Source organism: Salmo salar, chromosome ssa13 (genome assembly GCF_905237065.1).
Source record: "Salmo salar chromosome ssa13, Ssal_v3.1, whole genome shotgun sequence".
Taxonomy (NCBI): Eukaryota; Metazoa; Chordata; class Actinopteri; order Salmoniformes; family Salmonidae; genus Salmo; species Salmo salar.
The window spans coordinates 64,994,969-65,067,057 of NC_059454.1; the positions used below are offsets into that span (position 1 = coordinate 64,994,969).

At 43.1% G+C, this 72,089-nt stretch overlaps 3 protein-coding genes across 3 annotated transcripts in view; 1 reads left to right on the forward strand and 2 right to left on the reverse strand.

Annotated features, from left to right (window-relative positions):
- Nucleotides 1–10,610: 10,610 nt before the first annotated feature.
- On the reverse strand, nt 10,611–20,616 carry LOC106567569 (hepatocyte cell adhesion molecule). The gene is made up of 7 exons (XM_014137041.2): nt 20,266–20,616; nt 16,820–17,164; nt 15,868–16,149; nt 15,016–15,109; nt 12,280–12,374; nt 12,097–12,167; nt 10,611–11,720 (listed from the first exon to the last, which is right to left on the reverse strand). The coding sequence occupies exons 1-7, from the start codon at nt 20,351–20,353 to the stop codon at nt 11,385–11,387; spliced, it is 1,311 nt and encodes a 436-aa protein (XP_013992516.1). The 5' UTR covers nt 20,354–20,616; the 3' UTR covers nt 10,611–11,384.
- A 12,324-nt stretch (nt 20,617–32,940) lies between these two features.
- Nucleotides 32,941–50,022, reverse strand: nrgna (neurogranin (protein kinase C substrate, RC3) a). Its single transcript, XM_014137124.2, has 3 exons — nt 49,865–50,022; nt 37,630–37,776; nt 32,941–33,831 (listed from the first exon to the last, which is right to left on the reverse strand). Exons 1-3 carry the CDS (start codon nt 49,877–49,879, stop codon nt 33,811–33,813), a joined length of 183 nt encoding a protein of 60 aa, XP_013992599.1. The 5' UTR covers nt 49,880–50,022; the 3' UTR covers nt 32,941–33,810.
- A 21,684-nt stretch (nt 50,023–71,706) lies between these two features.
- The window catches only part of tiprl (TIP41, TOR signaling pathway regulator-like (S. cerevisiae)), a 17,454-nt gene continuing 17,071 nt past the window's right edge, over nt 71,707–72,089 (forward strand). Inside the window, exon 1 of the mRNA XM_014136761.2 lies at nt 71,707–71,791. The gene's annotated coding sequence lies outside the window, so the exon portion shown is untranslated. The remainder of the gene's footprint in view (nt 71,792–72,089) is intronic.

Sequence of the window (72,089 nt, forward strand, 5' to 3'; positions counted from 1 at the left end):
AAAATGTGAAAAAAGTCAAGGGGTCTGAATACTCTCTCTCAGGCTATTATGCAGAATACTAATTAATTAATCATTAATTAAGTGATCTTGCGAGACATTGATTAGTCACTCCGGTGCACACCTGCAGCACTGCACCATATTTATACTCAGTTTTCCAAAATGACCACCAACCAGCTCCATAGGGCCATTTTGGACAGGATTTGTTATGTTCTGTTAATTACTGATGTCCCCTTTAAGAATGGAGCATCCTTGGTCATGCGCAGTGTTGTTCTGGTACTAAGTCGTTTTTAGGAAATGTGAAGCTCCAGTTCAATTTCTTGTATTCAGAGTCTTTCTTATTATATAAATAAGTAATAAGAGCTAAGACATTACAATGGCGACGAGGATGATTACCTGCAGTGTGTATCATGAATGCAGATGGAGCTCGTAGGAAGAGAGGAAGATTTAGACTCTGTAGCACAACAGATAGCAAGCAGTGACGACGAGGGGAGAGCTGATGAGAACGAGGCGGCAGATCAAAGACCCGTGGAGCCGGAGGTAAAGAGAATGGCTAGCATCGGGAAAATAGATGTGTTTGATGACACGCAAGAAAACTGGGCAACTTACATTGAACGACTGGAACAGTACTTCATTGCAAACGACATTGCTGATAACAAAAGAGTACCAGCGTTGTTGAGTTTAATTGGCCCAAAAACGTACAGTTTGCTAAGAGATCTGACGGCCCCTCTGAAGCACTCCAATAAAACATTCAGTGAGATTGTGGAGATATTGCAAAATCACCTATCACCTAAACCACTCCTCATCGCGGAACATTTTCGTTTCCACAAGAGAGATCAGAATGAGGGGGAGGGTGTTAGTACATATGTAGCAGAGTTGAAGAAACTGTCTGAACATTGCCACTTTTGGAGAGAACCTAAATGACACATTAAGGGATAGATTTGTTTGTGGACTGAAACATGAACACATTCAAAAACGTTTGCTCACAGAATCAGATCTCACGTTTGCAAAGGCTGTTGAAATTGCTGTGGCTATGGAAATCGCGACTAAAGATGCATTTGAGTTGCAAAGTAAAAGAAATACTGACCTATCATAAACTTCCCTGCACAAGTTCACACGCAGCCGACAGCGCCCCCGTGTGGCCGAAAAATGCAACAGGTGTGACAGAGATGGTCACAGAGCAGAGGACTGCCGTTTCAAAGACCAAATTTGTCACAAATGCAGTAGAAGGGGTCACATTCAAAGAGCATGCAGAGCAAAATTCAGTCACAACAGGAAAATTTAGAAAATTAAAGGGTCTGTGAATGCACTAGCAGAGAACAGTGGCAGTGATTCAGATGACGATTAATTGGTACAATGGAGTTAAACACAGTGACTTCTCCCAGCAGTAGCATAATATGGGTGACACCAGAAATCGAAGGCAAACCCCTTAAAATGGAGCTGGACACAGGATCTGCAGTGTCTATAATTTCCACTAGCGTCTACAATGAGCACTTCAAGGCTATCAAGCTGAAGAACACAAATGTGTTGATGAAGAGCTACTCAGGAGAGAGATTGAGCCCAATGGGGGCATTGCAGGTCAGAGTGAGTAATGGGAGCTGTATGTGGTGCCTGGAACTGGCCCCCCATTATTTGGCAGGGAATGGCTTTCAAAAATAAAGCTGAACTGGTGTGACTTGAAAATGCTCCACACGTTCCAGTCCAAAGAGAAAGGCACAGACCAAACACTGGAACACTGCGGAAGAAATACAACACAGTTTTCAGTGATCAGATGGGAACAGTAAAAGGCTTCCTCAGCAAAACTTGTACTAATAGATGACGCAACCCCAAAATTCTGCAAAGCCAGATCTCTTCCATACTCCCTGAGACCAAAGGTGGAAGCGGAAATCGATCGCTTGCAGGATACAGGGATCCTGATGAAAGTGGACAGAAGCGAATGGGCCACACCCATAGTTCCTATTGTAAAGAAAGACAGGTCTGTTAGAATGTGTGGGGACTTCAAGATAACTGTGAATTCAATGTTGCATGTGGACTAATACCCCCTGCCACGTCTGGATGACATCTTTGCTGCACTAGCTGGTGGGAAACACTTCAGTAAAATGTATCTGAAACAGGCTTACCTGCAGCTACCGGTTGAAGAGAGCTCCAAACAGTACGTGACAATAAACACACACAAAGGTCTATACAGGTATAACAGCCTGGTTTTTGGCATTGCATCAGCCCCAGCCATTTGGCAACGAACTATTGACCAGATTTTGCAAGGAATCCCAGGAACCCAGTGTATCCTGGATGACATGATCATAACAGGACGCACCGACAAAGAGCACCTGGCTAACCTGGAAGAGGCCCTGAAAAGACTGAAAGAGTATGGTCTACAGGCAAACTTACAGAAGTGTGAGTTCTTCAAAGACAAGATTGTCTTCTGTGGACATGAAATCGACCGCGATGGATTGCACAAAACACAGGACAAAATCGATGCAGTGGTACAGGCACTACGACCACAAAATATCACAGAAGTGAGATCTTTTACGGGACTGATCAATTACTACAGAAGATTCCTCCCAAAACTTTCAGCAGTACTCCAACCTCTAAATCAGCTCCTGGAAAAGAATAGGACATGGCGGTGGACAGAACAGTGTGAAAATGCGTTTCTTGAGGCAAACCGGCTCATCACATCTGAATAGGTCCTGATGCATTACGACCCTGAACTGCCAGTGAGGTTGGCTTGTGATGCGTCCCCTTATGGCTTAGGGGCCGTCCTTTCACACGCAATGAAAGATGGGTCAGAGAGGCAAGTTGCATTTGCGTCACGAACATTGAATGATGCAAAGAAAAACTATTCACAAATCGACAAAGAAGCACTGGCGCATTAGTGTGGGGCGTCAAGAAATTCCACGCATACCTATATGGCAAGCGTTTCACACTGGTTACGGATCAGCCGTTGCTTTCCATTTTCAGTCCAAAGAAAGGCATTCCGGCAATGACAGCAGCCCGGTTACAGCGATACGCCTTGTTCCTTGCCAGTCATATGTATGGCATTGAGTTTAAGCCGTCGTCCCTCCACACAAATGCAGATGGATTATCCAGACTGCCGTGTACAAGAGAAAGACAAAGGAGTGTGGATGCAGTGGACATTTTCCATACCGCTCAGCTCGAGGCACTAGCACAGACCTTGTCAAAAGTGTACACCTACACCATGTCAGGATGGCCAGCTACAGGCAGAAAGGATCTGACTCCGTATTTCCAGTGGAGAAACGAAATTACAACGTACCATGGATGTTTGATGTGGGGAATGAGCGTCATGATACCCCAGAAATGCCAACATCAGGTTTTGCAGCAACTACATGAAGGTCATGTTGGAATTGTCAAAATGAAGCTGCTCGCAAGGAGCCACTTCTGGTGGCCCGGTCTGTACCAACAGATAGAAAACATGGTGAAGAACTGTAGCAGATATTTGGAAACCCTTCACATGCCTGCTCCTGTCCCAGTCCACCCATGGGAATGGCCCACAGAGCCATGGCAGAGAATTCATGTGGACTATGCTGGTTCCTTTGAAAAGCACATGTTTCTGGTTATAGTTGATGCCCATTCCAAATGGCCAGAGGTGTTTTGCACTGACTCCTCCACCTCAGCTCAGACGATAGAGTGTCTCAGAACGTTTGCACGCTTCGGATTGCCGCTGCAGCTGGTAAGTGACAACGCGCAAGCTTTTGTAAGTGATGAGTTTACAAGATTCATGTAAGTAAATGGAATCAAACACTCAACCTCAGCTCCGTACCACCCTGCCACCAATGGGCTGGCAGAACGCTTTGTGCAACCCCTATAGCAAGGACTCCGTGCAGCAAAATGAGACGAAGGGACTTTGCAAACAAAACTGGCCAAGTTCCTGGCCTCCTACCGAAACATCACACATGCCACGACAAATGAAAGCCCAGCCGCACTGATGTTCGGGAGGCCTCTCTGCACACAGCTGGACATCATGAAGCCAAACAGGCGTAATGAAGTGCTGAACAAACAAGCCAAGATGCTCTCCGGTGGCCAGGAGCACCATCTCCAAACAGGACAGGAAGTGATGGTGCGAGACTACAGACGGGGAGGGAAATGGACAAGAGGGACCGTACATACACAAACGGGACCCAGAACTTACCAGGTTCAAGTGAGCCCAGACATAATGTGGCGGCGTCACATTAACCAAATGCATTCCACGGAAAACAGCACAACAATCGAGAGAGAACAGGCACAGAGAGCTCCTGAGAGTGGCACACAGGGAACTGTAGAGGATAGTGGGGCAGTAAAGAGACCCCAGGCTGAAAGAAGGGAACGTGTTGATGAAGGTGCTGCTATAGCAGAAGCTATAATGGAACAAGCACACACTGAGGATGTTCAGGAGCCTCCAGTCAATCCTAGACACTACCCAGAACGAAGGCACCGTCCACCAGACAGACTGGACTTATAAACAAACAAACAAAAATGAACTGTTCAAGTTCAAATCAAAAGATGCAAAATAACTACAAGTTCTGGGAAATGTTTCAGTTGTAGTTTGGAAAAAGTAACTCTGATTGTATAAGAGAAGGAATGTTATATTCTGTTAATTACTGATGTCCCCTTTAAGAATGGAGCACCCATGGTCATGCGCATTGTTCTATGTTATTCTGGTACTAACTCGTTTTTAGGAAATGTGAAGCTCCAGTTCAATTTCTTGTATTCAGAGTCTTTCTTATTATATAAATAAGTAAGAGCTAAGACACTACAGGATTCACATGGCCATATCTCCATAAATAATAGGTATATAGAGGGCAATTATGGCTTTAAATGTTTGAGGTGGTCTGGCAACAGAATAAAATGGCCCAAGTATGCCATACCATATGTCTCCAAATAATTGACTAAAATGACTGATTCTTGAACATACTTTCATCCTCATTTTCAGTATCTTACGTTTAAACACTCTGATGAAGGTACACTGACCAAATGCTCAGCTATAATTCAAATATCTTTGCATCTGACTGGAAGTGTGCAGAGACCTTTTTCCTGTTTCTCCAGTTTTGCCTTTTGCTTCCAGCACATTCTCAAATCAGCTTTGGGTGTTTGGTAGATTCTGCTTATTATCTACATTTAAACACTTAAAACTGACAAATGGGTGTTCCCTAAAGTCTACTAATTACAATTATATAAAATATGATATTCTGTATTTAATCAATTTGAAGTAATGTGACAAATAACCTTCCCTGTACTTACAGTCCGGGAAAAAAGTATTTGTTCCCCTGCTGATTTTGTACGTTTGCCCACTGACAAAGAAATGATCAGTCTATAATTTTAATGGTAGGTTTATTTGAACAGTGAGAGACAGAATAACAACAAAAAAATCCAGAAAACCGCATGTCAAAAATTTTATAAAATGATTTGCATTTTAATGAGGGAAAGAAGTATTGAATTGTTTAACTTGGGTCAAACGTTTCGGGTAGCCTTCCACAAGCTTCCCACAATAAGTTGGGTGAATTTTGTCCCATTCCTCCTGACAGAGCTGGTGTAACTGAGTCAGGTTTGCAGACCTTGCTCGCACATGCTTTTTCAGTTCTGCCCACAAATGTTATATGGGATTGAGGTCAGGGCATTGTGATGGCCTCTCCAATACCTTGACTTTGTTGTCCTTAAGCCATTTTGCCACAACTTTGGAAGTATGCTTGGAGTCATTCTCCATTTGGAAGACCCATTTGGGACCAAGCTTTAACTTCCTGACTGATGTCTTGAGATGTTGCTTCAATATATCCACATAATTTTCCTGCCTCATGATTTTGCCTCATGATTTTGTGAAGTGCACCAGTCCCTTCTGTAGCAAAGCACCCCCACAACATGATGCTGCCACCCCCTTGCTTCACGATTGGGATGATGTTTTTCGGCTTGCAAGCCTCCCCCTTTTTCCTCCAAACATAAAGATGGTCATTATGGCCAAACAGTTCTATTTTTGCTTCATCAGACCAGAGGACATTTCTCCAAAAAGTACAATCTTTGTACCCATGTGCAGTTGCAAACCATAGTCTGGCTTTTTTATGGCGGTTTTGGAGCAGTGGCTTCTTCCTCGCTGAGCGGCCTTTCAGGTTATGTCAATTATAGGACTCGTTTTACTGTGGATATAGATACTTTTGTACCTGTTTCCTCCAGCATCTTCACAAGGTCCTTTGCCGTTGTTCTGGGATTGATTTTTGCACCAAAGTACGTTCATCTCTAGGAGACAGAACGCATCTCCTTCCTGAGCGGTATGGTGGCTGCATGGTCCCATGGTGTTTATACTTGTGTATTGTTTGTACAGATGAACGTGGTACCTTCAGGCATTTGGCAATTTTTTTTCTGAGGTCTTTGCTGATTTCTTTTGATTTTCCCATGATGTCAGCAAAGAGGCACTGAGTTTGAAGGTAGGCCTTGAAATACATCCACAGCTACGCCTCCAATTGACTCAAATGAGGTCAATTGCCTATCAGAAGCATCTAAAGCCATGACATCATTTTCTGGAATTTTCCAAGCTGTTTTAAGGCACAGTCAACTTAATGTATGTAAACTTCTGACCCACTGGAATTGTGATACAGTGAATTATAAGTGAAATAATCTGTCTGTAAACAATTGTTGGAAAAATTACTTGTGTCATGCACAAAGTAGATATCCTAACTGACTTGCCAAACTATAGTTTGTTAACAATAAATCTGTGGAGTGGTTGAAAAACAAGTTTTAATGACTCCAACCTCAGTGTATGTAAACTTCCGACTTCAGCTGTATGTCTATATCCTAAACTTCCAACTTCAACTGTATATGGTGACAAAAGGGGACGGGCTATTGCCGAAAACATGGACACCCATTCTGTAGTCCACAATTGTTGCGATACCACAGGAAGCAAAGGAAGTCTCTGTGGTCCTCCCTCATCCCGAAGCAGTGGAAGATGTGCTAGATATCAGCAGTGATGGTCACAGGTTCTTTCCTGAACCTCATGAGTACCCCAGCAGGCTGTCATTGAGATCAGGGCCTGTGGGGAGTACATAATTGAGGGAGACTCCTTTGAATGGTGCACTTGAGTTGAACACCACACGGATCTGGTCTGGCTTTTTAGGGTGGTAGACTCCAAATGAAGGGAGGCACCAGCCTTCTTGACCTTCCTGGTGGAGCTACCTCTGCATGGTCGTTGATGAGCATTTTCTGCGTGAACTCTAGGAAGTGCTCCTTCATCTGAGCCTGCTTTGCTAGAGTACGACGGAGTGAGGTGAGACAACTGTAAGCGTACTCCATATTGTTTGGCAGCCGTCATCTGGGTTTCTGAATGGGCAAGGGCACGACCCAGCTGTTGGAGTGGTCTTGGCAGACCTTGTTGTCCGTGATCTTAAGGAATCTCGTGTCGTCAATCGAAGGTGCAAGTTTGTGATCGCTAGTGGTGCGACAGAAGATTGGCTGACCCAGGTTCTCTCCGGTAAGTGTCAGTGAGTTGTCTTGAAGGTTTGGCTCGTCAAGGATCTTCTGCGGTGCTCCGTAACTGAGCTTCTCTTTCACTCTAACCTGACTGTTGCATGGGCTGAAGTAGGTAGGATGACCATTTTCCAAGATGGATGTCTTGAATGAACTCACCTGAGATGGTTTGTGGGCACCTCTGAGACACACGTCCCCGACAACAACCCAACCTAGGTCTAGCTTCTGTGCAAATGGAGCATTGTCTGAACCATTGATTTGGTTCCTGACTTGATGTACTCTCAAGACATCTCTGCCTAAGGGGAGAAGTATGTCTGCATCGGAATCCAGAGGTGGGATCTCGTCTGCGATGCGCCTCAGGTAACTGTGGTGGCGAGCTGCGTTTGGAGTGGGAATTTCTGAGTGGTTGTTAGGAACTTGGTTACATTCGATGAGCGTGGGAAGGCGGAGACTCATCTTCTCGTCGACTGACTCCACAACGTAACCATGGGCCCACCTGCCAGCTGTCTCTGTGAGTACCACGTACATCTTGAGTGTGTATGGTGATGAACTACCTTTGACCTTGAAGATGTTGAAGAACTCTGATCTTGCTAGAGACCGATTGCTTTGTTCATCCAGTATACTGTAGCGTACATCCTTTTTGATTCTTCATGGCGTCCTTCTGGAACACATTTACGAGGCATATCTTGGAGCATGCTCTCGCGCTCATTCCTTCTCCACATAACGCGGTGCACTTAGATGTGACCTCCTGATTGGCTGGTTCCTCTTCCTCCCCGCTATGCTCTGAAGAGGAAGGGGATGAGCTTAACTTCCATGGAGCTGGACCAGGATGGAGTGCTGAGAGGTGCCAGCCGCTTTCACATTTGTTGCATTTCACCGTTACCTTACAGTTCTTGGCGAGATGATTTGTGGAAGAGCAGCACTGAAAAAACACATAGTTCTCTTTGAGGAACTGTTTGCGGTCTTCCAGGGACTTCTCTCTGAAACCTCCACACTTCTTTAACGGATGAGGCTTGGTGACTGTATGTAATCTACTTTTGCAGATTTAATGACTGATTTCTTCTGATCCCCCGTGTTCTCTGTTGAAGATACTTGTATTTTGTGGACAGATATTGTCTTCCCATGTCTGTCTTGCTCGTCTCTTCTGAGAGGTGCCGCATGGGAGGATAAGAGGTTGAAGCTGGGGTCTGCCCTGACTTTGGCTTCTCTACGGATGAAGTTGGCGAACACCCAAAATGGATGGTGACGTTGTTTTCTAGCTTGAATTTTGACCCATATGATGTCCACATTTCCTGCAGGCCATATTGGAGCTTCTCTACGATAGGGCTCACCCCTCTGGATGTCTCCAGGTACGATAGGCCAGGTAGGTAGCAATCTTGCTTTGCATCTTCGAGCTCCAATAGTAGATCTCCAAGGTCACAGAGTCTCTGGGGTTCTTTATTTGTCACCTTGGGGAAGTTCTCCAACTTGGCAAAGAGAGCCCTTTCAATTGCTTGGGGTGAGCCGTAGCTTTCCTCAAGTCTCTCAACAGGGCTGTAGTGGAGCGGGTCGAGAGTTTCAAGTTCCTTGTTGTCCACATCTCCAACAAACTATCATGGTCCAAACACACCAAGACAGTTGTGAAGAGGGCACAACAACACCTTTTCCATCTCAGGAGACTGAAAAGATTTGGCATGGGTCCTCAGATCCTCAAAAGGGTCTACAGCTGCACCATCGAGAGCATCCTGACTGGTTGCATCCCCGCCTGGTATGGCAACTGCTCGGCATCTGACTGTAAGGCGCTACAGGTAGTGCGTACGGCCCGGTACATCACTGGGGCCAAGCTTTCTGCCATTAAGGACCTATATACTAGATGGTATCAGAGGAAGGCGCAAAAAATTGTCAGAGACTCCAGTCAACCAAGTCATAGACTGTTCTCTCTGCTACCACACGGCAAGCGGTACTGGAGCGCCAAGTCTAGTTCCAAAAGGATCCTTAACAGCTACTACCCCCAAGCCATGAGACTGCTGAACAATTAATCAAATGGCCACCCAGACTATTTACATTGACAAGCCCCCCCACCCCTTTTGTTTTTACACTGCTGCTGCTCACTGTTTATTATCTATGCATAGGCATAGTCTCTTTACCACTACCTACATGTACAAATTACCTCGACTAACCTGTACCCCCGCACACTGACTCGGTACCGGTACCCCCTGTATATAGCCTCGTTATTGTTATTTTATTGTGTTAATTCTTCTTTTATTTTTTACTTTAGTTTATTTAGTAAATATTTTCTTAACTCTATTTCTTGAATTGCATTGTTGGTTAAGGGCTTGTAAGTAAGCATTTCACGGTAAGGTCTACCTGTCGTTTTTTGCAGTACTGTTCATGACCATAGGGCTGTGATGCTTTGCTCTGCACTACAGTTCCCCATTTCAGCTGTTGTCACTCTCTCTACACTGGTCGGCTACAAATGCATTTTGTCAAACTCTTCTCCAGTAGCTGAATCAAGCTAGATTGGCTTGTAATACTTTTGCAGATAAATTGCTAATTTACATCTATGGAAATAGGCTGTTTGATTTAGACCCACTGAAAAGTCCAAGTAGAGCGAGTGACATAGTTTTCTAGTGAGAAAACATGGTAACAACACCTAATTGTTATCCAGGCATCCCTGTTCTGTGGAGAAATTGTGTAATGTCTCCACTCTCCAATTTATTCATTGATGTATATATTGGGATAGGCAGATGAATTGCTTTCTTTCTTCTCCTTGCCTCAACCACACAGCCATAGTCGTCACTGAACAGGCATGCTTTTGTCCTCTTGGTGAACCTGAATGAGCAAACAGATTCTCTCTGTGTGTTTGAGAACAGAATGATGAGCATTAGACAAAAAGCAACAAGTTACATAAAGCTTGTACTGTACTGTGTTGAAACTATGTCCCCTCTGTTTTATTGCAGGGCACAAACATCCCCTGTGAACAGAGATGAAGAGATTGCATTGATGTCGACCACGATGACTGTCTGAAGAAACCCCATGTAAGCTGCATGGATAAATGACAAAAATGCATGCTTTCCTCGAGTCGCTTGAACTTACAAACCAACAATATTGAGGACAAAGTGTCTGAAACATTTAAACTTTCCCTAAAGTTTCCCTAAGTGAAACAAATTTAGAAATGACAACAAATATTTCTTCCTCATAGCTTTATTGAACATCTCTACTGATATGTACAATGATATGTACAATGCATCCGATTTTCTTAACAATTCTATGAATCTAGACAAAGGAAAACAAATATTGAATGATTATTCAACTATGATACCAAGAACACAGACAATTAGTAGTTCAATTATAAACATCCACACCATACAAAATGTACTAACAAGAAACTGGATTCTTAAAAAGAGAGGTTTTATACATTGTACAGTTTAGGTCTTAAGAATGGGACATAATGAAATGTAACATAAACAAATTGGCTAACGTGTGAGAACTTAAAAACTAAACTGACCCATACAGTTGTGGAGGATGACAGTGTATTTACAAACCCATTGAGGAGAGAATATTAAAGTGCTGCGTTGGGTTCTGAGACAAACATTACTGCACTATCACGTCATAAAAACATATTTACATACATACAGTCACCATGTGAATATACAGAAATATACACATCTCTCTGCAGCTCTAAGGCATGGACCACAGGGGCCACAGTGTGTGGAAGCTTTTTTCCCTGGCCCAGCTTCAACACACCAGGGTCATATTCATTAGGGCACTGAAAATAAACTGTTTTAAACCATTTTGCAATGAAGAAAGAAAATGAATGTCCAGTTTGTTCCCTTTGGTGCCTAATGAATACGATCCTGTTTCAATTAATCATGGTCTTAAATTTAGGCCAGATGTGTAAGTGCTGGGCTGAAACAAAAGCCTGCACACGCTGCATCTCTCCAGGACTTGCATATAGACAATCAGGGCTGAGTGGTGCCGTTGCTCTCCAGTATGGGGGTGGGCTCTTCCAGCTGAGGGGCAGGCAGTATGCCCACTGGGGTGCGGAACATGCGCCTGGAGCTTCGAGTGCGGGGCGGGGAGGGGGTGGAGGTTTTGCTCTGCACCTTGTTGTTGTGATGTGAAGGGGGGGAGCTGACTGGGGTGCGGGGGTACGTGCGAGAAGAGCGGGCAGGGGGGTCAGGGGAGTGTGAGGAGGGGGGCAGGGAGCTGCTGTAGCTGGGAGGGCTTCTAGGTGGTACAGAGGGGAGGCCCAGGCCTATGTTGCCGGTTGAGTCATGGTCTTCCTGAGGGGAATCCTACAAAGAGGGAAACCAAGTCAATACACACACACACACACACACACACACACACACACACACACACACACACACACACACACACACACACACACACACACACACACACACACACACACACACACTGCTCTCTGAACAGGTCCAAACAATACCTAAGGTGTCGCGGCTGTATTATATTCTAAATTGAGATATTGTAGTCATCCTAACAGATGAATGAGGGTTGAGAAATAAAAATGTACAAACCCCCACAGTATCTCTGGGCATTTTATCGATTTATTAAATTAACATTTATTCAGACATGGATTTATTTAGTTATGTTTTGAGTCAGATACTGATGGTGACAGCTTTACATGTTTTTTGTTATTTTGAGAGTTACCTTTTTGAGGATGTAGAGTGCCACTGGATTCTTACGTTCATGTTCAGTCATAAGTTTTGGTAAAACTCTAACTGAACAGGATGAAAAAGACATTGGATGAACACCTTTGGTGCAGCACACATTTTTTTTGTGTGTTATGAATAAATAGGAAATATAAATCAAAGTTATTATAAGTTTTCTTACCTGCATGATTGATTTGGGAATAATCAGGGTGTTCTATTAAATGCCTTGGCAGCCCTGCCAAACCTCTGGGCTTCATTTGCCGTTTCTGACGTTCTCTGCATAATAAACGTACAATATATGTGAGATTAAACTGTGTGCTAAAATGATACAGTATACAACTGTTAAACCCTTTAGAGCCTAAGCCCTGTCTAAGTCAGGGGGGGGGTTCTAAACTAACATATGGAATTGTTTTAAGATGGTCATACCAAGGATCATTTAGCTATTTTATTTATTTTATTTTATTTTAAGAGCCCTTAATGTATCAAAAAATATATACAAAAATTATTAGATCAACATTTTATTAGGCATTACTGCTATTAGCCAATAGAAACACATTGAATAACAGATTCAGTACATGGAACAACAGATAGTCCCCCCCAAAAAAATCTAAAGGAACTTTGTTTTGTAGTGTCTGTCCTATATCTGAGAGATATAAGAAAGATCAGGATTTTTTTAACATGTATTTATTCCCTTATTTTAGGCACTAAACTGTCTCCATATATACTTCCATAAGTTCTTTTAACTGGTACCGGGGACCTTCAAATGAGTCTTTTGAGGTTTGTGGGCCTTAAAGAAATTGACTATCAATATGCTTCTGCCTTTTTACCACTCTTCTCACTGTATTCCCCCGACCATAGGACCGTGAGAATGCTATTCATTGACTACAGCTCAGCGTTCAACACCATAGTACCCTCAAAGCTCATCACTAAGCTAAGGATCCTGGGACTAAACACCTCCCTCTGCAACTGGATCCTTGACTTCCTGATGGGCCGCCGCCAGGTGGTGAGGGTAAGTAGCAACACATCTGCCATGCTGATCCTCAACACTGGAGCTCCCCAGGGTGTGTGCTCAGTCCCCTCCTGTACTCCCTGTTCACCCACGACTGCATGGCCAGGCACGACTCCAAAACCATAATTAAGTTTGCAGACGTCACAACAGTGGTAGGCCTGATCACCGACAATGACGAGACAGCCTATAGGGAGGAGGTCAGATACCTGGCCGGGTGGTGCCAGAATAACAACCTATCCCTCAACGTAAGCAAAATTAAGGAGATGATTGTGGACTACAGGAAAAGGAGGACTGAGCACAACCCCATTCTTATCGACGGGGCTGTAGTGGAGCAAGTTGAGAGCCTCAAGTTCCTTGGTGTCCACATCAACAACAAACTAGAATGGTCCAAACACACCAAGACAGTTGTGAAGAGGGCACGACAAAGGCTATTCCCCCTCTGGAAACTTAAAAGATTTGGCATGGGTCCTAAGATCCTCAAAAGGTTCTACAGCTGCAACATCGAGAGCATCCTGACTGGTTGCATCACTGCCTGGTACGGCAATTGCTCGGCCTCTGACTGCAAGGCACTACAGAGGGTAGTGGGTATGGCCCAGTACATCACTGAGGCTAAGCTGCCTGCCATCCATGACCTCTACACCAGGCGGTGTCAGAGGAAGGCCCTAAAAATTGTCAAAGACCCCAGCCACCCCAGTCATAGACTGTTCTCTCTACTACCGCATGGCAAGCAGTACCGGAGTGCCAAGTCTAGGACAAAAAGGCTTCTCAACAGTTTTTACCCTCAAGCCATAAGACTCCTGAACAGGTAATCAAATGGCTACCTGGACTATTTGCATCGTGTGCCCCTCCCAACCCCTCTTTTTACGCTATTGCTACTCTCTGTTTATCATATATGCATAGTCACTTTAACTATACATTCATGTTCATACTACCTCAATTGGGCCGAGCAACCAGTGCTCCCACACATTGGCTGACCGGGCTATCTGCATTGTGTCCCACCCACCACCCCCAAACCCCACTTTTACGCAACTGTTACTCTCTGTTCATCATATAGTCACTTTAACCATATCTACATGTGTAACAGTATAGCTTCCGTCCCTCTCCTCGCCCCAACCTGGGCTCGAACCAGGGACCCTCTGCGCACATCAACAACTGACACCCCACAAAGCATCGTACCACAAAAGCCACGGCCCTTGCAGCGCAAGGGGAACAACTACTTAAGGTCGCAGAGTGAGTGACGTCACCAACTGAAACGCTATTAGCGCGCACCACCGCTAACTAACTAGCCATTTCACATCGGTCACACTCACCCCCCTTTTGACCTCCTCCTTTTTCCACAGCAACCAATGATCCGGGTCAACAGCATCAATGTAACAGTATAGCTTCCCTCCCTCTCCTCGCCCCAACTTGGGCTCGAACCAGGGACCCTCTGCGCACATCAACAACTGACACCCCATGAAGCCTCATTACCCATCGCGCCACAAAAGCCGCGGCCCTTGCAGCGCAAGGGGAACAACTACTTAAGGTCGCAGAGCGAGTGACGTCACTAATTGAAATGCTATTAGCGCGCACCACCGCTAACTAACTAGCCATTTCACATCGGTTACACATGCTATCTCAATCAGCCTGACTAACCGGTGTCTGTATGTAGCCTTGCTACTTTTATAGCCTCGCTATTGTATATAGCCTGTCTTTTTACTGTTGTTTTATTTATTTTCCTACCTATTGTTCACCTAATACCTTTTATGCACTATTGGTTAGAGCCTGTAAGTAAGCATTTCACTGTAAGGTACACCTGTTGTATTCGGCGCACGTGACAAATAAACTTTGATTTGATTTGATGTACAGACAGAGAAGCATCCAGAAACATGTAGAGAGTGAGACAAACATCAATAAACCAGTTCTTACTTCTTGGATGGCCCCCAGCAGGCGCATACTGTAACCAAGGTGATGAGGAGAAAAATACCCCCGGTGGAGAGAATTATGTAGAGGGAACTCCTCCCTGTGGGGGGAACATAGGAGGGTCAGGAGGATAGCAGTGTCACAGTCTGTGTCCCAAATGGCACCTGTTTCCCTATTCAGTGCACTACTTTTGACCAGGGTCAATAGGGCTCTGGTCAAAAGTAATGCACTATATTGGGAATACGGCACTATGTAACCACACAGGAAAATAAATGCCCCAGTAGAGCTACTTAACAGTATGTTCAAGCAGAATTACAGTATGTACTTTCTTTCCTGTCCTCCCACGTACACACTCATGTCTCTGTGATGTAGTCATGTACTGTATGTATAGCCAGTGATCGACTTCCCTCCCACGCATTGTCTGTTTGCTAATGGTACATTACAATGATGTTTTTTTCCCCTCTAGAGTGAGGGCTTTGGGTTTATTTTATTTTACAGAAGCTATCTACGATTTGCATTTGCCTTTATTCACCCCTTCCCTAAAGTACAAGGACTTGCTTTTCAGTGAAGTATATGTTTCATGCCCTAGGCTTGAACCACTGGCTTGTACGCCTAAGAAAGAGCTCTGAGATGAAATTATGAAAACAACTTCCATTTTACTTAGTGAGTACTTACTAAAGAAGTCTATATCATGGGTTAGAGAGTGCGAGAGTATTACAGGAGCTAAATTTCTCCATCCCCAACCCTCAACTTTATAGCAAGCAAGTGGTGGGGCTGCCATTTTACAGAAAACCAGATTGCAGATTGTGGCTTTAAATTGCCACTGGTTCAAGCCTATAGGACCACTGTTAAGCCTACTGTAGATAGTGAGTTTAATGGGCAGGCTCTTCATGCTGCCAATAGGGTTCTCCACCACACAGCCGTAGATGTCATCATCCACCATCAGCACCCGCACGATTGTCAAGAGCTTCTGGTCAGGTGACAACTGTAGGCGCGTCTCATTGGTCAGCGGTTTACCGCCTTTCTGCCAGCTGTACTTGGCATTCGTTCCATTGTCGTGGGAGCAGTTGAGGGTAAAGTGCTCGCTGAGCTCCAGCACTGAGGAGGCCTCCATGTGGACATAAGGCCTGGATATGGGCTCTATGGAGAAGAAGCATAGTAGTCACACATGTTTCTGAAATACCCCCAATGAAAAGATTAGGATCTCTTGTTTGTTCAGGGTCAAAGGTTATGCTGATATGATGGTAAAAAAATGTGTCACACATGAGCTAATGTACATATGCAACTTCTCAGGTGACCCATGCGACAATGACTTTACAGGAACAACACTGTTTGGGCTACTGTGCCTTGCACATTCCTTGACAATTCAGGCTATTCATACAAATTCAGCAAATTCATGCAATTCAGCCCAGTCATATAAATGAGAAATATAAACAAAAATGGCAAAAAGCCTTTGGTTTTATCACAGACAATGCCAGAAGTCCCTGCAAGCAGTGCCTCTTTAATGCAAATCATGTCATAGAGGACTATTCACAAACTTAGTGACCTTAGTGTCCACCCTGAAATTGGTAGAGTCATACCAAAGACTCCAAAAATGGTACTCAATGCCTCTGCTTGACACTCAGCATTAAAGAGATGGATTAGGGATAAGGTCCTGCAATAGACTAGCATCCTGTCCAGGAGGTGTACTTGTATATCAAACTGCCTCACGCTACAGAATAAGGACATAGGCTACTACCCTATGGTCCATTCTGGCATGGACAAGGCTTACTTTTCCAAGGCTTACTTACTTACACTATGAACCACCTACCATCCACAGTTAGGTCGATACTCCCTTCTCCAGTGAATGTATCATCCGTGATTGAAATCTCCACTTCGTAGGTGCCCTCGTCCGAGAGCTTGAGGTTGTGGAGCAGGAGGGTGCCATTCTCAAACACCAGGATGCGGTCCCGGTACTCTGGCCTCAGGTTCCCAATGATCTCGGTGCCAATGGACTGGACCACGGTGACAGGCTTGTCGTCCCTCTTCAGCTGCCACTTGATGACAGGCGCGTCGGGGCTGGAGCTGCTGTAGCGGACGGAGAGGAGTGCCTCCCCACCCAACGTGCCCCGGATCAGGGAGCCAGGGCTGGTGATGTTGACCCCCTCGACACTTCCTAGTCATAGAGGAGATGGAACAGACTGGATGTATAAGATCCACTTTATTGTATCTAGTCAATTTATTCAGGTTATAGTCTCCTGGAACATGTGTAAGCACCACCATACATATTATATTTAGCATATTTCTATTCATATTCATATTTTTATTCTTTATCTTATCAGATTAGAGTCTCAGTTTATATCAATGGAACTTACACGCATGTGAGACATAGATTAACTGACACATTACATCGCAATAGGGCACAGGTGTATCCTAGCTGCAATGCCACACCAGTACCACCATCCCAGCCGTAACTAGACGGTCTTTGATTGAGTGGCATGCTTTGATTCATCATTAACAGGTCATTGTCCGGGCATATGCTAAGCTTCCTCCTCTCAGCCCCTTAGCTATTTCAACAGCATATCTCAAACAGTCTAATTTATGGCCAACAGATTTTGCAGCAATACTTTCTGAGTTCATTGACCTGAGGTTTCTTCTCTGTGAGGGAAATAGCCTACAGTATGTGTTCAGAGTGGGCTAATAAAGTGAGAGCCAAATGACTGTATCTGGCTCTGCTGGCTGTTGTTGTGGGCGGTAGGCTGCTGATGACTCGACTGTGGGCACCGGGCCCCCTCCTCCATTGGGGCAGAGTGTGCTGAAGCGAGCCTGCGTGGCAGCACTGCATCGCCGTGGTAACGGCTCGCAGTTCTCTGGGACCGCTGGGATGAGCTGACAAAAGTGGCGATTGTTTGGACCAACTTCCTCCCTGGCAGTCCATGAAAAGAGCCCTCAGAGCAACACGAGATCCCCGATTGGCTGAGCCCGGAGACAGAGGACCCCAGTGATTCTGCTGATGACAACACAATCGCACCTCTTTCTATGTTCGTATCTTCACACCTTTTTTATATATCTCATGTAAAGTTAGAATGATATATTTACAAAAGTATAGATTCTTCGTATATCTTCCCTTTTATGTTTCTAGGTCGTACCTCAATACCCTGAGCTCAGGTCCTTCACCAACCAACATCTGCCCTTTCACCATGATCCTCTCTGCTTGGAGGATCCTCTGATTGTGCCATTCTCACAGAGCAGTTTGGCTCCATGACATCACCATTCATACTGGTGGAGGACTTTGGCTAACCTGCTAAACCAACCGGCAGACATTTGAGTAGTGTAGTGCCCACATGGGCTCAACAGAGGTCAAATACAAACACTTAAACTCGTTAAAGTCTAAACCTTGTGGGCCGGTTTCGCAAACTCAGATTAAGCCATTCTGTACAAAAAAATCATTCTCAGTGGAGAATGTCCATTGAAAGTACATTTTACTCCAGGACTTTTTCTGGGTCCTATTGTGACTGCTTTCTGACAAATAATATATCTTCATCAATTTTTAAATCCACAGGTTATGTGTTGTTTTATGAGTGTCATCAGCTTGACAACAAAATGGTTTTCTAGTAATTTAGGATTAAAAATATGAAGAAATGTACTGTGTTGCATTGTGCAATCAGATTGAATGAAAATACACAGAGTGTACAAACAATATGAACACCTTCCTAATATTGTGTTGCACCCCCTTTTGCCCTCAGGGGGGCATGGACTCTACAAGGTGTCAAAAGCGTTCCACATGGATGCTGGCCCATGATGACTCCAATGCTTCCCACATTTGTGTCAAGTTGGCTGGATGTCCTTTGGGTGGTAGACCATTCTTGATACACATGGGAAACTGTGGAGCATGAAAAACCCAGAAGCTTTGCAGTTCTTGACACACTCAAACCTGTGTGCCTGGCACCTACATGCATACCACAGGAGGTTGGTGGCACCTTAATTGTGGAGAACAGGCTCGTGGTAACGACTGGAGAGGAATTAGTGGAATGGTTCTGTGGGACTCAGTTGGTAGAATATGGCACTTGCAATGCCAGGGTTGTGGTTTTGATTCCCGTTGGGGACCACTACCAACAAATATGAAAATGTATGCACTCTACTGTAAGTTGCTCTGGATAAGAGTGTCTACTAAAATATAAATGTAACAAATACATCAAACACATGGTTTCCAGGTATTTGATGCCGTTCTCCCTTCAGCAGCCCTGTGCTGCATACCCCATTCAAAGGAACTTCAATCTTTTGCCTTGCCCATTCCCCCTCTGAATGGCACACATACACAATCCATGTCTCAATTGTCTCAAGGCTTAAAAATAATTTTTTAACCTGTCTCATCCCCTTCATTTACACTGATTGAAGTGGATTTCACAAGTGACATCGGTAAGGGATCATAGCTTTCAACTGGATTCACCTGGTCAGTCTCTGTTATGGAAAAAGCAGGGGTTCCTATTTTTTATTTGTTTAATCTTTATTTTATCAGGAAGTCATACTGAAACCGAGGTCTCTTTTACAGATGAACCCTACATTTCATAAATTACAGAAAATACACACATCAAAATATAAATGCAAAATGCAAGCAGAAACAAAAACACGTTCATTAAAAAACAAACACATTCATCAGTAATAAGGTCCTCAATCAGCTTTCTGAATTGGCCTAGAGGCACCAAAACATCAAATTTAAGAACATTTAGAAGATTGTTCCACAGATAACATGCAAAAAAAACCTAAGAGCTGATTTACTTAACTCAGTAGAGACCAAAGGAAACCAAAGGAATGTTATGTACACTCAGTGTAAGCTAATATATAATAAGGAAACATTTATTTGCTTGTTTGACATGGAAATTGTGTTTAATGTAATAGTTTTTATATGATACTAATGCACATATAATAATCAAATGTATGAAAATGCAGAAACATGTACATTCATAATAGGGACATTGGCTGCTGTTGAATGACATAGAAAAGCATATTTTGAATTGAATGTATGCATTTTCATAAACACATTTACAAGCAAAAGTAGGCATAATTTAACATGTTCTTGCAAGTAGAATATGAAAAACACAAAATGTATGTGTCCAACCTATCAGACAAACAAATCTCTCAGTCAGAAACCGTTTACTTGTCCACTCCATTCTAAATACCTCCCACCCACATTGCCTTGCCTTGCAAGTGTACACTACACATTGCTTTAAGTCAGCACATATGTGTTTCCCAAAAACAGGGGAAAGTTTCCCTTACCTGACTGGGACAAAACAAGGAGACACCAGAGCAGCAAAAGTTGAGGAGCGGCTATGGCTTTTGAGAGAGCCTCTCTCTCTGCCTTCATCTTGGGTTTAGCACTCCGTTTCTGTCCCAGACATTCAGCATGATTTGTCCACTCTGGCCACGTCCCCCAGAGAGCGCACAGTCATTCCTCCAAGGCAGGGCTCCACTAGGACTGGGTGCACTGCACAACAAAGCAACGCACCAGCAGGCAAGACAGAGTGATGTGTGTGTGTGTGGGTTGGTTCTTCTATCCTTGTGGGGACCTAGAATCCCCAAAAGTCCCCACAAGTATCGAAAACAAAGAAAATCTGCCCTCGTGGGGACATTTCCCACATCCCCATGTGGACAAAGGCTATTTTAAGCTTAGTGGTTAGGGTTACAATTAGGGAAAGGGGGATTCCTAGTCAGTTGTACAACTGTCTGCATTCAACTGAAATGTGTCTTCTGCATTTAACCCAACCCCTCTGAATCAGAGAGGTGCGGGGGGCTGCCATAATCAACATCCACGGTACCTGGGGAACTGCTGTTCTGCTCTGGAGCAGAACAACAGATTTTTACCTTCAGCTGAGGGATTTGATCCAGCAACCTTTCAGTTACTGGCCCAACGCTCTTACCAATAGGCTACAAGGGTAAGGGTAAGGGGTTAGAGGTTAGGGTTAGGGGATGGGTCAGGGTTAGGGGTTAAGGTTAGGATTAGGGTTAGGGCATGGGTGGGCAAACTTTTTGTCTTGAGGGCCACATCGGGATTTTGAAATTCAACGGAGGGCCGCATCTTTTGGGGGACCAATTGTTTGTTAAAATCAATTTGCAGCGGCCTCCCGAGTGGCACAGTGGTCTAAGGCACTGCATCAAAGTGCATGAGGGGTCACTACAGACCTGGGTTCGATTCCAGGCTGTATCACATTGGCCATGCATGGGAGACCCATGAGGCGGTGCACAAATTGGTATTTATCTTTTTGCTCTTTTGCACCCAAGTATCTCTACTTGCACATCATCATCTGCACATCTATCACTCCAGTGTTAATGCTAAATTGTAATTATTTCGCCTCAATGGCCTATTTATTGCCTTACCTCCCTAATCTTCTACATTTGCACACACTGTACATAGATTTTTCTATTGTGTTATTGACTGTACGTTTGTTTATGTGTAACTCTGTGTTGTTTTTTTCGTCGAACTGCTTTGCTTTATCTTGGCCAGGTTGCAGTTGTAAATGAGAACTTGTTCTCAACTGGCCTACCTGTCAAGGCACAAAGTGAGACCTAATGCAGACACAGGAGGCAGATGGTTGGAGTCTTACAATGTTTATTAATCCAAAGGGGTAGGCAAGAGAATGGTCGTGGACAGGCAAAAAGGTTAAAACCAGATCAGAGTCCAGGAGGTACAGAGTGGCAGACAGGCTCATGGACAAGGCAGGCAGAATGGTCAGGCAGGCAGGTACAAAGTCCAGAAATAGGCAAGGGTCAAAACCGGGAGGACTAGAAAAAGGAGAATACAAAAAGCAGGAGAATGGGGAAAACCACTGGTTGACTTGGAAACAAACAAGACGAACTGGCACAGAGAGACAGGAAACATAGGGATAAATACTGTACACTGGGGAAAACAAGCGACACCTGGAGGGGGTGGAGACAATAACGAGGACAGGTGAAACTGATCAGGGTGTGACACTACCTGGTTAATAAAGGTGAAATAAAAATAAAAATAAAAATAAATAAATAAGGAAATCAGTCAATTTAAATAAATTCATTAGACCCTAATTTATGGATTTCACATGACTGGGCAGGGGGGCAGACATGGGTGGGCCTGGGAGGCCATAGGCTCAGCCAATCAGAATGAGTTTTCCCCCACAAAAGGTATTTCTTACAGACAGAAATAATCCTCAATTTGTGAGGCCGGTTGGAGGCAGTTTATGGTAGAGAAATTAACATTAAATGATCTTGCAACAGCTCTATTGGACATTCCTGCAGTCTGCATACCAACTGCACGCTCAAAACTTGAGAAATCTGTGGCATTGTGTTGTGTGACAAAACCGCACATTTTAAAATGGGCTTTTATTGTCCCCAGCACAAGGTGCACCTGTGTAATGATCATGCTGTTTAAATCAGCTTTTTGATTTGCTACACCTATCATGGTGGATGGATTATCTTGGCAAATGAGAAATGCTCACTAATAGGAATGTAAACTAATTTGTGCACAACATTTGAGAGAAATAAGTTTTTTGTGCGTATGTGTCACGTTCTGACCCGTATAAGGGGTTATTTGTTATTGTAGTTTGGTCAGGGCGTGGCAGGGGTGTGTTTGTTTTGTGTTGCCGGTTTTTGGGTATTGTTCTATGTTTTGTATTTCTATGTTTTTTCTATGTTGTGTATTTCTTTGTGTTGGCCTGGTATGGCTCTCAATCAGGGACAGCTGTACATCGTTGTTGCTGATTGGGAGTCATACTTAGGTAGCCCTTTTTTCCACCTGTCTTTTGTGGGAAGTTGTATTTGCACTGCTGGTGTTAGCCTGCAAAACTGTTTAGCTGTCGTTCATTTGTTTTCGTGTTTTGTGTAGTGTTCAATAAAAATTAATATGAGCATTCACATACCAGCTGCATTTTGGTCCAATCACTACGACGGCCGTGACAGTATGGAAGATTTCTGAGATTTTTATTTCAGCTCATGAAACATTTTATGTTGCGTTTATATTTTTGGTCAGCGTAGTTCACTACTTTTGACCAGGGCCCATGGTCAAAAGAACACTATATAGGAAATATGGTGACATTTGGGACACAGCCAGGGTATATGGGCCAAATACAGTTCTTGATGAACGGAAGGTGGGTTGATAAAATTGCATTTATTTGCAGAATATTCTAGCTATGTGAGAGAGAGGAAAGAAAAATACTGTTTTATTTGGTTGCCTTAAAGGAACATTTCACTCATAAATGGAAATTTGATGGATCTTTTCAGACCTCAAAAGCAGAGTAATGTCAAGTTGAAACCACATCCCACAACATGAGAATACTTTAGGGGTCTATAAACATCTGACAGTCTTGTAATGTCCCTTTATGTAGCCGACTCATTACATTAAGTACTCATCAAATAAACTATGATTACAATAGAACAGATTAACTCTCCTGTTGTGTTCGTTTCATGTTAATTAATTCTGTGTTCCCCGTCCAAAATGACCGCCCCATTATAGCTGACTATAAATCCATAATAATACATATATTATCACCTAATGTTGTGTTAGATCTTTGTATCAACTTAAGTTATTGTGAACATTACAAGTTTTGAACTTCTATTTGCTATTTATGGCCTGTAGGAATCATTGACCTGAGCTCATACAACTCATTTTTGAGTAAAGAAAAGCATAATGTATGGATTATTTTGACTATAACAAATACTCACATGAAACATATTGTGCTATTTATCACAGACTATTTTGTGTCAAAGTTTAACAAGGACATTTGTTTTGAAACCATTTCAAATGTTTAAATAGTGGCAGGATTTTATGTCATCAACCCAGGATATGGCGTATCTCGTTGGCCCTGGGGTCATCCTGATAATCAATCAATCAATCAAATGTATTTATAAAGCCCTTCTTACATCAGCTGATGTCACAAAGTGCTGTACAGAAACCCAGCCTAAAACCCCAAACAGCAAGCAATGCAGGTGTAGAAGCAGGTGTAGAAGCACGGTGGCAAGGGAAAAACTCCCTAGAAAGGCCAGAACCTAGGAAGAAACCTAGAGAGCCACCTGTGCCGGGTGGAGATTATAACAGAACATGGCCAAGATGTTCAAATGTTCATAGATGACCAGCAGGGTCAAATAATAATAATCACAGTGGTTGTCGAGGATGCAACAGTTCAGCACCTCAGGAGTAAATGTCAGTTGGCTTTTCATAGCCGATCAGTCAGAGTCCTCCTAAAGCGCCTCCTACCAGCCTCCATTGCTGTATGGTGCACTCAAAATGTCTTGTATTTGGGTAGCCAGCCTAGAATATTGCTCAAATGTTGCTGTAATATGCCTTCATGTTTATCCTTTGCATGGTGTTTTGTTGCAGGTTTAGTTTTTTGGTTATTCAGTATCAAGCTTAAAAACAGAAGCTAGAAGGCAACATTTTAGTAGCCTAGCTAGGATGTGGCATGTGTCTGTACATTTTCCCTCTACTGCATGTGGTAAACGGACACACTAAAGCAGCGCAACTGACATTGAATTCACAATGTGAGCGCATCAGGCCGTAATTTCATGAAGTATATAGATAACTCAACTGTTGACTCAATTATACTTGCTTGTGTGTCTATTTGTAGTTATTTATACCTGTGTGTGAATCCTTTATCTTATAACTTTTTGACAACCAAGATCAAATGTTCTGTAGGCCATGGCAATGACCGTTGGAACCGAAACTTGGCATGGACATTTTGCCTACAATACGTTTAAACTTTCGGTCAGGTAGAAGATTTGGTCAGTGGCATTATTGATGATATCATACAGTGCACTGGCTGTCTCGTGTGTGTGTGTGTGTGTGTGTGTGTGTGTGTGTGTGTGTGTGTGTGTGTGTGTGGGGGGGTTCTGGGAGAAGGGGTGTACCTGTGGATGTATTTCAAGGCTTACCTTCAAACTCAGTGCCTCTTTGCTGACATCATGGGAAAATCAAAAGAAATCAGCAAAAGAAAATTGTAGACCTCCACAAGTCTGGTTCATCCTTGGGAGCAATTTCCAAATGCCTGAAGGTACCACGTTCATCTGTACAAACAATAGTACGCAAGTATAAACACCATGGGACCATGCAGCCACCATACCGCTCAGGAAGGAGACGCGTTCTGTCTCCGAGAGATGAACGTACTTTGGTGCAAAAAGCAATCCCAGAATAACGGCAAAGGACCTTGTGAAGATGCTGGAGGAAATAGGTACAAAAGTATCTATATCCACAGTAAAATGAGTCCTATATCGACATAACCTGAAAGGCTGTTCAGCAAGGAAGAAGCCACTACTCCAAAACCGCCATAAAAAAAGCCAGATTACGGTTTGCAACTGCACATGTGGACAAAGATTGTACTTTTTGGAGAAATGTCCTCTGGTCTAATGTATGTAAACTTCCGACTTCAACTGTGTTATTACAATTCATAACAGCTATTGAAAATATGAGCATATTTTTCTTACAATCAATCTTACGATCAAAGTTTCACATTCAACCTTTTAGTGTGAAAAACTAAATAAAATCCCCTTATGCATGTTTTATAATATTTCAAAACATTTATTTGAAAATCCAAAGTTCATCATTAATATAAACGACAACACTAACAATTGTGAATTCAGAAAACATGAACACTAAAAGGAACAAAGTGTGTGTGTGTGTGTGTGGTGCTTACTTATTCTGTCTTAGTCCATGCATTTGTTACAAACCACAAGCATGTGACTGTGCTCTTTGCAGACGGGTGTGTTGCACTGAGAACACCAGCAGCTGACTTTTCTATCCTTTGCGCTTAGGCAGAGCTGGCACCTCTTCCTCTTCTGGCCCTGGCTGCTCTGAGTGGTGGTGGCATGGCTCTTTTTCATCACCCCACATGTTTCCATTGCCTCAGTTCTTCTGTGGAGCTGGGAGAACCTTCCAGAAGGACAACCATCTCTGCAGCACTCTAACAATCAGGCCTTTATGGTAAAGTGGCCAGACGGAAGCCGCTCCTCAGTAAAAGGCACATGACAGCTCGCTTGGAGGTTTTCCAAAAGGCACCTAAACAACTCTCAGAGTATGAGAAACAAGATTCTCTGGTCTGAGGAAACAATACAGCAAAAAAAAACATTTGGCCGGGTCATTTTGATCCGGCATGTGCATCCTAGGGTTAAGAGAAAATGACTCAAGTAAAATTGAAAGTCACCCAGTAAAATACTACTTGAGTAAAAGTATAAAAGTATTTGGTTTTAAATGTACTTAAGTATCAAAAGTAAAAGTATAAATCATTTAACATTCCTTATATTAAACAAACCAGACAACACAATTTTCTTGTTTTTTAAATTTATGGATAGCCAGGTGCGCAGTTCAACACTCAGATATAATTTACAAATGAAGCCTGTGTTTAGTGAGTCTGACAGACCAGAGGCAGTAGGGATGGGATGTTCCCTTGATAAGTGTGTGAATTAGACAATTGTCCTGTGCTGCTAATCATTCAAAATGTAACGAGTACTTTTGGGTCTCAGAGAAAATGTAAGCAGTAAAAAGTACATTATTTTCTTTAGGAATGTAGTGGAGTAAAAGTAAAAGTTGTCAAAAATATAGATAGGTAAGTAAAGTACAGATACCCCAAAAAACTCCTTAAGTAGTACTTTAAAGTATTTTTACTTAAGCGCTTTATACCACTGCATCAAACATATGGAAATCAAATGTTTGACTCTGTTTCATTTATTCCATTCCAGCAAATACAACGACCCTGTCCTCCTAGAACGCCACCCACCAGCCTCCACTGCCATATAGCAACGCTGCATTCAACCTTTCTGGTGATCATTGCTAGTGCAAAAATTTAAAAAAAAATGTTTAACATGTTACAACAACCTAGCTACGTTTTTGTTATTTGGAGTTATTAAATAGTTTTTGATTAGAGTCGCAGCATATTATGCATATCTGCAAGCATAGCAGCAAAGGCTGGACAAATATTATTAATCTCCTGTTTTGTTTTAATATGTTACAAATGCAGGGGCGATTTTAGCATGTAAATCTTGGTGGGGCAAAAAAAAAAAAGTGGGATGCATGCCAGCAAAGCCAATACACAACATAACACTAAACAATATGTTAATTATGGTGACAAACGGTGCCCGCAAACTGTTAGGGACTACATAAAGCTGTTCCTTCCTTACTTACTTACTTCCAGCAGCAGTACCAACATCTTACCACTGCTACACCTGGCTATCAGCGAAGCCTTGACTGGCAGTGAAACAGTTCATTCAGCCTCATTTACTGTGTTTAGAAAAAACATAGCTGATATGGCTGACTTGCTTAAACAAATGTGGTTTCTAATGACAATTGAGATGTACTAATAACTATGGAATAAGGGGACGACAAGCAGATAAGAGGCAATCCGTAATTTCGATTAAGACATTAATAAGCGAGCGAGGAGAGACATAGTGAATATAACTATTTGTTTAGCCCTTTTGAAATGCACAGCGACAGAATTCATAACATGGGTCGTTCTTACAGTGTTCTCCCTGTACAACAAGTCAGAACCTTAGGATAAATAAAGGGGGCATATAAGCAGACAATGAAAGCTCTCTAAAACAAGTAATAGGCTACACATGCACCACCAAGTCAGAACAGTATGCGAAAAATAAGAGGGGTAAATAGACCAAATTATATGGGTGAGGCACATGGGCCACTAACATCTTGCTACACAACATTCACTTAGTATTACTTTCTTAGCTACAGTATACTTATCTCCCTGGCATATTACATCATGTATGCAGCAGCATACAATACATTTTTGGACTCACCTTGTTGTGCTGTGCGTACTTGAACAGGAAGGTGGCGCGGCAGGCACATTTTGTCATCAAATCCTCTGGACTTATGGTGCTTTCAAAACAACTGTGAACTCAGGAAAAAACAAGGTCGAATCATGATGAAGTCATTGAACTTCAGGTCGTAGCTTTAGAAAGAGGCCGGATTTACAATTCCGAGTTGGATGACCGTACAAAATGTATTTTCCCAGCCGGAGCTCGTTTATTCCCGACTTCCCAGTTGTGTTGAACTCACTGAACTCAAGTTTTCACAGTTCAGAGTTATTAACAGTTGTTTTGGGGGCAGCACAAATCATGCTTCATTGACAGCATGGTCATTGTTGAATGTTTATTATTTTAAACTTGGAAAAGATCCCCTTAACCCCAGATTTGGGACCACACAGCCGCCGTACACAGCCGATGTTACAGATTCCTTCCAAACCACTCATTGCTGAATTTGCGATTTGCAACTTGTTGTGTAATGTTTATGTCCAATGGCTGTTTTATCTATAATTTCTCTACACTATTTATCTTCATATGACAAGGATTAAATAGGATTTGCCAGTAGATTGCTGACTTGATTCATGATGATTACTGCTGGCTAAAATTGATAACATTGTTTTTTTTTACCCTCATCAATCTACACACAATACCCCATAATGACAAAGCAAAAACAGGTTTAGACATTTTTGCAATTTGAAATTTCACATTTACATAAGTATTCAGTACTTTGGCTGTGATTACAGCCTCGAGTCTTCTTGGGTATGACACTACAAGCTTGGCACACCTGTATTTGGGGAATTTCTCCCATTCTTCTCTACACATCCTCTCAAGCTCTGTCAGGTTGGATGGGGAGCATCGCTGCACAGCTATTTTCAGGTCTCTCCAGAGATGTTCGATCAGGTTCAAGTCGGGATCTGGCTTGGCCACTCAAGGACATTCAGAGACTTGTCCCAAAGCCACTCATGCGTTGTCTTGGCTGTGTGCTTAGGGTTGTTGTCGTTTTGGAAGGTGAACCTTCATCCCAGTCTGAGGTCTTGAGCGCTTTGGAGCAGGTTTTCATCAAGGATCTCTCTGTACTTTGCTTCGTTCATCTCCCAGTCCCTGCCGCTGAAAAACATCCCACAGCATGATGCTGCCACCACCATGATTCACCGTAGGGATGGTGCCAGGTTTCCTCCAAATGTGACGCTTGGCATTCAGGCCAAAGAGTTCAATCTTGATTTCATCCGTCCAGAGAATCTTTGCTTCTCATGGTTTGAGAGTCCTTTAGGTGCCTTTTGGCAAAATCCAAGCGGCCTATCATGTGTCTTTTACTGTGGAGGGGCTTCCGTCTGGCTACTCTACCATAAAGGCCTGAATGGTGGAGTGCTGCAGAGATGGTCGTCCTTCTGGAAGGTTCTTCAATCTCCACAGAGGAACTCTGGAGCTCTGTCAGAGTAACCATCAGGTTCTGGGTCACCCCGCTGACCAAGGCCCTTCTTCCCCGATTGCTCAGTTTGGCCAGGCGGCCAGCTCTAGGAAGAGTCTTTGTGGTTCCAAAGAATGATGGAGGCCACTGTGTTCTTGGGGATGCTGTAAAAATGTTTTGGTACCCTTCCCCAGAATGTTTTGGTACCCTTCCCCCTTCCCCTTCCCCAGATCTGTGCCTTGACACAATCCGTTCTCGGATCTCCACGGACAATTTCTTCGACTTCAAGGCTTGGTTTTTGCTCTGACATGCATGATCAACTGTGGGACCTTATATAGACAGGTTTGTGCCTTTCCATATCATGTCCAATCAACTGAATTCAGCACAGGTGGACTCCAAGTTGTAGAATCATCTCAAGGATGATCAATGGAAACAGGATGCACCTGGCTCAATTTTTTGTCTCATAGCAAAGTGTCTGAATACTTATGTAAATAAGGTCTTTATGTTTTTATTTATTGCATTTTCCTAAAAATTCTAAAAACCTGTTTTCACTTTGTTGTTATAGGGTGTTGTGTGTAAATTGATGAGGACATTTTTTTATTTAATCCATTTTAGAAAAAGGCTGTAACGTAACACAATGTGAAAATAGGGATGGGGTCTGAATACTTTCCGAATGCACTGTACTTTTAAGTGGATATTATAAAGGTTCATTTTTTTTCAAATAAAACAATGGGTAATTTGGGTTGCAGTTGTATGTACCTTTCTGTGTAAAAACAAACATAATAGGCTATGTCTGGGTGGCAAATCTGTTGTGTTTTTTTCAATATGGCCCTTGCACTGACTGAGTTTGACACCCCTGATCTATTTAAAAAAATATATATATATTTAACCAGGTGTAACAATTTAGCTTCCGTCCCAACCTGGGCTTGAACCAGGGACCCTCTGCACGTAGACGACAGTCACCCTCGAAGCATCGTTACCCATCGCGCCACAAAAGCCGCGGCCCTTGCAGAGCAATGGGAACAACTACTTCAGGTCGCAGAGCAAGTGACGTCACCCAATTGAAACGCTATTAGCGCGCACCACCGCTAACTAACTAGCCATTTCACATCGGTTACACAGGCAAGTAAGTTAAGAACAAATTCTTATTTACAATGACGGCCAACCCTAACAACACTGGGCTAATTGTGCGCCACCCTATGGGACTCCCAATCACGCCAGGGTCTGTAGTGACACCTCCAGCACTGAGATGCAGTGCCTTAGACCGCTGCGCCACTAGGAAACCCAGTATCTTTAACTGAATGTAAACAAAAGACCCCCCCACCAGTGAAGTCTCATTGACACCAGCATAGTCTTATATTGAGATATATCAATTCATTTACATTTCACAGATCCATAGGTATAAGACCTCTGGTCTACTCTATTTGTTTGTCTTCATCGATCCTCTCTGGCACTTATCACAGTTCTTATGCTCTGATGACACCCCCTGCTGTTCACTTTACACCATAGCAAGCTCAAGTGGCCATGACAAGTTCAACGAATAGTGGCCAATAGTGACAAAACCAAACATTTTCACTGTAGAAATGTAGAAAACGAAGAAACAACATATCCGGCTCAGCAAATTTGTGTACATGAGTCAGCAGGGTGGTATTCACCATAGCAAAGCATTTTATAATGGAAAATGTAAATGAGCATTTCTTGTTTAGTTCCCAATGAATTTGACACAGTACTTTGTGTGCACTTAGTAGCCTCGCCTATAAGGGGCTTAGATTCGGATTTTGTAGGTTGTGGTGCTTTTTAATGATAACTCTATTGTAAACGGTTCCATTTCCATGATGTGCTGTCTCGCAACCTGGAGTGGTACAATTCAATTCCATTACACCCCACCCTCATGCTAACTCCTGCAGATACTCTGCACAGGAGTGTGTTCGGCTGTGTCAGTGCTTGTCTGTGTTTTAACATGCTTCAAGTGCCCTGCCTACTGTAGTCATTGACAGGCTCTTCCCATTTGTGGTAGTGGGTGAGTGAGGCCTGAGAGGGGACACCATTATAAACTATCCCAGATACCATCTGGCCTAGCTCGAAACCCACTTTATCCACTTTGACAAACGTCTTTACTTTTTCATTAGGCTTAATACAAACATCCATTGGGATCCATTGTACTGTTCAATGCTACTGTCAAACATTTTAAGGCTCTATGGTAAAGATGCCATTTGGTTGAACCACTCATTCCCCCCTGTTCCTCTCAATGCTCACCTCAACCTTCATAAATCCTTCATATGCCCGACCACACCTCAGCAATTGTGCTACGATGACTCTCTTTAAACTGTGTTAATTCCCTAAACATGAGCTATACTCACTCGTTCTCCACAACTCCAAGTGGCGGGTTTCAAACCGACAAGACCAGAGGAGGAGTAAACAGTGGCTGTGGTGGGTTGCTATTGGAAACCCCCTGAAAAATGAATCTTTCATAACTCTCACCTCGGTGAGTCGAGTCTGCATTAGCATCCCAGAGCTGATTCCCACTCCATGGCAGTGTGAGTGGGAGCCTACGTGGGCGGCCGTTGGGCTCCGAGCGGCCCGAGTGCAAGTCTACACAGGAGGGTTCAACTTCAAGAAGAGCAACATAAAAATATCTGATGTGTGGCTCCACGCTGTATGGCTGGGGCTGCTGTGTCTTTGCTATCTCAGTACCTGAGGTTGAGGGTTCAAATTGAAATGGGAAAACTGGCTACATGTGCTATAGTTAGTAATGAGGATATTTGAATGAATATGTTGTGCTGCTTAGTCTGTGGCTATACACTACAGTCTATTTCATGGAGGGTGATTCAGTTCAGAAAAGGAAACAGTTGAGGCAATCACCAGCAAACTGTTCTTATCCTCGAGAATGAGCAAAGAAACGGTTGCAAAGCTAGGTCACAATTTGTACAGCCAAGCACCTCTTGACTGAGATGGCAACCCCAAAAGAAATGGCAATAAAATACACAGCAACTTGGCTTTTTTTGACAACTATCAACCACCAACTCCAACAACTACATAGCAACCAATAGCACCGCAATGATCTGTCTCACTTAACAGTTGCTGATGTGGCTAACGTATGAATCCTGTATCGGTAGCATGCTTCAGCCTTTGCCCTTTTAGCTGGCGTTAAATATAACTGAGGTAGCTACTGTCAGGAGAGAAAACAGGACAAGATAATTACCACACGCTCCAGTTTCCCTTGTCCTCCCTTTACCATTGTGATTTGTGCATAGTAATTAAAACATGAGAGCTGCTGGTATAAAGTTGCACACAGTGTGCATTAGCTTAGGGAATGTGCAAGGTGTTTGGGAGTGGGTCTTAACACTGCTGTTCTCATGTACATCAGCGGAGGTTGCTGAGGGGAGGATGTGTGTTTGATGAATTTGATACCGTTCCATCTATTCTGCACCAGCCTTTACCATGAGCCCGTCTTCCCCAATTAAAGGTGCCACCAACCTCCTGTGATGTACGTACAGTATGTGTGTGTTGGGGGGGGGTCTATGTGTATGTGTGAGAGAGAGAGACAGGAGAAAATAGAGATAAAGAGAGACAGTGAGAAAAAAAGGGTGGGCGGGCATACATACCTTTGTTGCAGTAGGAGCTATATCCTCCTAAAAGCTTTCCAAACAGATGAATCCCAACATGCAGTGTAAAGGTGTTCTGATGTGTTATTCTGCAAGACTGAACATCGCGAGTGCATTTCACTGTACACATTTTTAACCAGCAACAGTTCTGCATGGGAGACAAATTTGCTAGATTTAAAATATTTATTAGCCACAACACAAGGAAAGAAATCAAGCTGTTTAGGGCCTAAGGCAAGAAGAAGGTAACAAACTTGCTTCAATCGTTATTCCTCTATTTATTTGTTTTTCACAGCAATCAAACCAGCCAAACACCACACAGACTTTCACACTTGTCCGTTTTTACTGAACCATGTAGATACTTTACTTTTAATAAATATATATATATATATATCAGGGACAATCAAAGAAACAAAGTCAAGAAAAAAGTACAAAGAAAATGGTGCCATTGGGTCATCCCCCCCATAAATAACGAAACATTAACATAAATCAATACGTCACATACTGAGCAGTTCTATCAATTCTACTTCAATCAATTTCACTTTATTAGAGTGACACAAAACACACAAAGAAATGTACCTTTCTATTGTAAAATGTATATGATTATATAGCCAGTTAAGTGAGCACAAACATTTCCCAAATCAACTGTCCACCTTGCCATTACACTTGCTCTGGAAGGAGCAAAGTCCCACTTCATCCTTCAAATCCATCAAAACATACTTTTCACTTGAGTGCACTTGTTTTGTTTACAAAAAAAAATCATGGCGTGAAATATTATTTTGGGTCACAGACATTTACCCTGATACTAGTGGAGGAAGGGGAGTGTGTTTGTGAACAAGAGAGTATGTGTGAGTGTGTGTGTGTTAGTGAGAAGGAGAGAGTTCACTGATCAGGTACACCAAACCTACATCTAGTTAGTTCTATTTGTGTGATACGGTGACATTATTTCTCTTCATGAATACAGGTCTTGATATTGCAGTAGCGTGTGTGTTTCTGCCTGGATCCGTGACCTCACAGTACAGGAACCTCTCTCTCTCCCCTCTACTTCTGCTCCCGTCGCTTCTGAAAAGTATGCACACAACATGCACAACACACACACACACACACACACACACACACACACACACACACACACGGCATCACAGGGTTTAATGGCAGGATATGAATGGGTCAAACTCATCAAACTCATAATGATGGCTATCTAAAAGACAGCTTTTAAAAGGTTCACTTGATGATGAGAGCATATTACCACCAGGACTTTAGCAACAAAATAAAGAAAGAAACAAAAGAAACAAACAAACAAAAGAAAGACAGAAAGCTAGAAACAAAGCTAGAAACAAAAAAAAGCTTTTTTGAACATGAATGACGCAGGTCAATCCTAGATGCGCACCTTTAAATCTGTATTGCTAAAAGTTATGAGGAGAGGACATTATGACACCAAAAGTGTAGGATGTCCAAAGAAAATATATTCTAAATATTCACTCTATTATACCTAACCATCATGGTGTTTTAGCAAATGTTATGAAGTAAATAATATTATGAAAAACTGTCAGACATGATGCTATAACTTAAATTATAGAAAATATTGTATGTGCAAAACTCCTCGTCGTCTTCAAATATACAGTATGTGACTGGTGTGAGCGTTCATTACTCAGTGGAGATCTTGCACTCTCATGACATAAACTGGATGTCATCTGTATTATTGCCTAGCAACATGCAATTAAGTCTGCATCGCTCAGAAAGCTTTTTCCCCATCTGGGGATTGGATGATAGGAGGCTGGCTGGGTTACTGATTCCTTGTGGAACACACGCAGTAGATTTGGCAGAGGGTAGCTTGGGGAGAAGAATGAAGTGGGCAGCTTTGGAAAAACAATCCACTACAGTCAGGACGGCGGTGTTGCCATCAGACGGGGAGACCCGGGGTTCGGCTGGGAACACTGCGCCTCACAAACCTGCTTCCCTATTCCCCTGCCGTTGCCAGGCACGAGGTGGGAAGGATGGTCTCAGGTTCCGGGGTTGTACCCGTGGGGCTATAGCAGCGTGACAGCGCATCCGGCTTGACATTCTTGGATCCCGGCTGGTATGAGAGGGAGAAGTTGAACCGGGTGAACAGCAGGGCCCATTAGCTTGCGTGGAATTGAGGCGTGGAGATATTCCAGGTTCGTCCACACAATGAACGGATGTTTTGCCCCATCCAGCCAGTGCCTTCACTCCTCCAATGCCATCTTCACCACAAGAAGCTCACGATTCCCCACATCATATTTCCTCTCTGTGGTGTTGAGGCAGTGGGAGAAGAAGGCACAGGGATGTAACTTGAGGTCCAGGGCAGATCGCCGGGACAGGACAGCCCCCACTCTGAAATCCGAAGCATCGCCCTCCACCACGAACTGGCGGGACGGGTCAGGATGAACCAAGATGGGAGCTGTGGTGAAGCGGTGTTTGAGATCCTGTAATGCCCGGTCAGCAGTTGGGGACCACGTGAACAGAACCTTGGGAGAGGTGAGTGCAGACAGGGGGGAAGCCAAGGTGCTTAGCCGCGGATAAAGCGGCGATAAAAGTTGGCGAATCCCAGGCACGTTGCAGCTGTACTCTGGATGTAGGCTGGGGCCAATCCACCACCACTCTCACCTTCCCGGGATCCAGCTGTACACTCCTTGCAGCTATGTTGTAACCAAGAAAGGGATGATGGAGTGATGGAATTTGCACTTCTCTGCTTTTACAAAAAGCTGGTTCTCCAGGAGGCATTGGAGAACCTGTCAGACGTGGAGCACGTGTTCTTGGATGGAGTGGGAGAAGATGAGGATGTCATCGAGGTAGACGAAGACAAACCGGTTCAACATGTCACGGAAAACATCATTAACCAGAGCCGGGAACACAGCAGGGGCATTGATAAAACCAAATGGCATGACCAGATACTCGTAGTGACCACTGGCCGTGTTGAAGGCAGTCTTCCACTCGTCCCCTTCCCGTATCGGCACAAGGTGGTAGGCGTTCCGTAGGTCCAGCTTGGAGAACACGGTGACCACCTGGAGCAGCTCGAAGACCGATGAGATGAGAGGTAGTGGGTAGCGGTTCTTCACCGTGTTGTCATTGAGACCCCGGTAGTCAATGCATGGGTGGAGGGTTTTGTCCTTCTTTTCCACAAAGAACCCGTCGCTGGCGGGGGAGGCAGACGGACAGATGAACCCTGCAGCTAGGGGGTCCTCAATGTAGGTCTCCAAAGCCTCGTTCTCCGGACCCGGCAGAGTACATTCATCCCCGTGGCGGAGTGGTACCTCTGAGAAAGTCAATTCAGCAGTCATATGGTCGGTGCGGCGGTAGCAAAGTGGCCCGGGCCTTACTGAACACCTCCCGGAGGTCCTGGTACAACGCGGGAATGGCAGAGAGGTCCGAGCAACTTCCGAGCCCCCAGGAAAACATCCTGTGGCAGGCTGCGCTGACTTCATACAATGGGCATGGCAGAATGGGCTCCGGCCCATGATGGCACCAGCAGACCAGTCAATGAGGGGATTGTGTTGCTGGAGCCAGGAGAATCCCAATAACACGGGAACCTGAGGAGACTTAATGTGCAGGAATAGCATCATCTCACTGTGGTTCCCTGACACACATATGTTGATGGGGGTGGTATTGTGGGTGACCCGGTCGATAGAGCGCCCGTCCAGTGCTCTAACGTCCATGGGAATGGAGAGGGGCTGAATGGGGATGTCCAGCTCGGAAGTCGGGGTAGCGTCCATAAAGCTCTCATCGGCCCCAGTCAATGATTATCCAGAGATATTTCAACTCCCACACAGCAAAATGGCATGAAAAGGGGTGTGAGTAAGGGGAGAGGAAAAGTTCTCTGTATGGCCTACCAGAGTACTAACTCCTACCGGTGAGCCTGGTCTTTTAGTGGACAGGTGGAGACGAAATGACCAGTAGTCCCACAATACAGGCAACTCTTAGTGTGAAGCCTGTATAGACGTTCAGCTGGAAACAACCTAGCTCTGCCTAGTTTCATAGGCTCAGGAAGAGGTGAATCGGCAGTCTTTGGAGACTCTCGGGGGAACTATGGTAGCCTCGGGTTCTCTTGGCAACGGAGCCGTCGGGGACTTCCAGGATGCCTCGGAGGTGAGGTGGAATTCTTGGACGGGCGAGTGAAATCCATTCTCCTTCAATTCGTTCACGTAGTCGCCCATCGATCCGAATGGTCAAGGCGATGAGCGAGTTGAGATCTGTTGGTAGTTCCTGGGCTGCAAGCTCGTCCTTTACTTCCTCCGATATTCCGTGCAGGAACATGTTGAACAGCGCTTCCGGGTTCCAGCTGCCAAAAGGTAGAAATCCACTGCATAGTCTGCTACACTGCAGGAGTCAAGTCGAAGCAACTTCCGGACAGCCTCTCTCCCAGACAATGGAGCCTCGAAAACGTTCTTTACCTCTACCACGAACTCCTCCAGACTGAAGCATACGGCCGACTGTTGTTCCCATACTGCCATAGCCCAGGCGAGAGCCCTCCTGGACATCAGCGTGATGAGGTACGCCATCTTAAAGTGGTCCAACGGGAAGGAGGAGGGCTGCAGCTCAATGATGAGGGAACACTGAGCCGTAATTGATGCTCAATAGACCCTCAATTTCCCTCCTAAGACCAAAGTTCTTAACCTTATCCCTCTCTCTTACAGCTATTGGGCTGTCTTTCGACAACTTGTACTACACCCATATACATTTCTGTCAACATTGATGAAAATTACAGTTTTTATTTCTGATTCTGATTAGGGTTACAAAATTCTGATAACTTTCCCAGAATTCCCAGGGTTTCCATAATATTCTGTTAATTCTGGGAAAGTTACCAGCATTTTGGCAAACTAATTCTGCTAAAGCTTTCACCTCCTCCCTGGGTTTGTCTTCCTTCATTTTCTTGCGAGTCATGTGACCACGGAAGCTGGCCTGGATCTTGGCAGCAGCCTTGTTGGCCTCGGGGTCATCCAAGGGGATGTCCATGATGTCTTCCTCGTGGGTCTTGGGACACCCGTCCTGAGAGGGACAAACAACACAGTTGGGGTCAGTTCCACTTCAATTCAGTCAATTCAGTAAACTGAAATTCCAATTCAATGGTTTTTCTCATTTAAACAACAAGGCCAATATCAGCTGTTCTCATCCCATTCGCTGATTGACTGTTGTACAATTTGAAAGACAGCCTGGGTGCCAGTCTGTCTCTGCTTTAGACAACTTGTTGCTGTCAAGCCATAAAATGGAAGGCAACGTGTAATTCTGAATAGAGTAACAGATTCTCAGGCTATAAAAAAGCTAGTTGTCTATACAGTTGTGGCAAAATACACTGCTCAAAAAAATTAAGGGAACACTTAAACAACACAATGTAACTCCAAGTCAATCACACTTCTGTGAAATCAAACTGTCCACTTAGGAAGCATCACTGATTGACAATAAATTTCACATGCTGTTGTGCAAATGGAATAGACAACAGGTGGAAATTATAGGCAATAAGCAAGACACCCCCAATAAAGGAGTGGTTCTGCAGGTGGTGACCACAGACCACTTCTCAGTTCCTATGCTTCCTGGCTGATGTTTTGGTCACTTTTGAATGCTGGCGGTGCTTTCACTCTAGTGGTAGCATGAGACGGAGTCTACAACCCACACAAGTGGCTCAGGTAGTGCAGCTCATCCAGGATGGCACATCAATGCGAGCTGTGGCAAGAAGGTTTGCTGTGTCTGTCAGCGTAGTGTCCAGAGCATGGAGGCGCTACCAGGAGACAGGCCAGTACATCAGGAAACGTGGAGGAGGCCGTTGGAGGGCAACAACCCAGCAGCAGGACCGCTACCTCCGCCTTTGTGCAAGGAGGAGCAGGAGGAGCACTGTCAGAGCCCTGCAAAATGACCTCCAGCAGGCCACAAATGTGCATGTGTCTGCTCAAATGGTCAGAAACAGACTCCATGTGGGTGGTATGAGGGCCCGACGTCCACAGGTGGGGCTTGTGCTTACAGCCCAACACCGTGCAGGACGTTTGGCATTTGCCAGAGAACACCAAGATTGGCAAATTCGCCACTGGTGCCCTGTGCTCTTCACAGATGAAAGCAGGTTCACACTGAGCACGTGACAGACGTGACAGAGTCTGGAGACGCAGTGGCGGACATTCTGCTGCCTGCAACATCCTCCAGCATGACCGGTTTGTCGGTGGGTCAGTCATGGTGTGGGGTGGCATTTCTTTGGGGGGCCGCACAGCCCTCCATGTGCTCGCCATAGGTAGCCTGACTGCCATTAGGCACCGAGATGAGATCCTCAGACCCCTTGTGAGACCATATGTTGGTGCGGTTGGCCCTGGGTTCCTCCTAATGCAAGACAATGCTAGACCTCATGTGGCTGGAGTGTGTCAGCAGTTCCTGCAAGAGGAAGGCATTGATGCTATGGACTGGTCCGCCCGTTCCCTAGACCTGAATCCAATTGAGCACATCTGGGACATCATGTCTCGCTCCATCCACCAATGCCACGTTGCACCACAGACTGTCTAGGAGTTGGCGGATGCTTTAGTCCAGGTCTGGGAGGAGATCCCTCAGGAGACCATCCGCCACCTCATAAGGAGCATGCCCAGGCGTTGTAGGGAGGTCATACAGGCACGTGGAGGCCACACACACTACTGAGCCTCATTTTGACTTGTTTTAAGGACATTACATCAAAGTTGGATCAGCCTGTAATGTGGTTTTCCACTTTAATTTTGAGTGTGACTCCAAATCCAGACCTCCATGGGTTGATAAATTGGATTTCCATTGATTATTTTTGTGTGATTTTGTTGTCAGCACATTCAACTATGTAAAGAAAAAAGTATTTAATAAGATTATTTCTTTCATTCAGATCTAGGATGTGTTATTTTAGTGTTCCCTTTATTTTTTTGAGCAGTGTATATTCATACCGTTGCACTTTTCTTAATAAGTAATTCCCTATTTCTTCTCAAATAAGTTGAAATCAAAAAAAAAAAAAGCTTTTGGTCACCACACCTTGTTATTGCATTTTCAACATTGCAGAAGCTATTTTTTTTTTGTAAACTTAAGTTTCCAATTTAAATTAAACAAATAAGAAGTTTATTCCAAAACATGATATCCACAAATGTTTCCCATCAGAACTGATTCCTTATGGGTACCTTAATATGTGTGTAAAATATGACTGTTCTCAGATGTTTAATTAAATGATTTTAGATGTTTATGAAAATATGTTTTTTTTGCAAAGCGCTATATTTATATTGTTTTGCTAGAATGGAATGTTCGTATCCTGTATATTTGACTGATATGTGGTTGTCTCACCTAGCTATCTTAAGATGAAGGTACTTACTGTAAATTACTCTGGATAAGAGCATCTGCTAAATTATTAAAATGTCAAATGTAAATGTTTTACATACAGATCTCATATTACTATTGATGACACAAATGTATCATTTGCACAGTTCTTTACACATTTTTTTTGTTATTTATTACATTTGACTGCGTAAAACCTAGCAATACTAGGTGAGGCGGATATATAGCATTTAGCAAAAAAACATGATTATTTGTCTCCCTGAAATGAAACCATCAAGTGATAGATTTTAAACAAATACATGTCTGTCATTGAACAATCACATGCCATGATTAACCTCTATGGGACCGGCGGGACGAATTCGTCCCACCTACGTAACAGCCACTGCCATCCTGTGGCGCGATTTTCAAAATCTTCAAAATCATATTACTTCAATTTCTCAAACATATGACTATTTTACAGCCATTTAAAGATAAGACTCTCGTTAATCTAACCACACTGTCCGATTTCAAAAAGGCTTTACAACGAAAGCAAAACATTAGATTATGTCAGCAGAGTACCAAGCCAGAAATAATCAGACACCCATTTTTCAAGCCAGCATATAATGTCACCAAAACCCAGAAGACAGCTAAATGCAGCACTCACCTTTGATGATCTTCATCAGATGACAACCCTAGGACATTATGTTATACAATACATGCATGTTTTGTTCAATCAAGTTCATATTTATATCAAAAACCAGCTTTTTACATTAGCATGTGACGTTCAGAACTAGCATACCCCCCGCAAACTTACGGGGAATTCGCTAACATTTTACTAAATTACTCACGATAAACGTTCACAAAAAGCATAACAATTATTTTAAGAATTATAGATACAGACCTCCTCTATGCACTCGATATGTCCGATTTTAAAATAGCTTTTTGGTGAAAGCACATTTTGCAATATTCTAAGTACATAGCCCAGGCATCACGGGCTCGCTATTTAGACACCCGGCAAGTTTAGCACTCACCATAATCATATTTACTATTATAAAAATGTCATTACCTTTTGTTGTCTTCGTCAGAATGCACACCCAGGACGTCTACTTCAATAACAAATGTTGGTTTGGTCCAAAATAATCCATCGTTATATCCGAATAGCGGCGTTTTGTTCGTATGCGTTCCAGACACTATCCGAAATAGTAAAGAAGTGTCGCGCTTGGCGCAATTCCTGACAATAAAATTCAAAGTATTCCATTGCCGTACGTCGAAGCATGTCAACCGCTGTTTAAAATCAATTTTTACGTAATTTTTCTCGTAGAAAGCGATAAAATTCCGACAGGGAATCTCCTTTTCGGCAAACAGAGGAAAAAATCCCAAAGGCGGGGGCGGTCGGGGTCACGCGCATAAGCTAGTGTCTCTTGATGGGCCACTTGAGAAAGGCGATAATGTGTTTCAGCCTGGGGCTGGAATGACGACATTCTCTTTTTTCCCGGGCTCTGAGAGCCTATGGACGACGTGGGAAGTGTCACGTTAGAGCAGAGATCCTTAGTAAATGATAGAGATGGCAAAGAAGTTCCAGAAATGGTCAGACAGGCCACTTCCTGTAAAGGAATCTCTCAGGTTTTGACCTGCCATTTGAGTTCTGTTATACTCACAGACACCATTCAAACAGTTTTAGAAAATTTAGGGTGTTTTCTATCCATATGTAATAAGTATATGCATATTCTAGTTACTGAGTAGGAGTGGTAACCAGATTAAATCGGGTATGTTTTTTTATCCAGCCGTGTCAATGCTGCCCCCTAGCCCTAACAGGTTTTAAATAGTGAAAAAACACACCAATCTCTTTCATAACTTTTTTAAACAACAAAAGCGAATTTACAAACATTTCTGAAAATGGATATATAGCGTTTTGGAATTTAAAACTTCTTAGGGATAGGCGTCCCATCAATGGGACAGTTGTAAATCATGCTGCACCGTGTGTCACAATCGCAGATTTTAGAGAAACAACACATGTCGGTAAATATAAGTGTCTTATATCGGCTGATAGCTTAAATTCTTGTTAATATAACTGCACTGTCCAATTTACAGTAGCTATTACTGCAAAAAAATGCCATGCTATTGTTTGAGGAGAGCTCCTAACAACAAAAACGTTTTTCACCGCGATAGGTTTGATAAATTCACCTCTGAAGGTGAAATGTGTCACGACTTCCGCCGAAGTCGGTCCCTCTCCTTGTTCGGGCGACGTTCGGTGGTCGACATCACCGGCCTTCTAGCCATCGCCAATCCACTTTTCATTTTCCATTTGTTTTGTCTTTGTCTTACACACCTGGTTTCAATTCCCCAATTACTTGTTCATTATTTAACCCTCTGTTCCCCCATGTTTGTTTGTGAGTAATTGTTTGTATGTAATACGGTCCGTTATGTGGGCTCGCTTTATTGTATTATATTTGTCTATCTTTTAGTAAATTACGTTTATTTACTCATATCTGCTGTCCTGCGCCTGACTCCTCTACACAAGCTACACACAGACCACATTACAAAATGTGTACTTACATTCTGAAATCTTGCTCTGATTTATCATCCAAAGGGTCCCAGAGATAACATGAAGTGTCATTTTGTTAGATAAAATCCCTTTTCATATCCTAAAAAGGTCCATATAGCATGCACAGTCGATTTTATATTTCCACTCGTTCAATTTGCAAAGAAAGGAAGCTGTGAAAATCTAACCCTAAACGTTGTTTCAACCATTCAAATCACATTCGTATTTATTCCTCAGAGATCCTAGAACGTAACCAGACTTCACTATATTATTAGGAGTATAGTATATGCTATAAGACACCAAATTTGGTTAGAGAGCGACGCCATCATGGCATGCCGATGACGCGGGCGGTCTTCACTTGATTGACTGTAACTTTGTCGAATAAGTACCAATCGGGGTCAAACAAAGCTAGCTAGATAGCCAATGAGCTGGGCTTTATGGGAGCATCTGTCACAAAATGTTGCTGTTAACCTTGCATATCCTTGCTTCAGGGCCTGAGCTACAGGCTGTTAGATTTGGGTATGTCATTTTAGGGGAAAATTAAAAAAAATTTTTTTAAATAAACTCTTCATAAAGACAAATTATTGACTCCCCGGAACGAGTACTTGGTTGCACAGCCAACGGCCAAGATAACAGCAGACAAACGCTTCTTGTAACCATCTGTAACGCCCTGGCCATAGAGAGGGGTTTTTGTTCTTTATTTTGGTTAGGCCAGGGTGTTACAATGGGTGGGCGTTCTATGTTCATTTTTCTATGTTTTTGTATTTCTTTGTTTTGGGCCGTGTGTGGCTCCCAATCAGGCACAGCTGAAGTTCATTGATGCTGATTAGGAGTCACACATAAGGAGCCTGTTTTTCCTTTGGGTTTTGTGGGGGATTGTTTTCTGTTTAGTGTAGTTCCTGACAGAACTGTTGGCTGCCGTTTCTTTTCGTGTTTTGTTATTAGTGTTCTATTCGGTCTATTAAAAGTCTCATGATGAACACATCCTCCGCTGCACCTTGGTCTCCTCTTTCCACCAACGACGGTCGTTACACCATCAATACACTTTTTAGTAGCAAACTGCTCTGATTCTTCAATGTTTTGAGGGGTGCCCTCCACCAACTGCTGTTTTCAGATCGCGCCATAGGTTTTGGATGTAATTCAGATCTGGACTCTTCGCTGGTCACTCCAGAACAGTCCAACATCTAGTCTCAAACCATTCCTGGGTGCTTTTTTATGTGTGTTTGGGGTCATTGTCCTGTTGTAATACCAACAACCTTCAATTGAGATGCATCTTGTGGGCAACCCCACAGCATTATCAACCCTCCTCCATCTTTGATTGTAGGGAGGGTGTTCTTTTCATTGAATGCTTCATTTGGTCGTCACTAAACACAGCGCTGATATGTATTGCCAAAGAGTTGTAATTTTGTTCCATTGGTCCACAGAACATTTCCCCCAGGATTTAGGCTTGTTTAGGTGGGTTCATGAGAAGTTCAATCACGCTTTCTTGTGTCTTCTTCAGCAGTGGGGTCTTCCTCACAGCAACCTTCCTCGGGGGCGGCAGGTAGCCTAGTGGTTAGAGCATTGGGCCAGTAACTGAAAGGTTGCTGGATTGAATCCCCGAGCTGACAAGGTAAAAATCTGTCATTCTGCCCCTGAACAAGGCAGTTAACCCACTGTTCACCTGTAGGCCGTCATTGTAAATAAGAATATGTTCTTAACTGACTTGCCTAGTTAAATAAATACAATTCCTGTGTTTACCAATGACCAAATTAAGCATTGAAAGAAAAGAGGGGTTGCTTTGCTGTCTCTGGTACTGGGGGCCTTGAATGTGTGCAAGACATCATGAAATAAGCAGATTGTCAAGGTGTTTTAGAGTGCAATGTTCAATCCAGTGTCCAAAAACTATGTAGAATGTTGTGGGTCTTCCAGCAGGACAACCCCAAACAAATATCAAAAGCACCCTGGAATGGTTCATGATGAAATGCTGGAGTGGACAGCGAAGAGTCCATATCTGAATGATATCCATAATCTATGGCAAGAGCTGAAAACAGAAGTTGGTGGAGGGCACCTCTCAAACATTGAAGAATTAGAGAAGTTTGCTGCTGAAGAGTGGGACAAAATGCCAGTAGAAAGGTGCAGCAAGCTCATTGATTGCTGGAAAAAGTATTTGTTGGCAGTTATCTTTGCCAAAGGCTGTGCATCCAAGTAGCTAGCTCCAGGATACCAATAATTTGGTCCATGCCATTTGTCTTTATGTTCTAAGTTACAATTGTAAATTTAAGTTTACAAATATAAAATTGGTTCTGCAATGTTGAAAATCCAATAACAAACATTTTTTTTTTTAAATTTCAGCTTATTTTAGAAGAAATAGGGATTTATTTAAGTACAGTGCAAGGGTGCCAATATATTTGGCGGCAACTGTATCTGCCTAGGGCAGCTGTAACTTACAGCTGATAAACGTTTAAGTTGCTATCTAGCTCTGATAAGATGGTTTGATGGTCCGATATTGAAAGTTTGAATATGTATGATCTGCCTAAAGGAGAGTTGGGCAAGAAGTACGGCTATGAGTCAAGTGGACCAAATATTCTACTCCATGTAATGAGGTATAATTTCCAAACACTTTGATACAAATGAAAGTGGCACACAAATGGTGCTCAGAATTTACTTAAAATAGAAAAGAAAATAGAAAAGACATCCGAATGACAAGGGCTAGAACACAGTTTTGGTATTATCAGGAATCAAGGTGAAACCCAAGTGCAGACTGTGTGAAGTAACAATGTTTATTGTAACCACAGGGGAAGGCAAACGACAGGTCAAGGCAGGCTGGAGTCAATAATCCAGAGCAGAGGCCAAGGTACAGGACTGCAGGCAGGGTCAGGTCAGGCAGAGGTTGGTAATCCAGAGGTGGAGCAAAGGTACAGGACGGCAGGCAGGCTCAGGGTCAGAGACAGGCAGTGGTCAGGCAGGCAAAAGTCAAAAACCAGGAGGACGAGAAAAAGAGAGACTAGGGAAAAACAGGAGCTGAGACAAAATGCTGGTAGGCTTGAACAAACAAGACGAACTGGCAACAGACAGACAGAAAACACAAGTATAAATACACAGGGGATAATGGGGAAGACGGGCAACATGGAGGGGGGTGGAGACAAGCATAAGGACAGGTGAAACAGATCAGGGCGTGACAGTAACCCACCCCTCTAGGGACACCACCTGGCGTCCTACCTGGGCGCATACCTGGTTGAGCGGGGTGCCGGCGCTGGAATTCAGAGATGAGGCCTGGGTCCAGGATGTCCCTAGTGGAGACCCAGCACCTCTCCTCCAGGCCATAACCCTCCCAGTCAACCAGGTACTGGAATCCCCTGCCCCGAGGTCGAACCTTCAGGAGGCGTCTCACCATGTACGCCGGGCTGCTGTCGATGAGACGAGGGAGAGGGGTGGGCCTGGAAACAGGAGACTAGGGGCAGTCAGTTATGATTTTAACTCTAGACACAGAAAAGGTAGGAAAAATACAGAGGGTACGGGGCAACAGAGGACGAAAAGCAGAGGGGCTAATGATCTTGGAGCGGGGGGGAAAAGGTCTCGGCTTCTGGGCCAGTAGCCGTGGCACTATAGCGGCGTGCCAGCACTTCAGGCTTGACCTTCTTGGATACCGGTCAGTGCTGTGGAAGCGAAGTGGCCTGGGCCTTACTGAACCCCTCCTGGAGGTCTTGCTACTCTGCGGAGCAATTTCCAAGCCCCCAGGACAGGCAGAGCTGACTTCAGGTAATGAGTGTGGCAGGATGGGCTCCAGCCCACGTGGCACCAGTAGCACAGTCAATGGAGGGATTGTGTCGCTGGAGCCAAGAGAATCCCAATACCACGGGAACCCGCGGAGACTCAACCAGCAGGAATTGGATCGTCTCGCTGTGGTTCCCCAACACTCGTAGGTTGACAGGGGTGGTCTGGTGGGTGACCCAGCCTATAGAGTGCCCGTCCAGCGCTCTAACACCCATGGGAATGAAGAGGGGTTGAGTGGGGATGCCCAGCTCGGACGCCAGGGTAACGTCCATGAGACTCACATCGGCCCCAGAGTCAATGAGTACCTGGAGAGACTTGGACTGGTCGCCCCACAGCAGGGTGGCATGAAGAGGGGGGCAAGTAAGGGGAGAATAACAATTATCTTTAAGACCCACCATAGTACTCACTCCAACGAATGAGCTGGGTCTCTTGAAGGGACAGGTAGACACACAATGACCGACAGTACCACAATACAGACAACTCTGGGTGGTTAGTCTGTGTACGCGTTCAACTGGAGGCAGCCTAGCCCTGCCGAGCTGCATCGGCTCGGGAAGGGGCAACTCGGCAGGAACTCGGAGGAACTCGGGTAACCTCGGATCCTCTCGGGGACTTCCAGAGTTCATCAGATGCAATGTGGGATCCTTGAGTGAGTGAGCGAGTGAGTGAGTGAGTCCTACGTTCCCGTAACCGTCCATCGATCCGGATGGAGACAAGCACAAGGACAGGTGAAACCGATCAGGGCGTGACAGGTATAGTATAACAGTAGATAGGCTATCACATATACCTGCTTATCAACTTGTAGTGATCATTCGGGACACGTAAAATATAATGTAATCGATATTAATAACCTATACCCTAAAAGATATATAAAAAGGAAATACTAATATGTAAATGTATCATTCCATACAAATAACATACAGTGACATGAAACACTGTACCGTCATATCATTGCGGAGAGGATAAACAGACTGTCTCATAGAGTACATTGTTCAACTCTAAGGAATATGCTTAGGAACAGAATCCCTCATGCTTTGTTTATAAGCACACAAGCCTCCTGTGCTCTGTCTGTGCCTCTCCACCCAGGTCCTATGGGGTCTTCAGTTTCCATCAGCACGTCTATTTCCTCTTGGCTGTTAGGGGATGGCTACGTCCCAAATGGCATCATATTCCCTATATAGTGCACTACTTTGACCAGAGCCCTGGTCAAAAGTAGTGCACAATATAGGGAATAGGGTGCCATTTTGGACACAGATGATGTTTCAGTGTCAGGGAATCAGAGGCCAGAAGACTTCCTCGTACAATGCGGCTTGCTTGACATGAAGGTAGTTTAGTGAAATGAAATGAAAGCAACATCCTCGGGTGAGTTTCATGTACTATAACTAAGCCGAGGAAACCAAGGGTATGTTAGACACGAAGTGTGGCCTAAACTATCTGACTTTTACAGAGGCAAACCACTCTAGTGGGGGATGTTTCCTTTTCTTGATATTGGCCTCTAACACTTTACTTAAAGACAAATTATATAATGAATTATGGTGCATTAATAATGCATAAGGCATTATGCATTATTGACATAAGCACATATGACCCCTTATGTCTTAGCATTATTTCACAATAATCCTGAATAATCAGCCATATTGAGTAAAGCATAGCATGTTATGACTGCGTAATTAAACATGATAAGGGCTCATACATACTTACAACAAGTTATAATGCATTATACCCGTTGACCTGAGTTAATTCAATTATCTGGTCACATAACCAAAACCAAAGACAAAAGAGGGATTTGACTAGTGGTTATAACTGAAATATATCGGTGGCAGTTACATTTGCCAAGAACCATTGTTCATTGTTCACTTTAACAAACACATTTCTTAGAGTATACTATAAATGGAAACAAGAGATTAAAGAGGGTATATTTAAGTTGAGTGTCACACCAGCTCTTTTCAAAATTTCAATAGAATGCTCTCGGGCGGAAACACAACAAATGATGTACTCTAGCTTAAAAAATCCAAGCTCTGTCAATATATACACTTTTAATGTAATTATCAATCATTGTCCAAGTCATCTCTGACAATATGGATCTTCAAACTATGCAGGTCAAATGACTGGTAAGAGTTAGTATGCAAATTACCATCTGTCTACTCAGTCACAAGCACACGGTAGCAAGTCTTCAAATTATACACAGATAATTGCTGTTTCTCGAAAACTCGAAAGTCTAGGGTCCTCCCACAAACAGACAACCTTCAAGCCCACGCAGTTCAGCAAGGATGAGTTTTGTAGTGTACCAACTGGTGCTATCCATACCAGATTTTTTTGTTGTCGCAAGAAATCCTCCAACCCTACTGAATATATTTATCTCCCTTTGCCTAAGTCCCAATAGAATAAGTTGCTTATTTTGGATTGTTTTTGAAGATCTCATATTCTAAAATGATTCACAGAGTACAATTCAGTGAGTACAACGTGGTCTCAGGGCAATTCGTATTATTCTGTACGTAAATCTGTGACACCCCATTTAGTGTGATGTACGTTATGTTATATTATAAATGGAATAGCGAACGTACAATATCCGAATTATAGGACATATAGTGTCTTACGTCTTATTTGGTTATACAATAACATACGAATTGGATGTTGTTCCTTCTTATACATCTTGGAAGAAGTATTGTATTACACATCTTTTTCTGAGACCAGGTTGCTTGTTGCGGGTAACACCAAATAACATTTTAACTTAGTCAGAATAATTGAGTCAGAATCACTATGAAATGATAATAAGACATTATAAGGTGTGATACATGCTTATGACAAGTCTTACGCTGCATTATAACACAGTTAAACATCATATCTGCATTATCGCACAAACCAGTCATTGGAGTAAGCTTGGATTTTCATGAGTGATTTGCATGTGCCTGTGCTTATTATACTAAAGCTCAATAAGCTACCCACAAGGTATTTTCCCCTATCAAATATTGTCACTTCTCATCCTATCTTTCCAATAATTATCAAGCAAATGAACATTGGACTGAAAATGACATACAGCTGAAAACACAGTTGACTAAAACAGTACAAAAACAGAATGTAAAATAAATACATCTGAGTAGTTAAACAGGTCTCTCAACAGTTCTATGCACATTTGATATGAAAATAATCACATAATGCCAGTCTGAGCCTGCAGCTGCTCTCCCACCTTCATGATTAGCAGGCTAACCCAGCCAATAACTACAATGTCTCATCATTGTTTCTAAATGGATCCACATTTGTGGTGCAATTTTGCGTTGAGTCACAGGTCAGCTTTTGTTTTGGAGAGCAAAAATGCACCGACTTTGGAACGCCAATTTACTTGGACTAAACTGTGCTTGGATGCCTGAATGTTGTTTTATCAGATTTATTTAGGCCTACTATATCCATTATTTCAACTTGTCTCCCGTTATTTTCATTATAAAATACATCTAACAAAGTATCCTAAAACATAAGAAATAAAGTTCAACATTTTAAATGCTTGCACTTCATAATTTTTACAAAATAGCCTAGATCGATACTTACATTTAGACATTCCATTGCGAGAGAATGGAAAACAGAATGGTTTATATTTATGAACAATCCCCGTCTCCGTTCGTGCGCTTCTCTCCCGTGCCTCTTATACTCCTGTATGGCAGTACCTGTGTGAAGCTAGCCACAATAGTAACATTTGCGGTTCGCCATCAAAATAAAAGTCCCCTAATGAAAGTGATTCAAATGGATACATTAGCTTACGCACATTCATTCTCCAATCAGCTGCTAGCTGTGCAGGAACGACCTCTGACGTTATCCTTGCTCTGCCCTATGATCACAAAACAAAACATTACAAAAGTGTAAGCAGAAGTTGTGGTTATGAGTAATTAAAAGCATTGATGGGAATATCACATATGAACAGAAAATATCTATTGTAGAATGAATTTTCCCTCATAACCCTCATAATAATACATACTGTTTGTTTTTCCCCTCATCAATCAACACACAATACCTAATAATGACAAAGCATTTACAGGTTTTTAGAAATGATTTGCTAATTTCTTAAAAGTAAAAAAATGAAATATAACACATATTTTTTGTTGAAGCACCTTTGGCAGCGATTACAGCCTCGAGTCTTCTTGGGTATGTCACTACAAGCTTGAAACACCTGTATTTGAGTTTCTCATTCTTCTCTGCAGATCTTCTCAAGATCTGTCAGGTTGGATGGGTAGCATCGCTGCACAGCTATTTTCAAGGTCATCCAGAGATGTTCGATTGGTTTCAAGTCTGGGCTCTGGCTTGGCCACTCAAGGACATTCAGAGACTTGTCTCGAAGCCACTCCTGTGTTGTCTTGGCTGTGTGATTAGCGTCGTTGTCATGTTGGAAGTGGAACATTCGCCCCAGTCTGTCAGGTGCGTCGTAAAAAGTGGACCAAAACGCAGCGGGTGCGAGCTCATCTTCTTCTTTTATTTTAATAAACATGAACACTTATAAAAATAACAAACGACGACGACGACGACGACGACGACGACGACGACGACGACGAAAAACAGTCCTGTAAGGCCACACAGCTATACATGGAACAACTACCCACAAAACCCATAAAAAACACCCCTACTAAATAGGACCTTCAATTAGAGGCAACGAGGAACAGCTGCCTCCAATTGAAGGTCGACCCAATAAACTAAACATAGAAATAGAACAACTAGAACAAACAAAGAAATATATTAACATAGAACATAACCCCCAAAAAACCTGAAACACACAAAACAAACACACCCCTGCCACATCCTGACCAACTACAATAACAAAATGACCCCTTTACTGGTCAGGACGTGACACAGTCTGAGGTCCTGAGCAATCTGGAGCAGGTTTTCATCAAGAATCTCTGTACTTTGCTCTGTTCATTTTTCCCTCGATCCTGACTAGTCTCCCAGGCACTGCTGCTGAAAAACATCCCCACAGCATGATGCTGTCACCACCATGCTTCACCGTAGGGATGGTGCCAGGTTTCCTCCAGACGTGATGCTTGGCACTCAGGCCAAAGAGTTCAATCTTGGTTTCATCAGACCAGATAATCTTGTTTCTCATGGTCTGAGTGTCCTTTAGGTGCATTTTGGCAAACTCCAAGCAGGCTGTCATGTTTTACTGAGGAGTGACTTCCATTTGGCCGCTCTACCATAAAGGCCTGATTGGTGGAGTGCTGCAGAGATGGTCGTCCCTCTGGAGGAACTCTGGAGATCTGCCAGAGTGACCATCGGGTTCTTAGTCACCTCCCTGACTAAGGCCCTTCTCCCCCCGATTGCTCAGTTTGGCTGGGCAGCCAGCTCTAGAAAGAGTCTTGGTGGTTCTAAACTTCTTCCATTTAAGAATGATGGAGGCCACTGTGTTCTTGTGGACCTTCAATGCTGCAGACATTTTTTTGGTACCCTTCCCCAGATCTGTGGCTCTACACCATCCTGTCTCGGAGCTCTACAGACAATTCCTTCGACCTCATGGCTTGGTTTTTGCTCTGACATGCACTGTCAACTATGGGACCATATATAGACAGTTGTGTGCCTTTCCAAATCATGTCAAATCAATTGAATTTACCACAGGTGGACTCCAATCAAGTTGTAGAAACATCTCAAGGATGATCAATGGAAACAGGATGTACCTGAGCTCAATTACGAGTCTCATAGCAAAGGGTCTGAATATTTATATAAATATGGTATTTCTGTTTTTTATTATGTGTAGATTGATGAGCCACATTTTTTTAAAAATCCATTTTAGAATAAGGATGTAATGTAACAAAATGTGGAAAAAGTGAAGGGGTCTGAATACTTTCCGAATGCACTGTACATGTCAACATTAGGTAGGCCTATAACTCTCAATTTATTACAGAAAACAAATTGATGAACACAATATGTGTAACGGCCGTCGAAGGGAGTAGACAAAGGCGCAGCATGTTGAGTGCTCATCATATACGTTTAATAGAACACTTTAAACAAAACAAGAAAACGAACGACAGCCAAACAGTTCTGTCAGGAACATCAACTAAACAGAAAGTAACCACCCACAAAACCCAAAGGAAAACAGGCTACCTAAGTATGGCTCCCAATCAGAGACAACGATATACAGCTGTCCCTGGTTGAGAACCATACCGGGCCAAAACAAAGAAATACACAAAACATTGAAAAAAGGACATAGAATGCCCACCCTAGTCACACCCTGGCCTAACAAAAATAGAGAATAAAACCCTCTCTATGGCCAGGGTGTGACAATATGTAGGGAAAGTACTGCACATTTGAAATAGTGCCCTTTATTCACCTGATCTTTAGGCATCATATTTTTCTTTTGTAAGCCTACACAATGCAGGGCATTTTGCTGATAAAAAAAAACATGATAATGGATAATCATAAATAACGTTTTTTTTTGCCTTCATCATACTTATATCATACTGTATCTAACATTTCATACTTTGTTTAGGCAGAACAGTACCACAGTACACTAGAAGTGAAAACCTTGTTTCCCATGGGATCTTTCCATTCTCTGAATGATGTTCATCATAAGTAACTTCAGCCCCCATGTTCCTCCACTAACTTCTCTGCCCTGGGGTGTTATGATAATATGATTCCACTCCCTCTTTCATTTCTCTTCTTCTGTGGTGTTATTTTAAGAGCAATCACCACACAATGCCCTTAGACAGTGCAGTTTGGTGAGTCTGAGTGGGCAAAGGTTCACTTTAACTTCTCACTTAATGGAATAAATATTGACTGTAATTGCATTGCAGGAATTCTATGTCATACAGGTCCTATGCAAAAAAAAAGGTTATATCCAAAGCTTTTCTGTGCATTGTTAGGCTACAGTGTCTACTCTGTGTGTAAGCATTTTATTGAATCACTTTTCAAAAAACTAAAATACACATCATATACACTGTATGATATAAAAGTGACAGGTTCATCCAAATATAGCATTCTCTCTTGAGAACGGAGACAGACAATATCACTTTGTGCTGCTCACGCATGCCTAGAAGTGCATAAGTAAAGATTCCAGATTTAGTGTTGATGCTACCACGAACGCATCATAATTCTAGTCAAGAATCTGTGCTCCAGCCAGGTGTGTGTGTGGTATCCAGGGGTTGGGAAAATACTTCACAGTGGACCAATGTAGGACATGCTATTGCTTGTTAGCCATTTAACAGTCCTATTGCATTAGAAAGTAAAATGGCTTGTGGCTGCAAAAACTTTTGGTGAACGAATATTGTCAAGCTTTCACTTCATGAGGTGCTACATCACTCTACATGTTTCTATGGTAATATACTCACTTGAGGAACCCAATCCCTCATTGTTGCCTGCCAATTTCAACAGAGCCTACATCAGATGCCTAGGCATAACGTTCACATGTGAGATTACACATTGGATGGTTTGATTCTCTCTCTTTCTCTCTCTTTCTCTCCCCCTCTCTCTCTCTCTCTCTCTCACACACACACACATGTACGCACGCACACATGTCAGATCTGGATAAAGTGAAACATCAATGTATGTGTTTGAACCACAAGTTATTTCTGAGGACACTTCTAGTTATCTACATTTGGGTGTAGAGTGATATCATATCGGTGATATGATATCACCCAATACACCATGCGAGGTATAGGTATCAAGCATCTCAGAGTAGGAGTGCTGTTCAAGGATTCAGTAAGATTAGTTCACTCCTGTCCATATAATCTTATCCATTGTGATGAGATCAAAAAGGCTAAACTTATCCTAAGTCAGCCCCATGTCTTTGAGAGTAATGCTGTATGTTGTATTTAAGTAACCTTCTGTCTTATGTAACCATACCAAACGTAACATATCACACTCATTTGACTGTTAAAGATTTATATTTACTATAGTACATCTAGACTATGAGACCAGGTTGGAGGAACATATATAGCTAGCTACCAAAGACAAAAAAAAATTCGAGTGCAATTGGAATATGCAGCATGCAGTATGAATTGTCTTGCTCGTATGAAGAGGGAATTCCTTTGACTATTTAGCCAATTTATTGAAAGCTAGCTAATGTTACAGTTTGACTAGCCTAGCCAGCTACTGTAAATGTGCATTCGTGTTTTATTAGCTATCTGCCAATTAATTACATTTTTGAGTCATGTTTTGGCATGATTATACTGCATGTCTCATTTCAAGTAACTAGCTGCATGTTTGAAGAAACATTCAATCATATAATTTACAGAAAAACCCACTTAAAAATATCTAGATCGAAAGATGTGTGTGTGTGTGCCATGTATGCTAGAATGGAGGTTTTAAAATGACAGCTGCGTATGCGTATTTGCCAGTACATATGGCATAGCCTACACATATAGCATACCTTGCAAAATAATCTTCTCTAAAAACAGTTGTAAAATGTGCTCTGCATTAGGAAAACCAGAGTTTGATTTCTAAACAAGATGAGTTGTCAAATAGTAGCTGCCCATACTATAGTGGGCATGCATATTGTTGGATACATTGGAATACAAGGTATGGAGACTGATAAAGAGCCTTTTGGATTATAAACACAGCAAAAAAAGAAACGTCCCTTTTTCAGGACCCTGTCTTTCAAAGATAATTCGGAATAATCCAAATAACTTCACAGATCCAAATAACTTCATTGTAAAGGGTTTAAACACCGTTTCCCATGCTTGTTCAATGAACCATAAACAATTAATGAACATGCACCTGTGGAACCTGTCGTTAAGACACTAACAGCTTACAGACGGTAGGCAATTAAGGTCACAGTTATGAAAACTTAGGACACTAAAGATGCCTTTCTGTTGACTCTGAAAACAGGGTCCCTGCTCATCTGCGTGAATGTTCCTTAGGCACGCTGCAAGGAGGCATGAGGACCGCAGATGTGGCCAGTGCAATAAATTACAATGTCCGTACTGTGAGACGCCTAAGACAGCAATACAGGGAGACAGGACGGACAGCTGATCGTCCTCGCAGTGGCAGACCACGTGTAACAACACCTGCATAGGATCGGTACATCCGAACATCACCCCTGCGGGACAGGTACAGGATGGCAACAACAACTGCCCGAGTTACACCAGGAACGCACAATCCCTCCATCAATGCTCAGACTGTCCGCAATAGGCTGAGAGAGGCTGGACTGAGGGCTTGTAGGCCTGTTGTAAGGCAGGTCCTCAACAGACATCACCGGCAACAACGTCACCTATGGGCACAAACCCACCGTCGCTGGACAAGACAGGACTGGAAAAAAGTGCTCTTCACTGACGAGTAGGGGTTTTGTCTCACCAGGGGTGATGGTCGGATTCGCGTTAATCATCGAAGGAATGAGCGTTACACCGAGGCCTGTAATCTGGAGCGGGATCGATTTGGAGGCGGAGGGTCCTTCATGGTCTGGGGCGGTGTGTCACAGCATTATCGGACTGAGCTTGTTGTCATTGCAGGCAATCTCAACGCTGTGCGTAACAGGGAAGACATCCTCCTCCCTCATGTGGTACCCTTCCTGCAGGCTCATCCTGACATGACCCTCCAGCATGACAATTATGGTGACACTGACAACCATAATTATGCCAATGTTATGGTGTTGTTATGATGGAGGATTCTACTAAAGTGTTACCAAAAGTTCATAGCTAAATCAACAGGGTTGTTGTTAACCTTTAACATAACACCATTTTTTCCCCCATTCACCTCTTGAATCACTCCTAGACTTTAGATTAGTGCAGTGAAGCTGCTGTATCTCACACCAGCACAATCTTGGGCTAGATGTTTTGATCTGTGAGTGTTTTAATTAGCCTATTTAAAACATGTATTCACAGTCCAGATAGCCTACATGGCCAGGTCAGGCAATGTCCTGTCCAGCTCAGACTAAATTTGAACTTTTATTTAACTAGGCAAGTCTGTTAAGAACAAATTCTTATTTACAATGACAGCCTACTGGGGAACAGTGCGGAACAGTTAACAGCCTTATTCAGGGGCAAAGCGACAGATTTTTAGCTTGTCAACTCAGGGATTTGATCCAGCAACCTTTCGGTGACTGACCACTAGGCTACCTGCCACCCATAATGACATTATAATTTCCACAACTTTGCTGTGCAACACAACAGAGGTGTGAAAACTAAAGCTGAGCTGAGCTACCAATGTGTTTCTAGGTAGTAAGGTGTCAATCAGCCCACAAGCAAATCAAATCAAAGTTTATTGGTCACATACACAGTTTAGCAGATGTTATAGCGGGTACAGCAAAATGCTATTAACAATTCAAATAGCACTGTAATAGACAAGGGTGCAACTATGGTTTTAGAAGTGGTGGGGGACATCATTTTTCAAACATTTTTTATCCAGTCGGATAAACACTCCAAACAGCCTACCTACCACTCTGAGGCGTCCATATGGCCCTAAAGTACACCTTTGCCTTGCTTGGTACCACATTCCAAGGAGGGGGGGACAAAAATGCAATTTCAGAATGTTTGGGTGTCCCCTCCCATCTCTAGTGAAAGTTGGTAACAGTAATCCCTGGTAACAGTAATCCAAATGTATCTACAGTTGAAGTCAGAAGTTTGTATACACCTTAGCCAAATACATTTAAACTCCGTTTTTCACAATTCCTGACATTTAATCCTAGTAAGAATTCCCTATCTTAGGTCAGTTAGGATCACCACTTTATTTTAAGAATGTTAAATGTCAGAATAATAGTAGAGAGAATGATTTATTTCAGCTTTTACTTCTTTCATCACATTCCCAGGGGTTCAGAAGTTTACACATGCTCAATTAGTATTTGGTAGCATTGCCTTTAAATTGTTGAACTTGGGTGAAACGTTTCGGGTAGCCTTCCACAAGCTTCCCACAATAAGTTGGGTGAATTTTGGCCCATTCCTCCTGACAGAGCTGGTGTAACTGAGTCAGGTTTGTAGGCTTCCTTGCTCGCACACGCTTTTCCAGTTCTGCACACAAATTCTCGATAGGATTGAGGTCAGGGCTTTGTGAAGGCCACTCCAATACCTTGACTTTGTTGTCCTTAAGCCATTTTGCCACAACTTTGCTTGGGGTCATTGTCCATATGGAAGACACATTTGTGACCAAGCATTAACTTCCTGACTGATGTTTTGAGATGTTGCTTCAATATATCCACATAATTTCCCCACCTCATGATGCCATCTATTTTGTGAAGTGCACCAGTCCCTCCTGCAGTAAAGCACCCCCACAACATGATGCTGCCACCCCCTTGCTTCACAGTTGGGATGGTGTTCTTCAACTTGCAAGCCTCCCCCTTTTTCCTCCAAACATAACGATGGTCATTATGGCCAAACAGTTCTGTTTTTGTTTCATCAGACCAGAGGACATTTCTCCAAAAAGTACGATCTTTGTCCCCATGTGCAGTTGCAAACCGAAGTCTGGCTTTTTTATGGCGGTTTTGGAGCAGTGGCTTCTTCCTTGCTGAGTGGCCTTTCAGGTTATGTCGATTATAGGACTCGTTTTACTGTGGATATAGATACTTTTGTACCTGTTTCCTCCAGCATCTTCACAAGGTCCTTTGCTGTTGCTCTGGGATTGATTTGGACTTTCGCACCAAAGTATGTTCATCTCTATGAGACAGAACGTGTCTTCTTCCTGAGCGGTATGGTGGCTGCGTGGTCCCATTGTGTTTATACTTGCGTACTATTGTTTGTACAGAATAACGTGGTACCTTCAGGTGTTTGGAAATTGCTCCCAAGGATGAACCAGACTGCTGATTTCTTTTGATTTTCCCATGATGTCAGCAAAGAGGCACTGAGTTTGAAGGTAGGCCTTGAAATACATCCACAGGTACACCTTCAATTGACTCAAATTATGTCAATTAGCCTATCAGAATCTTCTAAAGCCATGACATCATTGTCTGGAATTTTGAACTTCTGACCCACTGGAATTGTGATACAGTGAATTATAAGTGAAATAATCTGTCTGTAAACAATTGTTGGGAAAGTGACCTGTGTCATGCACAAAGTAGATGTCCTAACCAACTTGCTAAACTATAGTTTGTTATTAACAAGACATTTGTGGAGTGAATGAAAAACGAGTTTAATGACTCCAACCTAAGTGTATGTAAACTTCTGACTTCAACTGTATATCTATATACACCGGAAGAATTTACACAAGATATACTAAGAAGGATATGTACAGCAGTAGATATATTAGTGAGCTATGTCAAGAATCCGGTATATAAATAAATATGCAGTGTGTATAAACAGTGTAACTAAAATGCAATATACTGTAGTAGAAATATTAGAATTAGCTATGTCGAGAACACAGTATTTAAATACACAGCACAAAACCCCATGGCAAAATGGATACAATTGCAGGAATTTAACTTCCAGACCAGAGTCTGGATTATAAATATATACTGTACTGTATGTATGTGAATGGTGTGTATAGACAGTATGGGCAGTATGTGAATAGAAAAGGTGTGTACAGCAGTAGTTATAGAGGATGAGCCATCACCATGACCGGAATACAGTATATACAGTACCAGTCAAAAGTTTGAACACACCTACTCATTCAAGGGTTTTTCTTTATTTTTACTATTTTCTACCTTGTAGAATAATAGTGAAGACATTTGGTCCTGCCGTACATACCTACACGTACGCTACGGTCACAAGACGCAGGCCTCCTAATTGTCCCTAGAATTTCTAAGCAAACGGCTGGAGGTAGGGCTTTCTCCTATAGAGCTCCATTTTTATGGAATGGTCTGCCTACCAATGTGAGAGACGCAGACTCAGTCTCAACCTTTAAGTCTTTACTGAAGACTTATCTCTTCAGTAGGTCCTATGATTAAGTATAGTCTGGCCCAGGAGTGTGAAGGTGAACGGAAAGGCTGGAGCAACGAACCGCCCTTGCTGTCTCTGCCTTGCCGGTTCCCCTCTTTCCACTGGGATTCTCTGCCTCTAACCCTTTTACAGGGGCTGAGTCACTGTCTTACTGGTGTTCTTCCATGCCGTCCATGGGAGGGGTGCGTCACTTGAGTGGGTTGAGTCACTGACGTGGTCTTACTGTCTGGGTTGGCGCCCCCCTTGGGTTGTGCCATGGCGGAGATCGTTGTGGGCTATACTCGGCCTTGTCTTAGGACGGTAAGTTGGTGGTTGGAGACATCCCTCTAGTGGTGTGGGGGCTGTGCTTTGGCAAAGTGGGTGGGTTTATATCCTGCCTGTTTGGCCCTGTCCGGGGGTATCATCGGATGGGGCCACAGTGTCTTCTGATCCCTCCTGTCTCAGCCTCCAGTATTTATGTTGCAGTAGTTTATGTGTCGGGGGGCTAGGGTCAGTCTGTTACATCTGGAGTATTTCTCCTGTCTTATCCGGTGTCCTGTGTGAATTTAAATATGCTCTCTCTAATTCTCTCTTTCTCTCTTTCTGTCTTTCTCTCGGAGGACCTGAGCCCTAGGACCATGCCTCAGGACTACCTGGTATGATGACTCCTTGCTGTCCCCAGTCCACCTGGCCGTGCTGCTGCTCCAGTTTCAACTGTTCTGCCTGCGGCTATGGAACCCTGACCTGTTCACCGGACGTGCTTGTTGCACCCTCGACAACTACTATGATTATTATTATTTGACCATGCTGGTCATTTATGAACATTTTAACATCTTGACCATGTTCTGTTATAATATCCACCCTGCACAGCCAGAAGAGGACTGGCCACCCCTCATAGCCTGGTTCCTCTCTAGGTTTCTTCCTAGGTTTTTGGCCTTTCTAGGGAGTTTTTCCTAGGGAGTTTTTCCTAGCCACCGTGCTTCTTTCACATGCTTTGCTTGCTGTTTGGGGTTTTAGGCTGGGTTTCTGTACAGCACTTTGAGATATCAGCTGATGTACGAAGGGCTATATAAATAAATTTGATTTGATTTGATTTTGATCAAAACTATGAAATAACACATATGGAATCATGTAATAACCAAAAAAGTATTAAACAAATCAAAATATATTTAATATTTGAGATTCTTCGAAGTAGCAACACTTTGCCTTGATGACAGATTTGCACACTCTTGGCATTCTCTCTACCAGCTCCATGAGGTAGTCAGCTGGAATGCATTTCAATTAACAGGTGTGCCTTGTTAACAGTTCATTTGTGGAATTTATTTCCTTCTTAATGCGTTTAAGGCAATCAGTTGTGTTGTGACAAGGTAGGGGTGGTATACAGAAGATTGCTTTATTTGGTAAAAGACCAAGTCCATATTATGTCAAGAACAGCTCAAATAAGCAAAGAGAAACAAACAACAGTCCTGTAACGAGTGCACTGAGAGTCGGGAAGCAAGTTCAGAAAGTGAGTGTTTTAATAAAATAATGCAAAACAAGAAACACTAACAGCACACAGATAAGAAACAGAAATAGAAACAATGACGCCTGGGGAAGGAACCAAAGTGAGTGACAAATATAGGGAAGGTAATGAGGGAAGTGATGGAGTCCAGGTGAGTCTGACGACGGGCAGGTGCGCGTCACAATGTGACAGGTGTGTGCCATAATGAGCAGCCCGGTGACCTAGAGGCCGGAGAGGGAGCACACGTGACAAGTCCATCATTACTTTAATTTTTTACTTAAAAAAAAATATTTCACCTTTATTTAATTAACCAGGTAGGCCAGTTGAGAACAAGTTCGCGTTTACAACTGCGACCTGGCCAAGATTGAGCAAAGGAGTGTGACACAAACAACACAGAGTTGCACATGGGATAAACAAACGTACAGTCAATAACACAATAGAAAAGTTTATATACAGTGTGTATAGACAGTATGTAGTAAGATTAGGGAGGTATGTAGTAAGATTAGGGAGGTAAGGCAATAAATAGGACATAGTGGCAAAATAATTACAATTGAACAATTAAACACTGGAGTGACAGTTGTGCAGAAGATGAATGTGCAAGTAGAGATACTGGGGTGCAAAGGAGCAAAAAAATAAATAACAATATGGGGATGAGGTAGTTGGGTGGGCTATTTACAGATGGGCTATGTACAGGTGCAATGATTGGAAAGCTGCTCTGATAGCTGATGCTTAAAGTTAGTGAGGGAGATATAAGTCTCCAGCTTCAGTGATTTTTGCAATTCGAACCAGTCATTGGCAGCAGAGAACTGGAATGAAAGTCAGCCATAGGAGGAGTTGGCTTTGGGGGTGACCAGTGAGATATATCTGCTGGAGCGTGTGCTATGGGTGGGTGGGTGCTGCTATGGTGACGGGTGAGCTGAGATAAGGCGGGGCTTCTCCTAGCAAAGACATAGATGACCTGGAGCCAGTGGGTTTGTCGACGAATATGAAGAGAGGGCCAGCCAACGAGAGCATACAGGTCGCAGTGGTGGGTAGAATATGGGGCTTTGGTGACAAAATAGATGGCACTGTGATAGACTACATCCAATTCGCTGAGTAGAGTGTTGGAGACTAATTTGTAAATGAGTCAAGGATAGTCAGTTTTACGAGGGTATGTTTGGCAGCATGAGTGAGGGATGCTTTGTTGCGAAATAGGAAGCCGATTCTAGATTTAATTTTGGATTGGAGATGCTTAATGTGAGTCTGGAAGGAGAGTTTACAGTCTAACCAGACACCTAGGTATTTGTAGTTGTCCACATATTCTAAGTCAAAACCGTCCAGAGTAGTGATGCTAGACGGGCGGTCGGGTGCGGGTAGCAATCGATTGAAGAGCATGCATTTAGATTTACTAGCATTTAAGAGCAGTTGGAGGCCACGGAAGGAGTGTTGTATGGCATTGAAGCTCGTCTGGAGGTTTGCTAGAGTCGGCCAAGAATTGAACTCTGTGGCACCCCCATAGAGACTGCCAGTGATCTGGATAACAGGCCCTCCGATTTGACACACTGAACTTTATCTGAGAAGTAGTTGGTGAACCAGGCGAGGCAGTCATTTGAGAAACCAAGGCTGTTGAGTCTGCCGATAAGAATGCGGTGATTGACAGAGTCGAAGCCTTGGCCAGGTCGATGAATATGGCTGCACAGTATTGTCTTTTATTGACGCCGGTTATGATGACCTTGAGCGTGGCTGAGGTGCACCCATGAGCAGCTCGGAAACCAGATTGCATAGTGGAGAAGGCACAGTGGGATTCGAAATGGTCGATGATCTGTTTGTTAACTTGCCTTTCGAAGACAGGCATGGTAGGATGTATATAGGTCTGTATACAGGCATGGTAGGATGTATATAGGTCTGTAACAGTTTGGGTCTAGAGTGTCACCCTCTTTTGAAGTGGGGGATGACTGCGTCAGCTTTCCAATCTTTAGGGATCCCAGACAATACGAAAGAGAGGTTGAACAGGCTAGTAATAGCGGTTGCAACAATTGCGACGGATAATTTTAGAAAGAGAGGGTCCAGATTGTCTAGCCCAGCTGATTTGTAGGGGTCCATATTTGTCAGCTCTTTCAGAACATCAGCTATCTGGATTTGGGTGAAGGAGAAATGGGGGAGGCTTTGGCAAGTTGCTGTGGGGGGTGCAGAGCTGTTGACCGGGGTAGTGGTAGCCAGGTGGAAAGCAGAGCCAGCCGTAGAAAAATGCTTATTGAAATTCTCGATTGTTGTAGATTTATCGGTGGTGACAGTGTTTCCTAGCCTCAGTGCAGTGGGCAGCTGCGAGGAGGTGCTTTTATTCTCCATGGACTTTACAGTGTACAGAACATTTTGGAGTTTGTGCTGCAGGATGCAAATTTCTGTTCGAAAAGCTAGCCTTTGCTTTCCTAACTGCCTGTGTATATTGGTTCCTAACTTCCCTGAAAAGTTGCATATCGTGTGGGATATTTGATGCTAATGCAGTCTGCCACAGGATGTTTTTGTGCTGGTCAAGTGCAGTCAGGTCTGGGGTGAACCAAGGGCTATATCTGTTCTTAGTTATACATTTTTTGAATGGGGCTTGATTATTTAAGATGGCGAGGAACGCATTTTGAAAGAATAACCAGGCATCCTCTACTGATGGAATGAGGTCAAAATTCTTCCAGGATACCCGGGCCAGGTCGATTAGAAAGGCCTGCTTCCTGAAGTGTTTTAGGGAGTGTTTGACAGTGATGGGGTGGTCGTTTGACCGTGGACCCGTTATGGACGAAGGCAATGAGGCAGTGATCGCTGACATCCTGGTTGAAGACAGCAGAGGTGTATTTAGAGGGCAGGTTGGTCAGGATGATATCTATGAGGGTGCCCGTGTTTACGGATTTAGTGTTGTACCTGGTGGGTTCCATGATAATTTGTGTGAGATTGAGGACATCAAGCTTAGATTGTAGGACGGCCGGGGTGTTAAGCATATCCCAGTTTAGGTCACCTAACAGTACAAACTCTGAAGATAAATGGGGGGCAATTAATTAACATATAGTGTCCAGGGCACAGCTGGGGGCCGAGGGGGGTCTATAACAAGCGGCAATGGTGAGAGACTTATTTCTGGAAAGGTGGATTTTTAAAAGCAGTAGCTCGAACTGTTTGGGTACAGACCTGGATACCACGACAGAACTCTGCAGGCTCTCTCTGCAGTAGATTGCAACTCCACCTCCTTTGGCAGTTCTATCTTGGCGGAAAATGTTGTAGATGGGGATGGAAATTTCCACATTTTTGGTGGCCTTCCTAAGCCAGGATTCAGACACGGCTAGGACATCAGGGTTGGCGGAGTGTGCTAAAGCAGTGAATAAAACAAACTTAGGGTGGAGGTTTCTGATGTTAAAATGCATGAAACCAAGGCGGTTACAGAAGTCAAGAAATGATAGCGCCTGCGGAATAGGAGTGGAACTAGGGGCTACAGGGCCTGGGTTAACCTCTACATCACCAGAGGAACAGTGGAGGAGTAGGATAAGGGTACGGCTAAAAGCTATAACAAATGGTCGTCTAGTGCGTTGGGGACAGAGAATAAAAGGAGCAGATTTCTGGGCGTGGTGGAATAGATTCAAGGCATAATGTATAGACAAGGGTATGGTAGAATGTGAGTACAGTGGAGGTAAACCTAGGCGTTGAGTGACAATGAGAGAGGTTTCATCTCTGGAGGGACAAGTTAAGCCAGGTGAGGTGTCCACATGTATGTGGGGTGGGACAAAAAAGCTATCTAAGGCATTTTGAGTGGGACTGAAGACTCTACAGTGAAATAAAACAGTAAAAACTAGCCAAGACAGCAGTAGACAAGGCATATTGACATTAGAGAGAGGCATAAAGCAATCACAGGTGTTGATCAGGAGAGCTAAGACAGCAACGGGTAAATGACGATGAATGTGCAGAGCGGATCAGTTAGGTACATACAGGACCTGAGTTCGAGGCTGGGGCCGACAGGTAAATGAAATGAGGTACCGTGTTAATGAAACAGTCCAAGGGACATCAGCTGTGTAGCCGAGTGATCATAGGGTCAAAAGAACAGCAATAGGTGAATCAGGGTGCTGTTCGGTAGTCACTACTACGCTAGGCGAGCAGGGGACACAGCGTTCTGAAAAGCTAGCAGGCCAGGGCTAGTAGCTGGTTCTTCGGCGACATCGTAACAGAATAGCCTGTTGAGACAACATCGGGCGATCACGTCGGCAGTCCAGTTGTGATGGACTGCCGCACACTGTTGAGTGTGCTTCCTCCCTGGCCTCTAGGTCACCAGGCTGCTTGTTCTGGTGCACACCTGTCACCATTGTTACACGCATCAGCGCATTATGACACTCACCTGGACTCCATCACCTCCTTGATTACCTTCTCTATATATGTCACTCCCTTTGGCTTCTTCCCCAGGTGTCATTGTTTCTGTTCCAGTGTCATGTCTGTGCGTTGTTTGTGTTTCTTGTTTTGTATTTAGTTGCGTTTTATTTATTAAAACACTCACTCTTTGAACTTGCTTCCCAACTCTCAGCGCACATCGTTACACAACTGTTCAGAGGAGACTGCGTGAATCAGGTCTTCATGGTCGAATTGCTTTAAGAAACCACTACTAAAGGACACCAATAAGTAGAAGAGACTTGCTGGAGCCAAGAAACAAGAGCAAAGGACATTAGACTGTTGGAAATCTGTCCTTTGGTCTGATGAGTCCAAACTTGAGATTTTTGGTTCCAACCGCCGTGTGTTTGTGAGGTGCAGAGTAGGTGAACGGATGATCTCCCTATGTTTGGTTCTCACCGTGAAGAATGGAGGTGTGATGGTGCTTTGCTGGTTAGACTGTCTGTAATTTATTTAGAATTCATGGCACACTTAACCAGCATGGCTACCACAGCATTCTGCAGCGATACGCCATCCCATCTGGTTTGCACTTAGTTGGACTATCATTTGTTTTTCAACAGGACAATGACCCAACACATCTCCAGGCTGTGTACGGGCTATTTGACCAAGAAGGAGAGTGATGGAGTGTTGTATCAGATGACCAGGCCTCCACAATCACCCGACCTCAACCCAATTGAGATGGTTTGGGATGAGTTGGACCGCAGAGTAAAGGAAACGTAGCCAACAAGTGCCCAGCATATGTGGGAACTCCTTCAAGACAGTTGGAAAAGCATTCCAGGTGAAGCTGTATGAGAGAATGCCAAGAGTGTACAAAGTTGTCATCAAGGCAAAGGATGGCTACTATGAAGAATCTAAAATATATTTTGATTTGTTGAACACTTTTTGGTTACTACATGTTTCCATTTGTATTATTTGACAGTTTTGATGTCTTCACTATTATTCTACAAGGTAGAAAATAGTAAAAATAAAGAAAAACCCTTAAATGTGTAGGTGTGTCCAAACTTTGGACTGGTACTGTACATTCAAGTGGGTAAAACAGTATGTAAACATTAATAAAGTGACCAGTTTTCAATGATTGTATGTACATTGTTCAGCAGTCTATAAGGTGCAGGGTAGAATACCGGGTGAAAGCCGGCTAGTGACATTGTCTAAGGTTCAGAGCAGTGTACTGGGTCAAAGGCCGGACAGTTTGAGGGCCTGGAGATAGAAGCTGTTTAATTCGATTCAAATGGGCTTTATTTGCATGGGAAATGTGTTCACATTGCCAAAGCAAGTGAAATAAACAAGCAAGTGAGAAGACACAAAACAATATCCACAAAAAACGATTAGAATTTAACAGTAAATATTGCACTCAAAAAAGTTTCAAATAGATAAAGAACCTTTCAAGTGCAATGTGCAAATAGTTGTTGTACGAATAGTAGGGGAAGATAAATAAACAGTTAAATATTAGTGGTATTTACGATGTTGTTCGTGCTCCGCTGGTTGCCCTTAACTCATGGAAACGGGCTACAAATCTTGCTGCTGTGATTGCACACGGAGGTATTTCGCCTAACAGATACAGGAGTTTATCAGTGTTTGATTTATCAACATGCCCTGACTGGGGTGGCTGAGGTACTTGATGATCTTCTTGGCCTTCCTGTGACACTGATTGCCTTAGATGTCCTGGAGGGCAGGCAGTGTGCCCCCGATGATGCGTTGGGCTGACCGCACCACCCACTGGAGAGCCCTGTGATTGCGGGTTGTGTAGTTGCCATACCAGGCGTTGATACAGCCCGACAGAATACTCTCAATGGTGCATCTGTAGAAATTCGTGAGGGTCTTGGGGGGCAAGCCAAATTTCTTTAGCCTCATTAGGTTGAAGAGGTGCTGTTGGGTCTTCTTCACCACGCCTGTCAGTGTGAAGGGAACATTTCAAATCAAATCGTATTGGTCACATACACACGGTTAGCAGATATTATTGTGAGTGTAGCGCGGTAATATCTAACAAGTAATCGAGCAATTCCCCAACAACTACCTAATACACACAAATCTAAAGGGGTGAATGAGAATATGTACATGTAAATATATGGATGAGCGACGGCCAAGCGTCATAGGCAAGATGCAAAGATGGTATATACTTAATGTAAGATATGTAAATATTGTTAAAGTGGCATTATTTAAAGTGCCATTGTTTAAAGTGTCTAGTGATCCATTTATTAAAGTGGCCAGTGATTTTGTCTCAATGTAGGCAGCAGCCTCTCTGAGTTAGAGATTTAGCTGTTTAACAGTCTGATGGCCTTGAGATAGAAGCTGTTTTTCAGTCTCTCGGTCCCAGCTTTGATGCACCTGTACTGACCTCGCCTTCAGGATGGTAGCGGTGTGAACAGTCAGTGGCTCGGGTGGTTGTTGTCCTTGATGATCTTTTTGGCCTTCCTGTGACATCGGGTGGTGTAGGTGTCTTGGAGGGCAGGTAGTTTGCCCTCGGTGATGCGTTGTGCAGACCGCACCACCCTCTGGAGAGCCTTGCGGTTGTGGGCGGAGCAGTTACCGTACCAGGCTGGGATACAGCCCGACAGGATGATCTCTATTGTGCATCTGTAAAAGTTTGTCAGAATGTTGCACCTTCTTCACCACACTGTCTGTGTGGGTGGACCATTTCAGTTTGTCTATGATGTGTATGCCAAGGAACTTAAAACTTTCCACCTTCTCCACTGCTGTCCCTTCGATGAGGATAGGGGGTGCTCCCTCTGCTGTTTCCTGAAGTTCACGATCATCTCCTTTGTTTTGTTGATGTTGAGGGAGAGGTTGTTTTCCTGACACCACACTCCGAGTGCCCTCACCTCCTCCCTGTAGGCTGTCTCGTCGTTGTTGGTAATCAAGCCCACTACTGTTGTGTCATCTACAAACTTGATGATTGAGTTGGAGGCGTGCATGGCCACACAGTCGTGGGTGAACAGGGAGTACAGGAGGGGACTAAACACACACCCTTCTGGGGCCCCAGTGTTGAGGGTTAGCAAAGTGGAGATGTTGTTTCCAACCTTGACCACCTGGGGTCGTCCCGTCAGAAAGTCCAGGACCCAATTGCAGGTCCTCAGTTAAAATGCAAATCAATTTATAACATTTTTGACATGCGTTTTTCTGGATTTTTTTGTTGTTGTTATTCTGTCTCTCACTGTTCAAATAAACCTACCATTAAAATTATAGACTGATCATTTCTTTGTCAGTGGGCAAACGTACAAAATCAGCAGCGGATCAAATACTTTTTTCCCTCACTGTATTCCTCTTGCCAGGTGGGATAGGGCAGTGTGCAGTGCAATGGCAATTGTGTCTTCTGTGGATCTGTGAGGGTAATAAAAATGCCCTTTTATTGTGTGCTTTATTTAAAGTAACTGTACAGTGAAAATCACACTTTTAAAAGTTAATATTCTGTTAACTTATACTGAAATAATGTTGTTGCCTCATCTTCTATTTCAAATTACGTGGTTTGTAAGAGCTGGCCTGCAGAATTGGTACCTGGAGGAAAATGGGGGAGTGTCGTGCTTTTTCAATTTTAGGCAAGTGGAGGGTTTTAGTGTTTTTGTATCTAGTCCAGGGCACTTTGTAATAATTTGTAATTGATGACATTTTAGAATAAGTTGCTTATTAGGCTATATATGGATGTTGCCCATCATCTCTGATTCTCCGCTGGGTGTGCAATATCAAGTGCGCCTATAGGCTATTTAGTGTGATCTCAATCAAATGATCCATAGCCTATAGGTTATGAAGTGCAAGCTCAGAGAAGGACAGAGCAAAGTAATATTTGTAAGATAGCTGCTGGGATGGTGTAAATTAAACTAGGCTGTATTACACACTGCAATGGATATTCCAACCCTAAGCCCCGGCCTGCTCTGATCTTGCTGATCAAAACCTTTTTTTGTGTGCTGCCTAACCAATGCTGTGCTGTGTAGGCCTACAATGGCAGTTCAGGAGGAGAGTCCAAGGCTTCTTCAGATTTTTATTTTTTATTAGGCCTAGTCCAAAAAAATGATATAACTTGCGGGCGGACTGTTCAGTTTGAGAAGGAGAGCGAGAAGATGAGAAGGAGGACCTGAGGTCAATTTTGATAGCTTGCTTCTACTAAAATAGATTTGAATAAAAACAATATGTTTCTTGCCCTGAAACATATTGTTGGAAATTGGGCTATAGCTGCTATAGCCATAGATTTGTCGGCCAATTCCTCCACCCATGAGGCACTATTTAAATAGGCTACCTCTGTGTCAGTGAAGGGCTGTTAAGTATGATATGTTATGTTTTGTATGGTATGTATTAATATGTGGATGTATTAATTAATATATGTTACAAATTACAATTTGTATTATATGTTATGAATTTGCAAAACGTACAATGTGTAAAGAATTTACAAAATGTGTTATATGTTACAAATGTGTAAAGGTATGATATGTTACGAATTCTAGCTAGATGGCAAACGTTAGCTAGGCTAGGAGTTAGGTTTAGGGGTTAGCGTTAAGTTTTGGAGTTACTTTAAAGGGTTAAGGTTGGGGGAAGGGTCAGCTATCATGCTAAGTACTTTCTAAGTAGTTAAAAATGAGTAAGTAGTTAAAGTTTTGCCAATTTGCTAAAACTGTCTGTGATGAGATGTGAAACCTCAACCTTTGGGTTGCTAGACATTTGTGTTTTATGCCTACCCATCCACCCCCACCAACCCCCACCAACCACCCTACTTTTGATTTTGCAACCATCTGTCTTAGTGACCATACCAAATGTAATATATCATACTAAACGGAGTGTCTCGGATTTATGTTCAGAATAAAACAAAATGCTCTGAGATCAGGTTGATGAGAGGGTATGCCATAGGCCTACCGTTTATTTCAAGAAAATGGCAAAAACCACAGGCCTACTCCTTGTTAGCTTAAGATTTCTTTTTTAATCTAACGGATCAGATTTATATAAAGTGATTTATAACAGCGCTTTGGTCCGCGATGCTTTATGCTACAAACAAGTTGTAAAATACCCGGGAAAGACTCCGATGCATATGGGGATAAAATTGTTTTGTTTCTTTGACATTCAGAGGCTTAGCTACAACCTTCTATAGCTGAGGAGACAAAAAAATGTACTTTGCTTGGGAAGTAATCTAATTATTTCACTATCAATTGATTAAGCTATTCACTTTCTGTACAATATAAAATGTTTAAACCAAGACAGCTTTTAGGGAAACACTTGTGACATTCTATTGTTGGGTTAAGCTTGTCAAGAAAGAAATAGCCTATTCCGAACAGACTCTGGGACAGTTGTGGGACGATAGATCCCAAATTCATACAACCAGTAAGCCTAGGCTACAATTCTTATTATTTTTTCAAGCAATGAGTTTGATGGAACACAACAGGACATTTAGCTTAAAATGTTAATAAACAATTTTTTATTCACATTATAAGCACAGCAATGCGCACAAGGTGGTAGGCTACGTGTGAATATATGTTCCACAATGCAATTAGCGGTAAAACAGTGTTGTTGCGAACTGCACATGCCAGCAGTTTTATGTGACAGAGATGAAAATATCCATTAGAAAATTTGAAAGAGGGGAGCTCTTCTATGCAGCAACTAGTACAGGTTGCTAATATGACTAGGATTGTGCCTTTGGCTACTGGACAATGAAGAAAGTTTATATAAAATAATTGCCTCCACAGATATGGTCGGATTTTGCCTAGGGTACTTTGAAGCAAGGTAAGACATGCCTCATAATATGTAGTAAAAGCTTCAAGTTTCAAACTCTTAAGTAGCTTTATGTTTTCAAAATGCATGTTGCCTCCAGCTCATTGCAAAGTGGTGTGTGACATGCTGATGAAGCCTGCCTTCCGTTGCCTATGCATTTTCAGTTTGAGATGCTGTAACAGCAGCTCCCACACTGTCTGACAGATTTTTTGCTCAAAGGCTCTGTATCTGTATGCTGTATGTGTGTGATAAATAAGATACATAACGAATATACTGGGCATGCTCCAATTTATTCCACAACATTATGCAAATTAGGCTATAGACTGATAAGCATGACCAGTCAAATTTATTTTCACAGTCTGGTATTTCCATCAATGAATAGCCCAAAAATTCTGCACTTTTCTTCTTCTCCTTGACAATGGCCAGAGGCAATTTTATTTACCGCCTTTTCTAAAAAAAAATATCGGTCAAAAGCCGGCTATTAGCGGATATCTGAAACCCTGAATAATGTCAAAGCAAGTCCTCTACACAACAACAATCTCACCATTCTCTTCTATTTTATATCATGTGGTATGTAGCTAAAAGTTTTATGTCAAGAGGAAATCTAGTTAACTGTTATTGACTGATAGATAGCAGTAGTAGTTAGCTAGCTTCACGACTAGCTTATTAGGTGGCTTACAACGGAAATATCAATAACATAGTGACAAAGCAAAGGACAGAAATGTCTCATGCTTGTGAAATAATCAGCCTGCATTTATTGCTGTTCTAATAAAGTGCCCTAGTATGTAGTAGTGCCATCTGTATTTCCAAAACATCCATACTATTTAGCTGGGCTCAGGCAGTCTGCCCCAGTGCCACAATGTGGGAGGAGCTCATTTGAATATCCAACTGTTTGTGAATCTCAGCAACTAATGGAAGTTTTACTTACTCAAACATGTTCTCAGAGCAGAAACGATTATTATTGGTTGTGTCAGGCAAACAATGAAAATGGACAGGAGGCGGCAGGAATACCAAACAGAGCAGGCGGGGGAGTAGACTTGTCATGTGACGGGATTCGAAAACATTTGAGGGGAAAAAAAGTGAGACAAGAAGTGGAAGAACACAATTCTGCAGGAACGAGCAGCAACAAAGCAAAACAAGGTAAGTTGAATATATATAGCAAGTTATTCATTTGGTATATTAATGCCCTTTTTTCAGCTAGTCTAAATAATGTATTAAATACTAAATGTGATGCAAGCTAAAGTCAGCTAAAATGTGTTTTTCTAGCTAATGTTACAGTTTAGCCTTATTTACCAGCCTAGCTAGCAAGTAAACAATTTAGGCCTGATGGAGGTGAATGAACCTACAGCAGCCAAGGTGATAAGGCTGAGGTCATTTTAACTTGTGTTTGCTGTTCTCCAAATAGCATTGTAAAGTTTTGGAATTGCATAGAAATGTA

Excerpts from the sequence above, each read along its gene's own strand:
- LOC106567569 (XM_014137041.2), bottom strand. The coding sequence starts at position 20,353 with ATGAAGGCAGAGAGAGAGGCTCTCTCAAAAGCCATAGCCGCTCCTCAA. Across the intron at positions 15,110-15,867 it reads CATTAAACTCACTATCTACA|GGAGGAGTTCCCTCTACATA; the intron begins GTAGGCTTAACA and ends TTCCCCCCACAG. Across the intron at positions 11,721-12,096 it reads CACTCTACATCCTCAAAAAG|GATTCCCCTCAGGAAGACCA; the intron begins GTAACTCTCAAA and ends CCCTCTTTGTAG.
- nrgna (XM_014137124.2), bottom strand. Across the intron at positions 33,832-37,629 it reads AAGACAAACCCAGGGAGGAG|AAGCGACGGGAGCAGAAGTA; the intron begins GTGAAAGCTTTA and ends CATACTTTTCAG.